Source organism: Ipomoea nil, unplaced genomic scaffold (assembly GCF_001879475.1).
Source record: "Ipomoea nil cultivar Tokyo-kokei standard unplaced genomic scaffold, Asagao_1.1 scaffold3030, whole genome shotgun sequence".
Taxonomy (NCBI): domain Eukaryota; kingdom Viridiplantae; phylum Streptophyta; class Magnoliopsida; order Solanales; family Convolvulaceae; genus Ipomoea; species Ipomoea nil.
Window position 1 is genome coordinate 6404309 of NW_017619458.1, and position 72089 is coordinate 6476397.

Below are 72089 nucleotides of genomic sequence, written 5' to 3' on the forward strand. Positions count from 1 at the left end.
ACTCATCAATAAGTATTTTTTACCATTTCTAAACATCTAGTCTCAAGCTTCTAGCAATTATCATACCAAAATCTTAGTTTTGGGAATCCATGGTTTATACCTTGTGTTTGGTCTTCTCTTGTGTGGATCCTCTTTCTCTCTTTCTCAGATGTTCCCGCCTTCACCACCTATTTTCCTCAAACAAACACAAATACGCACAAAGCTTAAGATAATACTCAAAGATTGGGAGGCAAAGATGGATAGTCTAAGAGATGAGATGAATGAATGGAGAAGATAAGGCAGATGCAACTTACTGTATAACTTCTTCTTTCTCTTGGCAAATTCCTAAGGTTTGGAGTGGAGAGGCAAATGAGGGGATTAGGAGAAATGCAATGGAATAGTGTTGTATTTATAGGGGTCCAAAACCCTAGGTGGAAATCATTGGGTGATAAGGGTAAAAGAGTAAAATAGCTTGTTCAAAACATCAGGCATTCTCTTTGGCTGGTAAAAATCATCAGGCTTCATCTAAGGCTTTAAAAATAATTTTTACACAACTTTGGGGTCAAACTAGATTTTCTATAAAATAGTTTCTAATTAAAACATTTGGTTCGGGTTTCACAGGTTCCTCTCAAATTTGACTCATATTGACTTTTTGGGTCAGAACGTGGTACATAAATATACCCAAAACTTAAGAATTTCGAAATAAGTTATTTCTTGGTGTTAAATTGGTTTAAAATCTCGATTTAAAATATTTAATTCATACACCGTTTTTAAAAAAATTTTGAAAGAATAAAAATAATTATTTTAAAATTTTATAAAATAAAATTTAGGAAAAATAATTTTTGGGGTGTCACAAGTTTGGTTCAATAGATTTTTGTCTACCATTCCTAGTAAAAAACTCATGTTCAAATCTCCTAGGAGTTAGAATTAGTTTTCGGCCTTTTAACTTATGTCTTGTATTTATTCTTTATCCCATTGTTAATATTATTTGGACTCGATATCTGATTAATATTATTACCGTCTATGTATATTTCTATCCACTTTATGATAAAACCATAAGCTACTTATAGCCAAATCTATCTATATATATATATATATATATATATATATATATATATATATATATAAAAGTAAAATCCTCCTTCACAAATTTTCCCCCCAAAACTTAAGGGTATTTATGTAATATTCAAATTTAATTAATTATTAAATAATAATAATAATAATAATAATAATTAATTAATTAATTAATTCCTCCAATTAACAGGGCGTTTGGTTGGAGGGATTTTAAATTCCCTTCTCACTTAATTCCCACCTATTTCCAAAGGCCATTAAATTCCGTAGTTTGGTTGGAGGGAATTGCAATTCCCCCATTTTCATGGAATTAAAATCCCATGTCCCCCCTGGTATTTTAGTTCCTGGGAAAAAAAGATAGTGATGAGTCAACATTACCCCTTTCTTTTTTAACTTAAAATTAATGCCTAACAACAATAATGGCCATTTTTGACTTTATACTACTTATTCCCTTTCAATTCCCATGTATACCAAACATTGGAATTGAAATTCCAAGTAATTCTATTCCTGTCAACCAAACACTGGAATTTAAATTCCCACTTTATTCCCAGTAATTCAACTCCCATGGAATTACAATTCCTTTCCCACATAATTCCCCCCCTCCAACCAAACGCCCTGTAAGTTGTTACCAAAAGTATATCCTTTTTACCAATTCAGTCAAAATATTAACCTATATATATATATATATATATATATATATATATATATATATATATATATATATATATATATATATATATATATAGGGATGCACTCAGGTGCGAATAAGTGCTCAGGAGGGAAATGCGAACGAATCAGCGCGCGACACGTGTCCAGATCTAATAACTTTAAAAAAAACGCGGTGGAATTTTCGTAAATAATTGAAATCGAAGTGCAAGTAAAATCACTTACAAGTGCACCTACTTTCACCTATAAGTGCATGTAATTTTGCCTTGTTAGCATTCACTTTCCGCAAACATTCATGCACCTGGGTGTGCTTATAACTATATGTGCAACTATTTATAACTATAGGTGCAACTACTTATAATTATAGGTGCACCTACTTTCACCTATAAGTGCATGTAATTTTGCCTTGTTAGCATTCACTTTCCGCAAACATTCATGCAGCTGGGTGTGCTTATAACTATATGTGTAACTATTTATAACTATAGGTGCAACTACTTATAACTATAGGTGCACCTACTTTCACCTATAAGTGCATGTAATTTTGCCTTGTTAACATTCATTGATCTGAGTTCAGCGGGTAGTAATACCCCTGAAAACCACTCGCAAACATTCATACACCTATGTGCAACTACTTATAACTATGTGTGCAACTACTTAGAATTATAGGTGCAACTAAGTATTGATGCTCAGTGTAAATTTTTACTTGCACCTATAATACATTTTACATCCACTTGTAATACATTTTACTTGCACTTCGATGTTCAATTATTTACGAAAATGCCACGGCATTTTTTAAAAAAATCAGTGTTTTTCATCCATTAGATCTGGACACGTGGACGAACATAATTCATTCCTATTTCGCGCCTGGGCGAAGCATTCGCACCTGAGTGCGATTCTATATATATATATATATATATATATATATATATATATATATATATATATATATATATATATATATATATATATATATATATATATTATCATCATTATTAATCTCTTTAGACCAATATCATCTTCTTCATTGCTTCCAAAGTCTTTCAAGTCTCTTCCTTCTGTTGGTGGTTGCTTCATGTAAGTCCATTCATCTTTTATAGCTTTTACCCATAAAATATTTTACTATGGGTATATTATATATACCGATATTAAATTAATTTCTCTGGTAAAATCAGATCTTCAACTTCACAATAATATATTCTAAGAGTGTACATTAAACATATAAGATAAAACATATATGCTTATTAGATGTGTGAAAACACTAATATTGTGAGTTGATATAATGATTGCAGGTATTTGGAGTGGTGGTGAAGCAAAGAAGAAACAAATACTAGAGCTGTCTTGCCGTTTCGTTGTCTCATCAATCAAAGAATCTCAGACTTATCTCTTGCTTTCTTTTCGTATGAATTTTCTACATTTTTCTAATTATATTCCCCCGTACTTCAATATGTTTTGCAGTTTATATCGTCTGGTATGAGCTTGAAGATACTTAAAGAGGCTTTACTTCAACAAGTAGCGTTATGAGTTTATGTGGTTCGCTGGGCAAAACAGCAATCAAACAAAAGCTAAATCGAATTGAGGGGTGAGGACGGTTTAGATGAAGGCCTTTTCTCATCCTACTTTGCCTTTTTCTATAGAGATTGGGAATGCGATGCTGAGGAAAGAGAAAAAGGAAATGGAGAGATTTTTTTTTAATAGAAGTTTCTGTGTTTTTCTTATACAAATTTATAATTGTATATTTATATTAATAAATAATTATTAAGACAAGTATAATTTATTTTATATTGTGGACACATTATTTTTAATAAATTTGATTTAATAATATTATATCTTAATTATAAAAATTCTACCTAATAATTTTAGTATTAAATGTCATACAATAATTACCATAAACAATGTTTAATAATTAACAAATTATGTTAGGCAATAAAATTACTATTTGTGACAAAAAGATTTCTTTCGTATATATTTGTGACAATTTTATAGCAATAAGATTTCTTCCGTAATTATTAACATAGTAATTTGTTCCATATATATTTTTGCCTTTTTCGGTACTAATTTTATTTGTGCCTTTTTACCATAAAATTCTACCTAATTTGTTCCGTACTATGTTTGTGCCTTTTTACCATAAACAATGTTAATTCTATAGCAATAAGATTTCTTCCGTATATATTTGTGCCTTTTTCGGTGTAATTATTATGGTAATTTATATACATATATATTTTTATACTTAATATATAATATATATGGCACAAAATAAATTAAACTTACCTTATTATATAGATTATTTTTTTAATATAATTTTCTAATTTTTATTAAAGATAATTATTCTCATAATTTTTCTTTCATTCTTTTGTGTAATTATTATGGTAATGTATTTAAATATTGGAAGAGAACAAATGTTATAATTAATATAATTAATGACATTATAGTAATTGCCACAATATTTGTATATACAATGTATTATACAATCATATAAGAATATGCGTCCGATTAGAGTTTATATTTATTCATACAAAATTTAGAATTTATATTTTTATTGATTTCTAAGTACGATTCTCTTAGTTGTTGTTATTATTATTATTATTATTATTATTATTATTATTATTATTATTATTATTATTATTATTATTCATATTTTTAGCATTATAATATATATGAAATACAATTTAGAATAAATCAACTTAATTATATGAATTTTTGCTATAAATTTATCTAAATATGTACATGATTAGAGATTATATTAACTATACAAAATTTTAATTTTAATTTTGTATGTTATGAAAATAGATACTTGACCAAATATATAAAAGTCTAACTATATTATTATATTGTACATTTTAACGTCTTTTTATTTTTTCTATTTTAATTTTAAATTCATAATAACAAAAAAAAAAAAAAAAAATTCATGGGTAAAACACTATATTTTAAAAAATAAAATTTGATAAATATCATAAATTAATTAAATAAAAAAATAAATAATTCAAATATGTGAACCAATAATTTCAAAATGAAATTAATATACAATTACAAATAAATATAGTATGGTTGCATTTACTTTATTTAGTTTTAAATCCCTTAATGATATGACTTTTCTTTATTAGTTTTGTATGGGAGACTAAGTGAGTGTTTGAGTTGCTGGAATTTTTTTTTTTAATACTTACGAATAAAAAATAATTTTAAAATATTTTTTAACCCCTCATAACATGTGTAACTGTTATATTTTTAAAAAATACAATTTGATAAATATCATAAATTAATTAGTACAATATCATTTTTGTTAATAAATTATAATAATTAAAAAAAAATCAAATATGTGAACCAGTGATTTCAAAATGAAATTAATATACAGTTACACATAAATATAGCATGATTAGATTTACTTTAATTAGTTTCAATTTCCTTAATGAAATGATTTTTTTTATCAATTTTTTATGGGAGGCTAAGGGGGTGTTTGGATTGCTGGAAAATATTTTAAAATAAAAATACATACTAATAAAAAATAATTTTAAAATATTTTTTAACTCCTCATAACATGTGTAAATGTTATTTTAAAAAAAAAATACAATTTGATAACTATCATAAATTTTGTTTATAATAGTTAAAGAAAAAAAATAAATATTTCAAAGATGTGAACCAATGATTTCAAAATGAAATTAATATAAAGTTACAAATAAATATAGCGTTTTTTATTAGAGACTAAGGGAGTGTTTGATTTGCTGAAAAATATTTTACAAATAAAAATACTTACTAATAAAAAATAATTTTAAAATATTTTTTAATACCTAAACATGAGAAAATTTTATATTTAAAAAATTACAATTTGATAAATATCATGAATCAATCTATATATATATATATATATATATATATATATATATATATATATATATATATATATATATATATAAACAAAATCCTCCTATAGCCTTTTTCCCGCCCAAACTTTTCTACTAAATTAATTAAATCTTTTATATTTTTTTGGTCAAATAATCTATAAATCTTATTTGGAAAGCAAATCTTTAATAGAAAGTAATTAAAATGTATTAATTGGTAATATTGTATAATTAGAATATTGCAAATGTATTAATTGGTAATTAATTTATAGTAAATGTGAATATTATGTAATAAAAATGACGCACTCGAAGAAGGACAAATGTGCACTTTGAAACAAAACACAAGCTGACTTATTTACTCAAAATTACAAATATGCCAATGAGCATTTTTTTTTTTTATAATTAAAATACAATTTGGGTTATAATATGTGGTAATAGTATGTTGTGATGATTATTATTTGATTTTATAATTTTTTTAAACATTTTGTAGAATAAAGTTATTTAAATTTTATGCCATGAAAATAAATATATTAATATTTCTCTGAAAATATAATCGGAAATTATGTTTTCATAAGTATATTACTTTTAAATTATATGAAAATGAATATTAATTCATTTTATGAATGAAAAAAATGAATATTAATTCATTTTATGAATGAAAAAAATGAATATTACACACGAGAATATAATCTATTATTAGTATTCTGTTAATAATTGGTATGGGAAGTAGGCCAAATGAAAAAAGAAATTAATATTAAAAATTCACTGAAAATATAACACAAGTTTTCCCTTCGAATAAATTAGTAACTACCAAATAAAACATTAGGAAAAAATTATGAAAGAAAAAAGAATGAAGAAAATATGATATATATATATATATATATATATATATATATATATATATATATATATATATATATATTCATATTTCACTGGAAATATAATTAGCAAATTATATTATTATTATTATATTAATTATTTATGAAGAAAAAAGGAAATGAATATATTAATATTTCACTGGAAGCATAATCAGCAATTATATTTTTATAATTATATTATTTTTTAGTTATATGAAAATAAATATTAATTCTTTTTATGAACAAAAAAATAAATAAATATTACACACGGGAATATGTTATTAGTAACTACCAAATGAAATATTAAAAAAAAAAAATTATGAAGGAAAAATGAATGAAAATCAATTTTAATTCTTTTTAGGAAGGAGAAAGGAAATAAAATACTAGAAAAACGAAATGAATATATTAATATTTTACTGAAAATATAACACAGTTTTTCCTACCAAAAAATTAGTAACCAACAAATAAATTATGAAGGAAAAAAATATGGCAATCAATATTTATTCTTTGTATGAAGGAAAAAAGAAATGAACATATTCAAAAGGAAATGAAATATTAGAAAATGAAATGAATATATATTAATATTTCACTGGAAATATAATCGGCAATTATATTATGATAATTATATGAATTAAATAATAATTAATTAATTAATTATATTAATAAATAGTAATAATTAATATTTAATAATTATAGTATAGACAAATTGATACTGATATGTATTGCCTGAATATAAAAGGATCACGAACTCATTTATTTTCTACCATTATATACTTTTAATTCTTCTCTTATATTTCTCAACTTTCTCTTTATTGTTTAGTAATGAAGTCAAATTTTGTTAGTGCCTCTGATCTATCTTCCAAGACAAGGAAAAACTCTATAGGCCTTCAATTGACGCATTGTTATTTGTCCAGAGAATCAACGCACAGCCGTCAAGGCGTCAACCACCAAACTCTAGAGTGCTTATTTCATGACTCTAAGGTACATATTGCATTTATATATTATTTAAACATCACTTTATTTTTGTGATATTACATTAAATATCAATTAATATTAATATTTATGTTGTATGTTGTATATTCTATACAAATAATTTATATAACTGAGTTGCAAGCTAGACAATGAGCTAATTAGACCAATTAATACAAATCATAAACACTGCTATATAATATCTCTAAAGTTTCAGCACCGGATGCGTACATCTACACGTTGGCTATTAATTGAATAATTATTTGTTCGAATTCAAGCATTAATAACATTAGAAAACATAATCGATCCAACTCAATTATTCAATTGCACTATATAATATTTGATATTTTAATTTAAATAATTATATATCAATCCAAATATTTTTAATATATTACAACAAATTCATTCCGTGCATCGCACGGGTGCAATTACTAGTAATGAATAATAGAATTAGTAGATGTGATAAATGTATAGTGCAATTCTTTATAGAAAAGAAAAGGGCTTATGTAAAACCATTGAAAATATCAGGTTCATGGTTCGAATTATCCCAGACTATAGGGTCAAATATCTAATTTGTTCTTTTTATATAAGGCACTAAAATCTATCAATTCTCCCCGCCTCAACAATCGTTTCCCTCCCAAACTCAGTACCCGACCGGAATAGATCCGCCGTGAAATCCGAAGCCGCCGCCGCGAATGGCGTCGACGTCAGGTCATCGCAGCGTCAACCCTCCTGGAAGACTTAGAACAGTTACGTCTATGCTCGAGTCAGACAATCAGACTCTTCTCAGAGTATGAACGTTCACTCAATTTATCGATCATATTACTTTTTGTTTCCTGTTTTAAAATTTTCTACTTGAAATTTATCCCGCTACGTGTTCAGGATATGAGGAAGGCTATGACTCTGATGAAGGAAGTCGCGGTAGATTTGGAGATGGATAACAAATCCGAAAGGGTACTCTTACTTGTAAACTCTGGATTGATGAAACCCTTGTCCCTAAATTCAGGCAAATTTTATTTAGAGCACTAATTTAGGTGCTTCATGTCAAATTTCAATAGTGTTTAAGAGATAATGCACCAAGTTGATTATGATATCTAAACAACCTAAACATGATTATGATACCACCTGGGCGCTGTTTAGAAACCTTATTGCTCTTCCTTATACACAACATAAAATAAGATTGTAGCTAAGTTGGTGTTAAAATGGCAGGTGAAGGAGCTTGAAGATGGTCTGATTCATTTGTCGAAAACTTATGATGACTGTGTGCATTTGTCTAGTGCGATCCAAAGTATAGGGAATTTGTATGAGCCTGGGCCACAGGTTTCTTTTTCCGTTTGCAGTAGCATTTTCATTTTCAGTCTTAATGCTAGATTGCTACCCAAGAACGTAAGGGTGTTGCAATTCTTGAGCTCTTATTTTTTGTCATTTGATTTCAGCCAACAGATTTTAGTAAGTTGTTTGATGCTGAGATTGCAAAATCTAAGGCAACTTCTCCCCGTCAGAATCAACCATTCGTAAGGCAATTTAGGGAAGCTGTTTGGGTATGTCCACTTATGAGATCAACAAACTACATTGGTTTACATTTTTGAAATCCACTCTTTACTTCTGTTGATACTTTTTTGTCCTTTCTTCTTTTATTTATTAATGAAATCGGGTTTAATGATTTCATCATAGTTCACTTAAATGTTGTGTGTAGCTTCATATAGTGCTAATCAGAAGTTTAGTGCTGGCTCAATTATAAAATGATCCCCATTTTGCTTCCAACTTGATTTATGAAAATGCTAATTTGAACTATTTTTTCCCCATTGTTCAAGATGGATTAGTGACCACATGAACTACACTCACATTTTATCTGCTTTTCTTTTCCTCAAATAGATTGTTCATCATTCTGGACAACCAATGCCGGGTGAAGAGCAAGAGGATATTATAATGACCAGTTCGGAGCATAACCTCCTTAATGTGACTTGTCCCATAACTGGAAGGTCTGTCACGGAGTTGGTTGAGCCTGTTAGAAGGTACAGCAATACATTATATTTGCTTTTCCATCTCCTGAATGCTGAAGACTTTTAGGTAGTTCTAAGAAAGGGGTATCCTGTCCTCTAACTCTCTGCTGCATAATTGATACAGCATGGACTGCAAACACATATATGGGAAGAATGCTATTATGGAACACATAAAGGATGCGGGTGGTCGTTGTCCAGTTGCAGGTACTTCATCCTCATGTATGCGCATCTAAAATTTTCTATCCATCTATTTACAGCTGCTCAATACAGAGCTTCCGTCTTTCAGGTTGCCCAAAAGTATTGCAGGCAAAGAGAATTGTGTGTGATGCATTATTACTGATAGAAATCGAAGAATTGCGCACAATGGGTAAACAAACTGCTGGGTCCGGGGTGGTAGAGGATTTCACAGTGCTGCCTGAAGCAGCAGAGGATGATGAAGAATGAATGAAGATTGAAGAGGTTTTGTGTAAAAACTATATCATGGCATTTAAGAGCATGTTTGGTAACTAATGCTTACATTATATTTTGAGCAATGCTATGCCTATGTTCTTCAAATCATCTTAACTAAATTGTCTCAATGACAAGTCTTTATCTAATTGTTTTGTGATTAATATAAAAATTGTAATGTTATTTGGTGCAAAGAATTTGATGGAAGTACCATTTCCCCTTTATAAATGAATTATAGAAATTACACTTGAACAAAATAATTAGAGGTCAATCACCTAATAAAAATTAAACACTCCATATTTCATATTATAATTTAATTATATTTGATTTATTTCTAAAAATTAAAGTTCTAAATAATACTTCGTATAGAACATTTTGAATTTTGAATGAATTATCAAGACAGAAATCTTTATATTTCATATAACAACCAAATGGTATCTTGCAGTGTAAGCATAAACATATGTATGTACCATGTTACATACAACATAGAAGGCACTCATCGCGGATATGTATATACTATGTTAAGGTAAAGAAAGCAGAGCATTACAACAACAGGCCATCAACAGGTTCATTGGAACAGTAGACAACCTATCCTTGTTTGTATATAGATCAAACACCCTAGCCATCATCTTCAGGGTTGTTAACTCGCTCACATTCATCAATCCATTCGCTATATCTGCAGGCATATATTTTAGTTACTTATAGATACAAAGTTAAGTATATTGCTAGTGAAAGCACAGCAAATCCTTTTTGTACTTACATGTCGATAGGCTCTGTCAAAGCTACAGAAACATGAAGAAAAACCAATCAGTTAATGAAAAAGGGGACAAAAGAAGTATTAGAACGACAGGGAAGTAGACCATGTTCACCTGTCACAGTTGTGCTATAGCTCTCTTTGCAAATATTGCATTCTGCTTCACCAATCGCGTTCTTCATATCACTGAAACCACATAACAAACAAGAGTGAGTATACTCAACAGAAGCTGGAACCAATCTTAAAGCAATGACTGATTCGTATATGGAGTAATTGATTGAAACTAGAAGAGGGTAATGGCCAATTCACTGATTGAAACATACAAAATAAAACGCTAGCTTCTCACCACATCAAGATTGTAAAGTGCCACAGGAAGAAACTTAATAGAAGACCCAAAACAAATACTTACATGCGGCATTCCACACTAGTCCCATGACTGCAGAACGGACAGCTGAAAACAGTATCAAGCTTGTCCATTCTCTTCTTGGGAGGTGGCTTCGCCTTTGACTTCCTCTTACCCATACTCCAATTTAACTCTTATTCTTGCTGCAAAAATGATTCAAAGTTTTAACCAACCACCTAAACACACTTTCAAACCACATTATTATCTTCAAATAAATAGCCAATGGTGCAGCTTCATGACATAATTCAGGAAAATCTCACCAATTTCCTTTCAAAAAAAAAAAAAAGAAGGAAAATCTCACCAATAAATGGACTACCAAAAAACCATATGATAGTATCTATCTAAACAAAACTTTGAGCATCTTGATCAAACATTAGCAAGAAAACACATGCTAATTTCTTGATAACAGATCAGAAAAGAGGTTTTATGGGAACAAAAGGTACTTTAAATGGAAAGAACAAAGCCCAACATATATCTAAATCTAACTTCCTTAAATGATTATATTCCCCTATTGATTACCACATTGTAATCAATCAAACAATATAGTTACATGATCAAAATTCCTAGCAGAAAAATCAAATTTAAGGGGAAAAGAGAGAAAAACAGAACAGCAAACTTTTTCGATCTCTCCATACCAAAAAGGGAGAATTCACTGACTTCGTCCCCAAAATCTTAAACCCTAAAAGACACAGAGCTCCAGAGATTAAATTTAAAGCAATATACGAACAACAAATTTGGAAACAGTTGAATTCTTTAAAACCCTAGAAAACAAAAAACGTATGAAATCCAGATCCTTTGAGCAGGAAGTCAACAAAAACCAAGTCTGCAACAATTTCCGCAATCATATTGGAAAAGATAAAACAAATTGAACGAGGAACCAACTCCAAAACTAGTAGAGACAGCTACGAAGAAATAGAAAATTAAGGGGAAGAAAAGTACCTCTCTTTCAATTCAAAACGAAGATCTCGCAGAGATGAAAGAGCAAATCGAGAGAGATGAACGAAGTCAATTTTATACGGGCCTCGTCTCCGCCCACAAGTACAGCGGCGACGGGTTTCTAATTTTGCGCGAAACTTTCGAGGATAAAATTAAGGGGTATTTGGTTGGAGACTTTTGTATTCTATTATGTCGTTTGTTCAAATATACTTTCTTAATTGAAATTCAACGTGTCAATACTGATTCCACTCAAGTTCAAACTTATGACCTTTCATTTAGAAAAGTCACTTCATACCGCTTGACTACATATAATCAAATTTTTTGGTTATTACAAAACTAATTACTACCTTGTAAAACTTATTATTCTTTTACTTCTTTACTTTTAAACAATGGAATACAAACTAATGGAGAACAAATAATAATAATAATAATAATAATGATAGAAAAATTCTACAATGCTTAAGCATTGTGTCAAATTCTGAAATAGTAAGATAATTGTTAGCCGTGGTCGCCTTCTCAGGTAGGTGTCCTTTTGGTCGCTTCTCCGTATTTGTTTTTTAAATTTTGGCGGGGTTGGTTAAAAGGTTGTTGAAATTTTAGTGACCTGCAATAGCATGTTATTAACTTATTGTTAGGTTTCAATGCATCAAAATGACATGTTTATAAATTTAATTGTAACTTTGAAATGTTTAGGGGTTTAGTTGACTTTTAGATAAAGTTTGAGAGCTTATTTGATCTTTTTCCCTTCAATATCTACTATATACGGCAAATGTTACATGGACCATAACAAAAAGTACATTTTTAATATACTAAATGTACATTATTTTTGTACTGAATGTACATTATTTGACAATAGACAAAATATGGTCTACACAATAATGATTGCCTAATCGGCTAGAGCCTAAGAAAAATGTGATCATGGCGAGACCATTCTGAGACGGCAAATTATACTTAAATATGTGAAATTGTTATTCAGTTTCATTTTGTATACACTGCAGTTTCATTTCAATATAACTACAGTTTCATTTCAATTGCAATTTCATTTGATAATATAATAAAAATAATATGTGAGACAGTGTCAGTTTAAATACACTATAGTGTCTGCCGTTTTGCACCATGGTCCACAAAGCTTTATGGACCGCAGTCCACAGTATAATTGTTGTTCTTAGACTTGGATCAAGATTGTTCGGTATCGAGTTGGTCCTAATTTGGCAACCCGAACAATAATTATTGCGTGGATCGTGGACCATAGACAAAAAATGACGTCGTTTTACTTAATTTTATTTTTTCACACGTCCAGCTGTAACATATATTTTTATAATAACTCATAGTGTACATTATTCTAAAGCATAATGTACATTATTTTAAAACATAATATACATTATATTACTCCAGATGTTTCATTATTCTAAACACATAATGTACAGTATTCTAACACGTAATGTACATTACTTTCACTTATAATAGTCACAACGATGTTTTGGACCAAGATCCACACAATAATTTGCCCGGTATGAGATCTATCCCACGGCTATTCTATCTTGGACATGAATAGCACACAATGGACCAATATCTTCACTATTGTGATTATACTAACATGGTACACACTAATTGATTCAAGAAGAAAAAAGAAAGAAAAAAACATAATTTTGATCATGTGACAATTTATTCTTTGAAAGTTCACTTGTATTCTTTATGATTAATATTGTAAATTCAATGTTTTACACTGATTTATTCCCATATTAAAGCATTTAATTCAGTAACAAATTAGAGATTTACATAGTTCACTGGTTCCTTATAATGACAACATCACAGCAGTAGCATAACTACAGGAGGAAAGACAAGAAAGTCAAAGCACCAACTGCTTCAATTCATGGAGAAAACTACTGGGTGTAATAGCACTCTACTTTTATAGTACAGTATAACAAGAATTTCTGGTTATAACCTTAAAATGTAGGGCATTGTAGCATTTTCCTTCTTTCCCATGAATTAACCTGTGTGACAGGTAAACACTACATCGTACACAGTACATTTTCATGTCAAATGAAGCAATTTCATCCACTGGATCGAAAGATTGGAAACCGAAAGAAGTAGCAGCAAGCAGCCTTACCTGCTCCCCGGTTTCTCTTTTCAATCAGATTCCTTTACTCCCCCCCCTGCTTAGCAGAAAGAATTTCTTTCCAGGGTGAAAATGGTAACTTCCAACATACAACAACGTTAGTAAGAGGCTTCCCCGGCATTATTCATTCATGTGCTACTTGACCTTCATCACCTCTCGCCTTCTTTTTATGTTTCCTTTTTTCCTGCTTCTTCTTCAGCTTCATGAAATCCTTGATGTGTTTTTCCCATACTTTTCTGTGTTTCACGTATAGCATCATTGCAGCACGGGCATCTTCTACCTGAGAAAAAGGGTGTTATGCAGGTTCTGATTTTTTTGGGAAATTTTTATCTATGTAAACCTTTAGCGATTCCCATTACGTGTTACAAATACATGAAGAACATCAAAGAAAGCATTCTCGAAAGTGAAAGACGAACCGGGCAGTGCTCCCCGTTTTGAATATCTGCACCTAGAATTTCAGCTGCAAGAAGCCTAAGGGCACGGCTACGCCCTTCTCTGCATCATAATCTCAATTTCAGCCAACAATTGCATACTAGTTAAAAACAAATGAATATTAAAGTAGAAACAACTCAAACAAATTACTTTAGGAAAGGGTGAAACTCAGAAGTATCACGAATATCGTTCTTCGGGTGACTTAATAGCAATGCCTACATGAATGAAAAAACATTCAAGATTGCGCAACAGTTACTGTCTGATGAAGCTAAGTGTGCAAAATTTATAGACTAACTTTTAGATCGTTGTGCAGAGCATGGCCAACAAGAATCTTTCCTTTAATCAACTCTGCAACTTCCTTCTGAACAGCATTGAAATTCTTTGCTGCAGAAAACATTAAAATCAAATTATTAACATACAATTCTTAAGGTACTACATACATACATATCTGGAGTACGTAAATAAAATTATTCAGTCAAGCATCCTAACTAATTTCAAGAATCAAAGGCAGCATGACACAAGAGCAGAACCGAAAAGAAAATATGTCAAACTGTATAGCATTGAGTATCTAATAGGAAAAGTAAAAAACAAAACAATTTTTGTAAGATGGCTATTGTGAAGCCCAAAGTGAATGATAATAGGATATTAAGTTATTGGGTTTTTACAAGCACAAAACTATCATTGGTTTTCTTCAGTATGTTTGAAATTTTATGAGGTTTCCTGCTTCTTAAAGTGTCAAGATGTGCCGAAATGACTAAACCTTTCTTCAAGTGATGAGGTCGGATTCCACTAATTTTGGTGCGGAAGTCAACAACACGTTCCATTGGGCGCACATATTCATCATATATAACATTTCCCCATTTGTTTACCTGACATAACACTAATTGCAATCAGAAACTTTAACAAAGCAAACAAGATAGGAATGGAATATTCTAAACGTTAACTAAATGAGAAATATAATATTAGTCCCATCTGATTATCCCAATAAAACCAATATATGAGGAGTGATATGGAAAATATGGCTTAATTACATTTTGGAGTAAAATTAGGAGATTGCAAACTGAATAAATCCTCTAGATTTTATGCTGCCTATCCATTATGAATTCATGAAGCCAACTTATGTTGTTAAAACCATTCCATGAAAAACAGAATCAATTGATGCTTGACTAGAAGCAAAAGGAGAAACAGATGAATACCAAAGTGACTCGCCCAAGTGCACTCTTGTTCCCAACAGGGCTGACACCTACCATTTCACAATCCATGGCTATCACATCTGTAGCACTGTAATATAGTCAATGAGTGAAAGAGCAAGGGAAACAACCTTCGAACTAAAAATAGTTTTGCACATCAGCGAAATAGAATAGGGGAAGCAATTTTGATAATCCCTTTTTATTCATGCATACCAACATGTTAATTTTAAAAGCTAATGGAAAAAATGTACTTAAATGAGATAACGGAAAACAATAAACCACTATGTGCATGTACATTTGCACACCGTCTCCCTCTATATCAAATTGTATAACATGAAAGACGGTTGGAGTACTAAAATTTGAAGAAAAACAAAAAGAGTTTGAATATAACTTTAATAGTCAATCAATTTTTAAAATTCACATTACATTGGATTTAAAAAAAAAAAAAAAAAAAAAAAAAGAATGCTATATAACTTTTTTCATATATTAGCTCTGAATGCATCTTCTCCATTCAATTAGAGTTGAACATAGAAAACAAAAGTGGCAGTACCAACCAATCGTCCAATAAGCAACAACCAAAACTGGAAAATTAGGGATGAAAAAGAATGTAAACATGTAGGTAGGTTTCGAAATGGCACTAAAGCAAATTTAAATTTAGGAGAAAGGTAACATAAGCATAATGAAAAAAGAATATGCAACAAATAAGACATACAAAATTTTGATGACAAAAGCTCAAGAAGAGCATTCAGGGGTGTGTACAATTACACAGCTCCTCACTATATAATCAGCTCAAATTTAGCAACCAGAAGAAATAACTGGCCTAAAGTATCAGCTTCAGGTTTGTCACTATATAATCAAAATATCTCAAGAAGAGCAACATCCTTTCTCAGAAACTAAGAACATAACCAATCACCTGCAATCAGATGAGGTAGGAATCAAAGGGTTGGGCTTTGAGTCATCGGTTTGTTCATAGGGCCTCTCTTTTCGCTTCCCTGCATTCTCATTTCCAATTTCCAATAAATCAGTAACATAAGGATCAAAATTTTAATCAAAGAATCATAAAATGTGCAGGACAGAAACAAAGAAAAATTCTTAGAAACTCAAAATTTACCCAATATGGTGCTCTGGGTTTCTGGTTCCGATGCTGGTGAAGCCTTTATGAGCGGTTTCTTTGAGCCATTGATTTTGAGTTTCTGCGTAGCAAAATATCCGGTAAGGAGCAGATGTTGCATACAGGAAACATTGAAAAAAAAAAAATACATAGGAAAAGAAATATAAAGAGAGCGGGTAGCATACTTCACAGAGTTGAGCCCAGTTGGGGTTTAGCTTGGGATGCTTTTTAGGGTTTTTGAGCTGACTGGCCATGCCTCCCTCCTCAACCCTGCTTCTGTTCTTCCGCCTTTCTGATTCATCGTTCATTATAAGAGACACTAATATATCATTGGGAACCCTCAAATTATTTGTAATTTAATTTGGACCCTGCTCATGTGGCCCAATTAAGTTTCCTGCTTTGGTCAATTGTTATACGGTGAACTATATACACAACACTGTGTGAATCAGGGACGGAGCCAGAAATTCGGGTGAGGGAGGGATAAAGAAGTAAGAATGGAGTCAGAAATTTTTTTCAAAGGCGAAACATTAAAACAAAAATGATAATTTAAAATAAATAAATAAATAAATTTGACAAAATAATTTGAATAGAAAACACATTATAAATTATAAAAAAATATTATATATAATGTGTGTGTATCAAATATTAAAAAGCTATGGAAAAAATTAATATGTTAATGCTAGGATTTGAAACAATTACCAAACATGTGCTCTATCAACTAATCTAACTCATTCTTATTAACATTTTATAGTTTTTTTTTTTATAATAATACTAAAACCTGTACTATATATACATATATACATACAAGAATTATATAGGGGTGGGGTGGGGTGGGGTGGGGTGGGGTGAGGGGGGGCAGCCGTCCCCCGCCCGCTTTTGGCTCCGTCCCTGGTGTGAACCATGATCGTCAAATGAAACTGTAGTAGAATTAAAATGATACTTTAATATTATACACTGATGGAAAAAGATATCATACCACATCATTAAAAAACAATATGCACTGCCAATATATTAGATACAGTACATTATTACTGATTATATATCTAATTTCCTACGCATTTTTTTATTAGATACATTATTACTGATTAACAATATGCATTGCCGATAATTAGATGTTCTAATTATCATATTTGCACGAGTTGTTAAATTATTATGTTCAAAATTCAAATATGATTATTATTGTTATAAATATTATACTTATTATGGACATTATTATACAGTATTGTAACGGTTGTAATAGTGATGTAATTATTTTCATTATTGCTTCCGTTACGTTATCTTGTATGTATATATATTCTTACAATGGAAAGAATGAATGAAGAGATGATTCTCCTTTTCTCCCTTATCTTTTTATTCTGATTTTACTTTTAACACGTTATCAGCAGCTCAACCACGGTGATCGGTGAACTAAAAAGTTGTTCGGGATGAATTTTCTACAATTTGGATTCCCTACGATTTGGATTTGAATGTCGGAAGATTGGCCGAAATCCCGTAGACCCAAAATCGCACCAAGGTTCTGTTCGAGATCCAGTGCGCCGGAAAAGCTCAGGCCATCATCAAGTGATCGTAAAGGACAGGAGACCCCAACCATTTCATCATTTCCATGGTCAGACGTCCAGATCGCCGCCACAACCATCATCGATTTATCCCTAATCCGGTCTTTGGATGGCCAATCAGAGGGCTTAGATGGGATTTGGGGGTGTTGGATGTCCCCAGCCCAATCAGATTGTCAATCTGAGCTCTCCGGATTTTTCAGAATCCGTTGCTCAGCCGGCGACTTTCAGGCGAACAGAGAGAGGTTGAGAAAGAATGGGACAGCAGCGATGTCCTCGGTGTGGTTGCGACTGGTTTTTGCAGACAATCGCAGTCCGGCGACGGTGTGTCCATCACTGCAGCTAGGGGTGGGAATAGGTCAGGCCCCTACATAGGGGCCTATGGCCTGGCCTACTTAGGGCCTGGCCTGGCCTGGCCTGTTTAGTAAAAAGACCAGGCTTAGGCCTATTTAGAAGCCTATTAAACTAAATAGGCCCAGGCCTAATTCTAAAAGCCTGGCCTACAAGCCTGCAGGCGTGGCCTGTTTATATATATATATATATATATATATATATATATATATATATATCAAATTTATATTTAATAATTATAATTATTATATATTACATTTTAGAACTAATATGTTTTTATATTTATGATATAACCCTAATGTATATATAACAGTATAACCCTTTTTCAACCCTAATTCCCTAAATCCTACGACTTTGCTGGGCGACCGAGTGGATACTGCGACATGCTGCGGTGAGGCGGCGACCGACCGGCGAGGAGGCGGCGGCTGCCTTGGACGGTGGCAGACTGGTTGCTGGCTTAAGTTGGTTTCTATTGAGGCGAAAAAGATTAAAAGTGATGGAAATAACAAAAGCACTCAAATGAATGCACATACTACTATCGCTGGAGTAAAGGTCATTGAGTCACTGACAAATAATTTGGAGTGTAAGTGATATAGCCTATTATTTTGGTTTATTTCGAGGTCTTTTTTACTTGACATGGATGTTTCCTTTTGAGTTCTTGAAGATCAGATGATATTTCTGTGAAGTATGCTTAAAATATAGTGTAGTACAATTTGAATGTTTTCTTAAACTGTAATGGGTGTTTTTTCTGTATATTTTGAAATTCCAAATCCTTTTATTAACTATGTGAGTTAGTGAATCTTCTATCCAAGTTAAATCTCTTTCTGTTGAACAATGACGTGTTCTTTGAGTTTCCAATGGATTAAATGCAATGTAGTTGCTTGTATGAAGACTGATACTTCAATTGTCAATAACAAAAGATTTTTAAATTCCTCAATCAAACTTTAGCCAGTAATGTTGAAAAATTAAGAATTATTCTGATTTATCACATTGCAGGTGTGAAGGCATCCAATGCTTATGATATTTTAACTGGCAATTCAGCAGAAAGTTGGCATATTGGGAAGTAAGTTATGATTTCAGTGTTTGAAGTTTATTTTCTTAGGTAGTCTAATATTTACAAATGAAAGTCTGTACCAACTTATAACATGACTGGCCCTTGGACTAAGTGGATGAACGATTGAAGGTAATTTGATTTCTCCACTCCACATGAAAAAGTAAAATAACATAACAAAGCAAAAGAATGAGTAGACTGGTTATCATTCTTTCTTTCACACTTCTTTTACTGATGTATGACTCTGTCCATTTTAAAAGGCTCATTATTTCTTGTCTTTGTAGGGAGAACAACCTCATTGTGGATTTCCAGAAAAAAACTTCTCAATGAATGCAAAGAAACTGGCTCAGAAGGTTGTGTTAAACAGTATACATAGACATAGTAATATAGTATGTTACTTAGTACTTACCTTGTTTAGTTGTTTATAGACTTATGAGTTTGTTGTTGATAAATTTTTGTTGGATTTTTGTATAATGGATTTGTGGTTATTAACCTTGTATTGTTGAATTTTGTATTATGAATTTTGAAATTGTATTACGAACTTTTACTTATGTATGTATTAGGTATTTTTTATAAATTTTTTACAGGTATATATTAAAAGCCTTTAAAATGTAATCTAAATAGATTCAAAGGCCTATTTAAATAGGCTCAAAGCCTATTTAGGACATACTTTGAAGCCTTTTTAAAAGCCTATTTATTAAATAGGCTTTTAAAAAGGCTTCGGGCCAGGCCAGGCCAGGCCAACTGCAAGCTCAGGCTTGAGCCTAAAAAAAAACCTACATACAGGCCCAGGCCTAGGCCTAGGCTTTAGGTTTTCATAACAGGCCCAGGCCTAATTTTTCAAAGCCTGGCTCGGCCTGGCCTATTTCCACCCCTAACTGCAGCAAACGAGCTTCTTCCGCCCAAAACCAATCGATGGACGATGGCAACGGCAACTCGGTTCCCTTCGGCGAATCGGCGACACTGCAACGTCGGTGGAATTTCTTCTGGGCGGCAGTTCCTTGGACGCATGGCAGTTGATTAATTCCAGGCCACAAGCCGCACATCATTTTCATTGGGCAATCTTTAATTTGTCGCAGCTTCTTCCGTGATGACTGCAATTCTTGGTTTGGCAATTTCTCCGTGGGCAGTGTTTTAATTCTCTAAAAGCTAATAAGTACCTTTTGTTTAACTCTTGCAATCTTGCATGATATTCGCATGGTTTGACTTTGGTACAACCCCTGGGAGTATAGCGTATGCATATTATAAACCCATTATCAAAGTAAAATTAGCTTGCCACATATAAGTATATCTGCATACATATATATTTGTTATTGCAAATTTTGGTAGTTCAAAGCATCGATAACAGGGATTATGTGTTAACGGTGGTTAGTCTAGTGTACTTGTAGCTAAAGTCTTTTGGAGCATTCATTATTTTAAATACCCTTCATGATTCTACATTATATATATGTTTGGATCCTTAGAATACAAGTACGACTTTTATCAAGAGATAGACCATCCTCAAACAAATATCCAAAGTGTTCTGAACCTACAATTGTTTTGTTGAGTAATTTGTGCAATGTATTTTGTGTATGTGTACGTGTCGTGTGTTTGGAGCCTTAGTGGTGATGGCAGGTTCTTCACTCTATCGTAGACCACTAGTTATTTTGACGGTGGTTCTAATCTTACCGTTTTTGACGTCTTTTCGTCTCGGCTCCATAACGACGAGCTCCAATCCGTCTTCATTCACGTCCAGCTTTCCCTTGGCATTGCTTCATCAAACCTGGTTCTTTTACCAGTGAGAGCATTAATTAATAAAATAGTAGATCTTGGCCCTTAGACCGAAGAACACTGAACGAGCGCTTCGCTAGGCACAACAACCATTTGTCCATTATCTTCGGTGAACGGTATTTTTCTCACATTCTTTTCTTATCTATGGATATATTAACGAGAAATACGTGTCATGTCATGTTTTGTACACATCGTACATGCCGCTACGTACACATTCATTGATAATGTATGTGCATAGCTCAAAATACAATTACTTGCTATCGATCATGTTGATTAGAATATGATACAATTATTTACTATAAGCTATAGTTGTTGAATTTTATCACACAACTTATAAGTGAGACAATAGCATGAATTCTCAATATGGCTTTCATTGTTAGGTTGCACCTGTCGTTGTTAAACCTTAGTTTAATCTTGTGATATCAATTAGATTATATGAGTCTGAATATTGTGATATCTAGTGTGAGTATTGACTATAGTTTTGCACGGAAGGTGAATTCATAACACTAGTGTAAGTCTCATTGTCTTCAAGGCTAGTCATCTTGTACTCCAGTAGTAGTACATAGCAAAACTATACTAAGTTTTGAGTGTCATTGCATTTTGAAAGATACATCTAAAACTTAGTTTATGTGGGAATATACTATAAGTTATTAGCCTTCTCTATTTAACAATGTGACTTGTAATTGGACCGTTCTCCTAATAAAGGTCTAGAAGACCTCATAAGAGAATTATATAATCTTTGGATGATTAATGGTTCATGACTTGTGACTCATGGAAGAAGTCTTAACTTCCTATCTTTAGTGTTATGCTATTCTACCTGATACGGGTAATTCCCACGTAGTAGGATGTCTGTACCGTATGTAATAAGTATGAACCATAATGTGTGTAGACAAGAGGAAAATATAGTTCAATGGTTCCTTTATTCACAATGGCTCTTGTGTTGTTTTAGAGAGAAGGGAGAGATTTCCATTGTAGAGAGAGGGAGTGTAGGAGGGCAAGGAGAGGACACCCTAACTTGGAGGGCTAAGGCCCTTTTTATAGGGTCAAGGGTTGGTCGGTTGACCTTGACCCGAACTGCTTAACCCGACCCAAGTAGGAGCACGGGAGCGTACGGGGAACCTGAACCCGAGGTATATTCCCCATCACTACCAAAAATAGTTTATGATATTATCGCGATATGATTACATGATATAATTATTATTTTACATGAAATTTGGTTGAAAGTTTAGAAATGAATCACATCATGTTAGTTAGCCTGAAGCAAATTTTTAAATGATCTATTTTTGGGGGGACATTCAATTTCATATACTATATTTATGAGTCCAAATCTGACTCACTGCATATCATATTTTTTCTCCCCATATACTAAGTACGTGTCTAAAATCTACAATTTCCCTATCTGCGTTTTATTATTAGTATGCAGTTTGATTTCTTGTATCACCAATTCACCACCATAGCGTACCTCTAGGGCTATGTTGAGCATATCAATATCCGCTTGATACCTATATACTCAGAGCCCATGATAGGGGGTCACTAAGTAATAAGCTAAGGTACGCTGACTGCATACTTTATGAACATCGGTTCACGGCATTAGGGGGAGATATGAACCCAAATTTAATAGAATGTCGAGAAACTTCATAAAATGAAAAGATAATCACTATTTAAATCCACGTATTAGTTAGACTGAACTGGAAGTTCAGAAGATAATCTATTTGCGAAAATTAGCAAATAATCTGCCAAATATATCTATTGATCATACGGATCATAAAAAGAGTGACTAAGTCCCATATACCTTCCCCAAACTTGGAACAAATATATCCACCGGTACTCATTAACACTAGAAGTGTAGAAGATCTATGCGTGAAAGAGATATGAATCATAATACTAGATCTAGTAAAGAAACATTGTCACTCTTGAAATAGCATTGAATAATTATGTCATGCAGACATTCGTCCAAATGACGAAAAACCCTAGTAAAATTTATAGGTGCACCAAACAAACGTAATACTAGGAATGTGGAACGACCAGATAAAAATATCTTTGGGAAATGTCTAGAATCTGGTTGTTTTAGAAAATTGTCATTAACTTTTACAAATATGGGAGACATTTATAAAAAGGTTATAGTTGTCGACAACACAATTGTCATTACAAATTGCTCGTTATATGATAATCTGGATCCAGAGTTAGACACCGGAAGTGTCATGACTATTTAACATATAAAGGAGCAATTAAGGCATAGCTCGACTCGCTAAAATGAACAAATTCTCTTTATAACATTACACCGTTGAGCATTAACCTTGAAGGTTACAAATGGGTGTGTGCATGAAAGAGAAATAAGAATAACGAGGTGATAATATATGAAGCGAGTTTGTAGCCTATGGGTTCACGCAGAGACCCGTAATTGATTTTAATCAAATATACTCTCCCACGGTAAATGACATTAAGTTCCACTACATAATACAATTGGCAGAATAATAAATTTAGATATGCAGTTAAATTTATAAAATTCCTTATGGATTTATAATTCCCGAAATGAGGATTTATTTAAGTATTATTATGTGCCATTATTTACTCTTTAAAGAGTTGCGAATGAGGTTATTATCCTCATGTAGAAGGAATAATATGTACCATTATGTGTTCAATAAAGAGTTGATAATTGACTTATTTATTATCTCAGTCAATATTGATGGTATAAGCATCAATGAAATATCTAAAGAGCTTGATGATATCAGTTCATGTCTAAAGACGGAGATTTTGTAACAAAAGCTTGGGAAAACTAAGTATTATCTCGACTTGAAAATCGAGTTTCTCCTTGAAGAATTTTTATTACAACAGTTAGCCAATACTTGATTTTGATTAGATACTTATAAAAATAATATATAATGGGCTACTTGGGTACTGGCTATTATTTTTGTATCTCCATAATGCCAAGTCCCAAAACTGGTTGTACTATATTTACCCCCATTGTCCTGTAAAAAGACAATAAATATTGTGTAGCTCGAAATGATAAAATAATATATAATGAAATCTTTTGACTAAGATATTATGGTTTCAATCTTATACCCACGTGAGCTCCAGAAGAGTCACGCGATTATTATAAAGTATATTTGTTCCATTGACAATTATACATATTTATTTACAAAATTCATCTATACATTTTGGAAATTTAATGTATAGGACACCAAGATTGTTATCTTGAGGGGGAGTATAATTTACATGAATCAATCCTGAAGATTGATGACTAACGGTTGTACTCTTTTTCCTTAGTTAAATTTTTTTCCCCACGGGGTTTTTCCATAAATCTAAGGTTTTTAATTAGGCAACTAATCTAAAACAAGAATACACATACATCATGCACTCTTTTCCTCAATTAGGTTTTTCCCACGTGGTTTTCCTAATGAGGTTTTTAACGAGGTGTGAGTATGATAGAGTAATGACAATGGGGAAAAGTTGCAAAATAATTGCTTAAATGGACAAACCCCAAAATCCTGAAGATTATGCAGTTTGCGCCCTGAAGGCTTATGGTCGTACTCTTTTTCCCTTAAATAAGTTTTTCACACTAGGTTTTCTTAAGTTAAGGTTTTTAATGAGACGGCCAATACCATATATGTTTTTACATATATCATGTACTCTTTTCTTCAACTAGATTTTTCCCACGTGGTTTTCCTAGTGAAGTTTTTAATGAGGCATGAATATATTTTCTATTGTTTTACTCTTTTCTTGTCTAGATTTTCCCACCGAGTTTTCCTAGCAAGTTTTTGACGAGACAAGATCGTGGTCAAATAATGTCCAAGGGAGAGTATTATAAATATTATACTTATTATGGACATTATTATATAGTATTATAACGGTTGTAATAGTTATGTAATTATTTCCATTATTGTTTCCGTTACGTTACCTTGTATATATATATATATATATATATATATATATATATATATATATATATATATATATATATATATATATATATATTCTTACAGTGGAAAGAATGAATGAAGAGATGATTCTCCCTTTCTCCCTTATCTTTCTATTCTGATTTTACTTTTAACAATTATGATATAATTATACTAATTTAACAAATATGATAATTAGAAATAATTAGGTCTCTTAATTAACATTAAATTAGTATAATTAAGAATTGAACTGACTTTAATTTCTAAATTATTATATTTATAATTAAGAATTCTTTAATTTTAATTAACAAAAATCATCTAATTTCCCATGTTTATCTAAACTCATAAATCTATTTAAACCCCTAAACTCCTAAATTTAAAGGTCGTCCTCAGTCAATGAAAGGAGCTTTAAAGTTTAAAAGTAATGGAATTACATGTTTTACTTGCAAAAGGAAAGGACATACCAAACTTACTTGTACACTGGAAAACAAAAATATAGTATGTAGGTTAGCCGCTATGTAGTATGAACATATTTTATAGTTCCATTTAAATTTTTTTCATTTTTAAATATTATTTAATGTTCATAATAATAATTCTCATTAATCTCTTATTCTCCTTCACCGTCAGTATATAACATCTATACATCGATGGTGCATCAAATATTAACCCTTAATCTAAATAAAAAATTATAATAGTAAACATGTCATTAATGTATATTGTGTAATAAATTTATATAAACCTGTACACACAATAATTTTAACATATTAATGTGAGTTCATATCGTGTCTTAACAAATTAAATTAATCTAGTAAGAACTCAAAATTAAACATGTGAATTGGTTAAAGGCTTAGAACACAACATCACTAAAGCGGAATCTATTATTTTCGTATTTGATTTCTTATGGTGTCAAATAGGCCTGTGCACAACCCGGCCGACCCGACAACTGAAAAGAGGTTATCCGACGCCGTTCGAATCCAAAGCTTCTTATCCGATCTGCATACCAAAATGTCGTCGGTTTAAGGAGTTCGGGTGGGGTGGGATATTTTGATATCCGACCCGCCCGAAAACCCGAACATCCTTAGGGCTGCGTAGTCATAGTACTAAACGACGTCGTTTCATCTGTGTATATATACATGCTGATGGAGACTTGGTCTTCATTCTCCCATTTGCGCAGCTGACCTAGGGTTTGAGATTTCTCTGTTCTCTCTCGACTCTCTGGTCTTAGACTCTCTGTAGTCTCTACTCTCTTGTCTCTCTTTTCTCTGCGTTGTTCTCCAATTCTCTAATCTCTAAATCTCTTACTCTCTTAGTCTTAGACTCTTAGACTGAGTTCTCTCTAAGACTCACTCTCTGAGCTTGAGTTCTCTCTTTTTCTCCGATAGTCCGATTATGATTTTTGTGGTCTCTAGTTCTCCGGTGGGCGTTGAAAGTCGAGACTTGGAGACTTGGAGTGGTGGAAGACATGGTGAACTGGTGATTAGAAACCCTTGTTCTCCAGGGATTATTTGGGAGAAATCAAGTAATTCGTAAACCCTAGTTTATATTATGAACTGTTTGTGACTTTTTGTTATATTATGATGATCTATGATGAATATTTGGTGAAAGCATTGTGAAATCGAAAACCCTAATTTTATATATCTTGATTTATGTGAGATGTATTGTGATTTGTTGTCTTCTGTCTCTTCTGTGAGACTGTGATGAATATTTGGTGATATATTATGGCATTATTTCATTTATTGGTGGAAGTCCTTGAGAAACTGATTTCTGCTTGTTGATTTGTGAATATTGTGATATATTATGGTTGTGAACTTGTGATTTCTGCCTTGTAATGTCCCAATCCGAGTTAAAGGCTTAAATGTGAAATCTCCAATTTTGGAATTTCCATTTATTGGTGGAAGCCCTTAACTCAAATCCAGATAATGATGAACTGGAATGAGTTCCTGAATCTGGATTTGTTTGTATAATTGTATATGTTATTATGTTTATCGGTTTATGGATGTATGGCCCTTAAGTGCTAATTGTGAAATCTGGAAAAATGATGACACAAACTATTGTGTCTGATTCTAGATCTTTGTATGTTTAATATGTGGTTGCTCACTTGTTGAGTTGTTGATGGAAATTGAATAATGAAAAGTGGTGCCCATCTTTATAGATGGACAGTGCCACTGATTCTGGACTCAACCCTCAACTCAGGAGGGACATGGAAGACTAGCCCAAGGCACTAAGACAACTGCTCAGCAGCCTCAGGTGAATTCTGTTGTTCCTGCAAAGAAGAGGAAAGAGGTTGAGTCTAGATCTAAAGTTTGGGATCATTTTGAAAAGATCCATGATTCTGAAGGAAAATTAATAAAGAGGAAATGCATATACTGTGCTAGACTCTTTGCATGTGAGTCTAAAGCATGGCACTTCATCTTTAAGGAATCATATGGTTGGCTGTCTAAAAAAATCCTCACTCTAAGGATACTAGGCAGTCACTGCTTACTTTCACTGATGTGACAACATCTACTACTGAGGGGGGTTCTGAAGGGGTAGTGTGGGAATTAGGGACTTGAGTTTTCAATCAGGAAGCCATTAGTAGGGCATTATGTGAGATGATTATTATTTATGAGCTTCCATTTAGGTTTGTGGAGGGGCAAGGGTTTAAAAGGTTTATTTTGGTTGCTTGCCCTAGATTTTGTATACCTTCTAGGTGGACAATTTCAAGGAACATTTACTAGATTTACCTTGATGAAAGATTAAACCTTAAGAAGCTATTTAGACTTAACACTCAAAGGGTTAGTTTGACTACTGATATATGACAGCCCATTTCATAGATGAATGGTGGAAACTAAATAAGAAAATCATATCCTTTGTCCCTATTTCTTCTCACAAGGGGGAGCATATAGCTAAGGCATTAGAGAGTTGTTTGATTGACTGGGGGATTAGGGATGTCTTTTCTGCCACTGTAGATAATGCATCTTCCAATGATACTGCTATGGGTTTTTTTAAGTCCAAATTGTCGTCTTGGGGTACAACCACTGTTAGGAGTAACTACATGCACATGAGGTGCATAGCCCACATTTTAAACCTGGTGGTCCAGGATGGGTTAAAATTTGCAGATAGTTCTGTTAAGAAGGTCAGAGATCCTGTTAGATGGATGACGAACTCACCTGCAAGGCTCAAAAAATTCAAAGAGCTTGCAGAACTGCTTGGGGTGGAAACAAAATGTTTTTTACAGCTAGATATTCCAACAAGATGGAACAACACATACATGATGTTTAACACTGTCATTGCTTACAAGAGTGTGTTTGATGCATATTCATTGAATGAGCCCTCATTTTCTGCTGATCTTGGTGATTCTGTCCCTTCTTTTCTTGACTGGTGTTCTGTTGAAAACATGGTAGTTCTGCTGAAAGGGTTTTATGATATGACAGTGAGAATATCTGGTTCTCTATATGTCACCTCTAACAGTTTCTTCAGTCAGATATCTGATTTGAGTTGCATGTTGAGTAGCATGATTATTGCTGGTAATTCTATAGAGGTAATGATCAATCTTATTTATGATTTTGTCATTTTCAGTGGTTAATCTTATTTCTGAAATTGTGTTTCGCTATTTGTATTTAATTCATTGTTTTCTTAGGTTATGGGATCCCAAATGAAATCTAAATTTGAAAAGTATTGGGGAGATCCTAAAAAAATGAATTTCTTGATCTTCTTTGCCAATATCTTGGACCCAAGAGATAAGTTGGAATATATGCCATACCAATTTGAGGAACTCTATGGTAAAGATAATGGGAAGAAGTGTTTAGAGAAGATCCAAGCTGCCAGGGTAGAATTGTTTGGTGACTATGCAGCAACCTACTCTGTCAATGTGCAACAATCATCTTCTGATAGCCAACCAGTTGTGCCTCTTGTCCAATCTCATACCACAGTTGGTAGACCTCAGTGTATGTTAAAAATAAACTCAAAAGGCAAAAAATGGAGGCTGGTGGAAGCTGTAAAGAAACAAAGCTTCAAGTCTATTTAAGTGAAAAATTTGTGGAGGACTCTCCTGACTTTGATATCCTTAGGTGGTGGAAGCTAAATAGTGAGAGGTTTCCTAATCTCTCCAAAATGGCAAGAGATATCCTAGCAGTTCCCATTTCCACTGTTGCCTCATAAAGTACATTTAGTACTAGTGGGATGGTATTATAGGCATTTAGGAGTTCTTTAACTCCTAAAATTGTAGAGGCCCTAGTCTGTGCACAAGACTGTTTGGTGTTACCAAATCAACCAGTTAAGGTTGATGAAAATATTGATAATGTTGAAAAACTTGAACAAGGTAATTTCTTTAAAGTATACATTCTGTTTTTACCTTTTTAAATTTAGATTCAAATTCTAATTTATTTGTTTTTATGTGCACTTTGCAGAGTTGGCTACTGGAATAAGTGGAATTGGAAGCATAGGACATGGGGCTGCTGGTTCTTCCCTTCCTACCATTCTTGTAATGCTTTATTTACCATCTTTCATTCCATTTTCCTGTGATATACTGATATGTGATTTCACTGAATTCTAATTTGATTTTCAATGAGGAAAAGTGGATTAAGGACAATGGCTTGGTAACTACTAATAATTCAATTGTTGGATTTGTTGGCTTGTTGCTGCCTTTGATTCTATTCAATCTTTTGAGGAGTTTGATCTCTTTCCTATGATAGTATCACAATGATACTATGATAAGTATGATCCCATCAGGTCATCAACATCAGGTATAACAGTATCAGCCTACTAGTACTGCCTATATGAACTGGACATCTGGTAATACCAGTCACTCCCCCATATTTTTAAATTTAGAAATTCTCATTCTGTTTTTTCTCTTTACTGATTACTATTTACTATACTAATTGACTATTTGGCTATGATGATGCTTCCACGTACCATTGTCTGAAATGGTTTTGGGTTGGTATGTTGCTCATTAGTTTTGGTTTCTATTCCAATACTAAAGTAGCAATTTGCCCCCAATCTTACTTTGACATGAAAACATAGCAATCTGAGCCTTCCCTCTTTCTGCCCAACAGCCCCAACTATTTAATTGGTTATATTTAACTTGTGTTTTGTCTTTTCACAGGAAGATGATGAATGGTGATATAGGGATTTTATGCCATTTGTTCACAAGAAGATTATGAATGCTGATATAAGATTTGTTGTCTTTTGATTCATGTAATTTTGGTACTATTCTTGATCTAATCCCAAAGACTTTTTTCTCTCTCTAGGCTATTATAGGGTTTCCCTACCGTTTCTTGGTTTTTCTACGGCAAATCGCCGGTTTCTACGTAGCAGTACGACAGATCAAATTCCTAATTCAGATCTTTGTCTTGCCTAATGTCGACACCGCAGGTGGATGAAGGTGTCGCGGCCATAACAGAGCGTTGGGGTGATATGGCATTAGACGAGGATGATTTCACCTTTGAGCCGGCGCCGGATGATGCAGTAGCAGGTGCGACCGGAGACGAGCAGACATGGCGGTTAGTTGGAAGATTTCTGACGCGGAAGTTGGTGAAAATTGAGTTTATGAGCCAAGTCTTGGCGTCGGTTTGGCAACCGGTAAAGGGCATGCAGGTCACGGAAATACAACCCCGGCTGTTCATGTTTGTTTTCCACCATAGAACAGATTTGGAACCTGTGATGGAGGAGGGCCCGTGGGCGTATGATAATGCTACACTGGTGTGCCGGCCACTTGCGGATGGGGTGTTGCCAACTGATGTGCGGTTGGACACTCTTGATATGTGGATACAGGTACATGCCTTGCCGATGGGATATACGTCGGATAAGATATTGGGGCAGATTGGGAACACCTTGGGATTGTTTATTAAGGTGGATAACAGGTTTGTGGGGGCTCCGTGGAAGGAGTTTTATCGCATTAGAGTGGCAATACCGGTTGATAAACCCTTGCGTCGAAGAATGAGGTTTATGAAGCGGGATAGAACGACATGTTGCGTGGAGTTCAGGTATGAACGTCTGCATAATTTTTGTTTCTTTTGCGGCAAGCTAGGCCATCTCTATAAGTTTTGTTTGCATGCACGAGAGTCAACGTTGGCTGTTGAAGACTATCCGTATTCTGGGGAGATGCTGCAGGGTTCCGGCGTGGGCCTAGGGCGGTTGGTGAGAGTTGGTTATTACCGCCGGTGGGGCAGCCGAGGGAGGTAACCGGGGAAATGGGTACCGGCGTAACACTGGATATGGGTATGGCAGTCGAGGGGGGTGTCCGGGAGGAGGCCGAGGGCCTGGTGATAGCAGTTGCGAAGAGACGTAGGGAGGACCTCACGGGTGGTGGGAGGTCGGAAGGGCGAGGGGAGGATGTTACAATGACCGAGGTTCCAAAAAACTTGTTTATGGCGGGTTCTGGCTCCCAGACCCGCCCATCATTATGAGTATCATAAGCTAGAACTGTCGTGGCTTGGGCAATCCACGAACAGTTCAGGAAGTTGAGGACCTAGTGTCCCGTAAGAAGCCTGAGTTTGTGTTTTTAATGGAAACAATGGTGGGGCGTGTGCATGCGGAACATCTCCGGGTACGTCTTGGTTTTGAAGGATTATTTTACGTTGATGGTACGGGGCATAGTGGTGGAATAACTCTGTTTTGGAAGAAGAATAACACGGCGCGTTTGCTAAGTTATTTGAAAAATTATGTTGATGTGGAGGTGAGTCACACGAATGGGCTAGTGTGGCGAATTACAGGCTATTATGGTTTTACAGAGCGACATAGAAGAAGGGAGTCGTGGGAACTGTTACAGACTTTGAGTGGTAAATTGGACCTCCCATGGGTAGTGGTGGGGGATTTCAATGATCTACTTTATCAGCATGAGAAGAGGGGGGGGGGGGGGGGGGGGGGGGGGGGGAATCCGCATCCGAGTAGACTCTTACATGGCTTTGGGGATACCTTGGACGGTTGTGGTTTGTTACAGTTGCCAATGAGGGGTCACCAATACACCTAGGAAAAGAGTAAGGGGACGGAGGGGTGGTTGGAGGAGCGTCTGGACAAGGTTCTGGCCATGACTAGTTGGTGTGATATGAACGGTGGTGCTGAGGTTGAAAATATTATAATGCATAATTCGGATCACTCGGCTCTATTCCTCAACATTAATGCATCATGCATACAGAGGGGTAGAAATTCGAGGAGCTTTAAGTTCGAGATGGCCTGGCTCCATGATGATGGCTGTAGGGAGGTGGTTGAGACTGCTTGGCAAGGTGGGAGGGCTCAGGGGTTGCTGGATTGTCAGCAGTAGTGTGGATATCGTTTGATGAGATGGGGGGGGGGGGGGGTGACTACTTCCATAAGTTTGGTGACAGAATAAAGCACCTTCGGAAGAGGCATGAGGAGATCAGGAACCATAGGGATTCTGCTGCTTTAGCCAAATTCCAACGCGTGGAGTGTCAGTTGAGCCAGTTAGAAGCCCAGGAGGATATGTTCTGGAGACAACGTGCTAAGCAACATTGGCTACGCGGTGCAGATGCCAACACGCGATTCTTTCACAGGTATGCCTCTGCTCGGAAGAAAAAGAATTATGTTTCTAGAATTATGAATGATGCAGGGGTATGGGTTGAGGGTGAGACTATGAACCAGGTAGTTTTAGATTATTTTAAAACTATCTTTGCTTATGATGTTTCTGAATGTGTGGACCCCTTATTTGATGATTTTGCCCCTCGGGTGTCCCATGAACAAAACAATGAATTATTGCGCCCTTTTGTGCCTGAGGAGGACAAAACTGCTCTGTTCTCTATGTTCCCTGACAAAGCACTGGGTCCGGATGGAATGAATCCGGGTTTCTATCAGCACTTCTGGGATGTGGTTGGGGGTGATGTGTCTAATTTTGTGGTGAATTGCTTGAATAATGCCTCTTTCCCGAATGGTTTAAATGATACAAATGAAGTTTTAATCCCGAAAAAAGTTGTGCCTGAAACAGTAGCTGATATGAGGCCAATAGCTCTGGGTAATGTGTTATACCGGATTATGGCTAAAATGATAACTAATAAGATGAAACCACTCATGGGGGACTTGATCTCAGAGTGCTTTTATCCCTGGTAGACTGATCACAGATAATATCCTTGTTGCTGCAGAGGTTGGTCATTTTTTTAATAGGAAACAATGTGGGGCCACAGGTTGGGGGGCTCTGAAGTTGGATATGGCAAAGGCCTATGACAGAATGGAGTGGCAGTTTTTACAGAAGATGTTGGTGGTGATGGGGTTTGATGAACGATGGGTTAAACTGATTATGCTCTATGTAACCACTGTTGAGTATAATATTCTCGTGAATGGGATAGTAGGAGGCCGAGTAACACATACTCGGGGGCTCAGACAGGGGGATCCCCTCTCCCCTTATTTGTTTATTATTTGTGTAGAAGGATTGTCTTTGTTGTTACAGAAGGCACAGATGGCAGGATCTATACACGGATGCAGGGTGGCTAGAGGAGCTCCCCCTATCTCGCATCTGTTTTTCGCAGATGACAGCCTGCTGTTTTTCAGGGCGAATGTTCAAGAGGCCACTGTGATTAAGCAATGCCACTGTGAAAATTTGTCTGGTCAAATGGTAAATTTTCATAAATCTAATATCTGTTTTAGCAGAAATACACAGGAAGCAGAAAGGCTAGCTGTGGAAGAAGAAAAATAAAATAAAATAAAGTTAAGATAAGATAATAATAATTATAAACTAATGAGACAACTCATTAAAACCTAATTATTAAAACACTTATTTAAAATTGATGATATAAAACTACTAAATAAATTTAATAAAATTTCTATTTATATTAATAAAAGTGCAATATTAGCCTAATACTTATTAAAATCAATCTAAAGTAGTCTAAACTAGTAACATGTAACTAAATATAATATTTATAATAAAATCGATCCTAAAACTTAATTTATTTATGCAAATCACTGACTAAAATTACTCTAAATAATGCCTAGAAATTAAGCTTATCAGAAATACCAAAAATCGGAGGAAGTATCCTCTAAAAATAGTCGGATAGGACTTAAAAAATGTAAACTTATATCGATCGGTTGGGCGGTTCTGATATTCGAGCTAGGGGTGGGCGTTTCGCGTTTCGATTCGTTTTTTTTTTTTTTTTTTTTTTTTTTTTTTTTTTTTTTTTTTTTTTCTTTTTTTTTTTGGGTTTCTGTTTCGGTTTTAAAAAAGTTAAACCACTCGGTTTAACATTAAGATTCGGTTCGGTTTTGGTTCGGTTTGAAACGGTTCAGTTTCGGTTCGGTGTTCGGTTCTGTTTAAGATCCCCAAATTTCAACATTTCCTAATTTTTCGAACATACTACCAAACAATACATATTCACATAATCCAAATTCAAACTCTAAATATTATATAACAAAATAGCAATCCAAAGTTCAAACACAATACTAAGTACTAATTACCAAACATCAGTTAACGTTTTTGCACAACCGAATCTTCAGTTGGTTCAGTTGGAATATTTTTATTGATAAGATGAATAATCATTTATCTGTATAATTGATATTAAAAGAACTAGTGTCAATTACTATATAGTTAATTTTTGGACACAATTTGTCATTGCTAGTGCACTCGAAATATATTCCAGTACTAGAAAATAATTATAGTTCACTGAAAATCAAAATTAGAATGACTGTAAAGCACATTAAATTTATAGAAAAACATGAAAGTAAGGAAAATACTGAATATTGTAAATATAACTCAAGTTAGATATAATTGAGAGGTAAAGAACAATTGCGACAAACAACAAAAGTGCAATGTAGAAAACAAGCTATAAAGAAATCAAATAAAAAATTTAAGATTCGGTACCAGTAAGAATGAGAATTGAACGGCGGTGCAGGCATCAAAGAACTTGGATTTACTTCTTTATTATTATTATTATTATTATTATTAATTTATTATTATTATTATTATTATTATTATTATTATTTATTAAAAAATTATATAGCATTCGGTTCGGTTCAATTTTTACCAAACCGTTCAATTTCAATTCGGTTCGGTACTAAACTGTTCGGATTACAAAATTCCGAATCATTCAATTTTCTATTACTAATTCGGTTCGATTCGGATTGAATTAGTTCGGATAACCGAACCAAAGTGACCACCCCTAATTCGAACCGCCCAATGCAGAGACCTAGTAGTGTCAAAAATTGGCAGGTGTAATTGAGACATATCGAGTGAACCGGACCGTCCGTCCGTTAATCGCAATTCACGAAATATTCATTTCCTCAGCGTTGCTTCCAAACAAAAGACGGCGGGTTTTGTCACTATTCGGGGTTGGAATCGAATCCTATTCCGGATTTCCGGTGTTCTCACCCCGCCCTGGACGAGGAAAAGCAGTAGAAGAAACTTTGGTGTTCGAAAATCGAAAGATAGAAAGAAATTATTGTTAGTGTTTGATGTCGCTGAGAATAAAAGCTGTGGTCGACAAGTTCGTGGAGGAACTGAAGGAGGCCCTGGATGCTGACATACGGGACCGGCTTATGAAAGAGAGGGAGATGCAGAGCTACATCGAGGAACGCGAGCGCGAAGTCGCCGAGCGCGAGGCCGCCTGGAAAGCCGAGCTCTCACGCCGCGAGGCAACAATCCCTATATTCATTTCTTTCTTTCTCTTTTCCTCTTTAATTTTCATCCACAATTTAGGCGCCTTGGATTTCTTGAGTAATCAAGCTGGGTGAATTTATGATTAGGATTAGGATTCTCATGCTAAAAATATAGTGCTATAATTGTTTTCTATCAATGGGAAATTATATGTGTTTCTAGTGAAAAAAGGTTTGATTTTTTCCTAAAAGATTTACTGCATTTGGTGTGGTTTAGAAATGCCAAGTTCTTGCCTGCCCTATTAGCTCAGTTAGTTAATTTTTGGATGATAGATTGTGGGCAAGACACATGATTGAGTGACGTGGGCTCCTTGTGGACACCAGACAGACACGTGTCTTCCACCTAAATGACCTAATAAGTCATTTATCCCTCCACTATCCTGTCGAGCAGGAGGGGGAGGGAGTTTTGCCTTTGAGGGCAAGAAATGTCAAGTTCTTTTGCACCATTTTGACTGCAAGTTAAGCTATGATGGGCTGCTATACACATTATTTTGTATCATTACATCAGCCTTATGATTTATAGCCTAATGGGAAAGTAAATGAAATATGTGAATTTTCTTGCATGTGGCAAAAAGGTTTATCTGTCCACTGAGAAAACTTATGATTTTCATTTGGTTATGATCATTCTTTGGCATTTGATTATAATATGGCATTTTCATATTCCAGGCAGAGATTGCCCGGCAAGAAGTAAGGCTTAAGATGGAAAGAGAGAACCTTGAGAAAGAGAAAAGTGTACTTATGGGCACAGCATCAAGTCAGGATAACCAAGATGGAGCTCTAGAAATTACAGTAAGTGGAGAGAAGTATCGATGCCTTCGCTTTTCTAAGGCAAAGAAGTGAAGAATTGAAGTTGACAAAGTACGACCTTTAATGCTTAGTTTGTTTACTGATTGTATTGAATTCATATGTCTTGTATATGAACAGAGAATTCATGAAGAAAAAAAAATGATATAGAACTTAGTTCTCCAAAATTATTTAAACTGAACTTTGCTTTCTACAATACTAACATACTGTCCTTTTATCTGCACTTGGCTTATAACATTTGCTCTCTACACCCAGATATCCATGATGATTTCTTAAATTAGGAAATAAGATCCTACCTTTACATTTTACAATGGGATTCAGCTTCTCCTTTCTTTTTTCTTGGTTAGCCCTTCATTTGACTATCTTGGTTTGCCCTTAATTTGACCTGCTCAGTTTCATGAGTATATGAGAATATGTTGAAAGTAAGCGAAGTCTGTAATCAGTAGAGACCAGAGTGACATGTAATGTTGGCTTCTGCTCTGATTGATGGATTCTGATTTTTGTGATGACTTGTTACAAAAGCACAGTATGTATTATATTCTCCAGCAGAAACATCAATGTTACCCAACAAAAGTGATGGTGAAAGGAACAAGATTTCTTCAATCATTTTGCTTGTACTCCGTATTATTTTAGGCCAAAAAGGCCATCAAAGTCTGTACAACAATACACTCAATCTCCAACTTAGTTGAAAGAGATGAAAATTGCTCCTCAGAGAAGGTACCTGCTTTGCGAAACTTAAACTTCTAATGTTATGTCAGTCTAACTATATAACTCATTCAAATTGTCTACAAGTTCTGCCTTTGACTCAATTCAAATCTTAGTGGTGAAAGTCAAGATTTTCAGGATCTGATTCGTGCAGGTAATAATGGATTGGAAGAGGGATGTTTTATGGTAGTCATTGTTGTTTCTCTACTGGTAGTGTTCAAAGAAAGTGACATCCCGTAGGAGCCTAAAAGCGAGAAAGGAGAGAAGAAAGTGACTATATCCATTGCTAAAACTTAATCAATTACACCTCCTACATTTTCATTATTTTTTTTGAGTACTAATCAGCTTTTGTGTTGTTTGTTGCAGTACTTCCATTGATGAAAATTGAGGAGCATGGTCACCTAAAAGATGAACTCTGTATTTGCAGAAAATACATGCTAATCAATTGTGTAAGGTATTTCTATTTGAGCATTTGAATTCAATATCATTGATAGAAACTTCGAAAGCCATATCGAAGTGTGATTTTTTTTTAATATTTTATTTTAAAGTCTATTTCCATGAGAACGGTGTCATGTCTGAAGTCCCGCATTATGCAAAATGTATGGTAGATTTAGATGAGCTTATACAATTGCTTCTTTTTTTTTGCACAAGTAAATTCTGAGTTCTCCATTTAGTGTACTCATTTAAGATATGTGACATTGTACTAATTACGGGCAGCATATCTAACTGTCTGTGTATCAAAATTTAAGTATATCAGTGCACCTTCCCTATGAAGCTAGCCACTTTTTTTAAAAAAAAAAAAAAAATCAAATATTGCCATTTATCTTTTACAAGTATACTATGTTATTCATCTCACTGTGCTTGGATGATTCCTATTACCTTTTGCAATAGTTTATTAGTAAAAGGTTGTCTATTGAAGGTTGCCATTTTTCCTTTTCAAGTTTGCTGTGCAATCTATGTTATTGTGATCAGTATGATTCCTTTTACCTGGTTTAGTAGTTTCTCGAACATATCTGATGTAACCTTCTCTGTAAAAGTATGGGTGATATTGAAGTTTACGCTTTGAATTTGAGCAATGATCTTCATCCTAATGAGATAGATGGCAGCCTCATGTAAACTCTCAGATGAACACATGAATGACAACTGGAAACACATTTCTTTTGTTTTCTTGACATGTTCAGATAACTTTCAGAATGTTGCACAGATTATTCATTTTCTTGTGTGTGTGTGTGTTTTTTTGGGAATTCTGCACCTTGATGGGGGATTTTGGTACACTTTGAGAATAGATGTAAATAACAAATTAATAGGGGGCGTTTGGTTCACGGAATGTTAGATTACCTTAGGGAATGTTAGATTATTGGGAATGTTAGATTACTGAGGATGTTTAGATTCCTGTATTTGGTTTAAAACTAAGATATGTAAATAAAGGCAAATTATGCTGTGGATGGTGGACCCGTGTCCACCATGCACATTCATAATTTCTATACTGTAGATTCATAATTTCTATACTGTAGATTTATAAAATCTATACTGTAGATTCATAATTTCTATACTGCACATTCATAATTTCTGTACTATATGAATCTACATTATAAATTTTATTAATCTACAGTATAGAAATTATGAATCTACAGTACAGAAATTATGAATCTACAGTACCGAAATTATGAATATGCAGTATAGAAATTATGAATCTACAGTACAGAAATGATAAATGTGCACTATAGAAATTATGAATCTACATTATAAATTTTATGAATCTGTAGTATAGAAATTATGAATGTACAGCATGTCCACCATGCACATGGTGGACACGGGTCCATAGCATAACGCTCCGTTAATAAGACAACGGTAATAAGATAAATTGATTAAAACGTCCAAAGCCAACATTAGTAATAAGACAAGAGAATGTGAGATTACCTAAGAAATTGGAGGGTATCTCACATTATCTTCTAATAGCTAAAAACTTAATGCGAGGTTATCTTACATTCCCTGAGAAAGTTACATAACCTGAACCAAACATGAGAATCTTATATTACCAAGCAAATATAATCTTAGTTATCCTATATAACCTGAACTAAATGTCTCTAGGTATAAAAGTATAAGTGTACAATATATTATTATAATTACCTAATAATTATTATGGTAATTAAAGAATTAATTGTACATATATTAGTATAATGACTAATAATTATAATTATTATGTTAATTAAGCTAATAATTACACAAATATATTTATATAATTACAATTAAACATGGGTCGATGGATTGATTTTTATAATAAATACAATTAGTTCATTCATATATGGAGGAGGAGGAAAAAAGTAAGGGTGGTATGGTGAAAATGAATATACTTAAGGTATAAAATTATAATTGCACAAATATTAGTATAATTATCTAATAATAATTGCCTAATAATTATTATAATAATTAAGCTAAACATGAGTTTTTAGATTTATTTATATAATAATTACAATTAAATTATTTATCATTTTTTTGCATATTTATTTTAATAATAATATAATTACATAATTCATATTATTAATTTTTTCAAGAAAATTGCAGACAAATGAGTCATCCATATATTAATCAATTAATTGAGTGATATTTTTACACTAATCTTATAATCAAATAAATGTACACTTTCAACTATTAAAATGATTTATGATTTCATCTTTAATTTTATTATCTAAATATATAATAAAAAAATTTTATTCGTGCATCGCATAGATAATTTACTAGTCGTGTAAAAAATTATGAGTGTTAAAGAAAACAAACAAAAAACTACCTTCATATTCATAGCAATTTAGGAATAAAATTAGAGTTAATACCATCTGAGGTCCTCCGAGTATAGTGGTTTTGCCACGTTTAGTCCTAAACTTTCAAATTGACCATTTGTGGTCCTTCGATTTTCAAATTTAACCATTCGTGGTCCAAGTTAACCACCCATGGTCCTTCAAGTTTCGAAATTTAACCAGTCGTGGTCCTCTTAAAAGGACCATGGTTGGTTAAAATTTAATAGTCGCAGGACTATGGGTGGTTAACTTGGACCATGGATGGTTAAATTTGAAAGTCGAAGGACCACAGATGATCAATTTGAAAGTTTAGGACTAAACGTGGCAAAACCACTATACTCGGAGAACCTCGGATGGTATTAACTCAATAAAATTATTAGTGTCATACATTATTACTCTTCATAGGGCATGTTGTATGCTTGGTCTCCCCCTTCCTTCAGATATTAAAAAAAAAATACATTATTACTCTTCTCTTAAATTGCTCAGAATTATTTGTGTTTTAGGGTGCGTTTGGAAATCCGGAAAATGACTTCTGGAAAATATTTTTCGAGTTTCCAGTGTTTGGCAAGAGGGGAGAAAATGAGGTCAACGAAAAATGCTGTTGTAATCAACGGAAAATAAGTATGTTTTGGGGGAAAATGACATCCCTTTTTTTTTTTTGGGAAGTCATTTTCCAATCCTCATGCTTGGTATGTATATTATATAGTTTGTATGTGTGTGATATAGATACACTATATATATATATATATATATATATATATATATATATATATATATATATATATATATATATATATATATACTAGTAGTTGCACCCATGCGATGCACGACTATATATATAGTTTATATTATATTCAGTATAATATAATAAGATGAAAAAATATAGTACATTTTAAAAACTTAATCAATTTGAAATGATCAATTTTGAAAATTTAATACACATTGTTGAAGATTTCTTTGTTGAACTCATGCGATGCACGACATATATATAGTACATAGAATATTCCGTATAATATAAAAAGATGAAAAAATATACATTTTAAAAACTTAGAAAATTTGAAATGATAAATTTTGGAATTTTATTACACATTGTTGAAGACTTCTTTGTACACAACATTTTTAGTCGTACTTAGACATCGTACATTTTCTCCACAAATCAAAATTTTTAAACCCCTTGGGTTACTAACTCTTGAAACAACTACGTACATTTGGCCATGGTTAAATACCGGTCTTTTCAACAGCAATCCCACTTTTGAAAGTGTTTGTCCTTGGCTTTTGTTGATTGTCATGGCATAGGATAGCAACAGAAATTGCTTTCGTTGGAATTTGAAAGGCAATCTTGGATCTGACGGTGTAAGTGACATTCTAGGAATTAATACTCTTGTTCCTGCATTTGTACCGCACATGATATGGGCTTCCAACACATGATTAGTTAACCTAGTAACAATCAACCGGCAAATTATGCTGTGCATCCGTATGCACCATGCATGGTGCATATGGATGCAAAAACGACGTCGTTTTAATAAAACGCGCATCTCCCCTTAAAAAAAAAAAATCAGGTTCGATTCCCAGCAATAACATATGAACTAAAATTCCATAATCGATGAACTAAAATTCCATAATCGATGAACTATAATTCCATAATCTAATCTATGAACTAAAAATTCCAGAATGAATGAACTAAAATTCTATAATCTATAAACTAAAATTTCAGAATCGATGAACTACAATTCCATAATTGATGAACTATAATTCCATAATCAATGAACTATAATTCCATAATCTATGAACTAAAATTCCAGAATGAATGAACAATATAATGTTGTTGCTGGGAATCGAACCTGAATTTTTTTTAAAGAGGAGATGCACGATTTTTAATAAAACGACGTCGTTTTGGCATCATGGTGCATACGGATGCACAGCATAACGATTGCAATCAACCTTGTACCATTGCATAATCCAAGTGTGTGATCAATATTTCTCAAGAGCATAACATGTGACCCAACTTTCAATGTCACAGCATGATTTGGTACTCCAGAACATCTCAGCCCGTTCAAGAATTCGGGAGTGTGCAAATCCGCTAACAAATCTACATTTGAATCTGACTTACAAACAGAATCACAACTCAAGTAAATCTTACCCTCAGCCAGATTATGATCATTCATGTATTGGTTAATGCTATCTACCACATCCAATGTTGGAGCCAAAATAACACTATCATTGAGATATGTCAGATCCCCAATACCACGTCTAAAAAGAGGGAAGGTGCTATCAACAATTTTAGCAATAGGACCATCGTTGCACTTCAGCAGTAAGTGATCGGGAATTGTAATATCTGCCTCCCCATCACTTGAATTACCAACAGTTCCGTCACCTATATTAGCTATCCAGTTTGCAAACTCCTCAATCTCTTTAGCCTCAATTTGTGATTGTACACTTTGTAGGCGTAGATTCTTAGTTAACCTAAATACTTTACAGGATTTCCAAAGATATGAGGAATTTATGCTCGCCCGAACAATATCCTGTCTTGTACCATTTGGAATTACTGGTAGAATTTGCCTGAAATTGCCACTAAAAACCACTGTTTTACCACCAAATGTCATTTCATAACTACTTGGATTTTTGTAGCGCAACAAATCCCTCATAGTTCGGTCGAGGGCTTCAAAACAAAATTTGTGCATCATTGGAGCTTCATCCCATATTATCAACTTGCTTTGAACAATAAGCTCTGCTAATGGACTGCCATAACTTATGTTGCAAGTGGAATCTTCATTAACATATATCGGTATGGCAAACCGAGAATGTGCAGTTCTTCCACCTGGTAATAAAAGAGAAGCTATGCCGCTAGATGCAACATTTAATATTATTTCCCTCTTAGACCTTAAAGCGGAGGACAATGCTTGCCACAGAAACATCTTAACAGTCCCTCCATAACCATAAACGAAGAATAACCCTCCAGCTTTGCCATCAATATTTGTTAACACCTCATCGTATATGACCTTTTGCTCTTCTGTTAACTGACTTACCAATTCCTGGTTCTCTTTCTCCTGAGCAACATAGTCATATGACAATTCTTCTTGTATGAGCCTGTTTGATATAACATTAAATCAAAGTTCATCTTTTGGGAGTCATTCAACACAAAATCTGCATTTTAGTATATCAAAATTTACTCAGTAAGTTAACTCCGTTATAGATCATTTGATTTTTTTATCGCAATATAACAAAAATAATATTTAGAAAGTATGTGTACCTGTATTTGACAACTGTTTACGGATCTGGAATTGTGCATCGTCCGACAATTGTGGCCACACCGCATTCCAAACTGTTTCCAGTTTACCCATACAACTGCTCATTAGCAATGTAACAAACAATCTCCTCAACTGATCTCCCGACGTCCAATGACTGGCTTCATCTATTGCATCAACATATTCGTTGTTATCATCAACTAAACCTCTAGCATAACACATATCTCGAAATGAAGCATAATGGACACCGTTTACAGTTCTGAGATCTGCATAACTTGTCACGTATTTTATTCAACAAACATCTCAAATAAAATATTTCTCCCGTGGCAGGTGGCACATAAAATATCCTTTAGATTGAGAACCTTTTTTTTCGGGGCTGCCATTTTCTAAGGTCTTTCTTCCACACGAATTTTGTTGGCATCTCTACATAAGTAAGCCTTTTTGCATATGGAAATGTCTTATTAGCCTCAAACCATTCCAAGAACATGCTCTGTGCTATAGTGGGTCTATTCACAACATTCTCCACTGGATCGTCATCTGTGTTAGTGTTTTATTTCTTTAAGAAAAACCCCAACATATAATTGACAATATTATTATGGCAAATTAAGATAGGGTTTAGCTTGGTGTCTGTTTGTCCTTGAAGAAGACTGATTGATCAGTACAATCAACAGACGCACTGCTAGATCAAGCCACCGAAGATCTGATAAAGGAAAGTTTTCAAAAAGCTGGAACGCGGTTATGAGATGATGGTTTTGGAAAGAATATTAGCGAATCAGCTTGAGAGGTATGGACCGAATCTTAAGATTTCTTTCTTCACAAAAAGTCCTACCATCTACAATCAGAGATATATTTGGAGAGTGTCCAAATCAAAGAAGTATATATATTCTTATTCGCTCAGACGTTAGAGTTGCATTGATTGATGCCGCAACACTCTATACTAAACAGAATACACATCTCTGGTTGTCATGCCTCTTCTCAAGACAATACGTTATTGGTGATTATGAAGAAGAACTTGAGAAGTATCAAAGCTGCTTAAGCGATAGGACGCGAAGATCACTCAGTTGTGGGAACAACGTGGGACTGCGTCATTGAAGCGGACTGCATCAGAGTTAGCTCTCCAATTGAAGGGATTTCATTGGACTTCTGCATGCGTGGCTCTCCGACTTCAACAATCCACTAAACCTTTGTAGACTGGGTACTGACCTTGTGTAGGGCACTTGGGTGAGATTGTCTTTTTCTTTACCTTTGTACATTGGATTATGAGTTAGTGGATTGGGCGCATCGGTGATCGTCCCCCAGATGTAGATACACACTGTATCGAACTGGGTAAACAAACATATGTGTTGATTTACTTTCTGCCTTAGTCTTCCACTTTACGCTTTATCTACCATGCTGTCTAAATGACTGCTCAATCGAGAATCTGAGTCAGTCAGTCCATTCTCAGTTTCTAGAAACTAAATCAATATCCAGTTTAAGAGAATATGCAAAATTACATGTGGTATCAGAGCTTTTAAATGTACATAATGACTTGATCCATACGGGAAAAGTTTTTTTGCATTTTGTCTCTCTTTAAGAAGTTGTTTGCTTGGTTGTCTGTTGGGTTTTAGACTGCTCTCTTCCTGTGTGTTCTGGCTGGTCGTCTGTTTTGATTCAGGATGGATGCAAATATGAAACCACTAGAATTGGATGGTCACAACTATTCCTTCTGGAAGGCTCGAATGGAGATTTTTCTTCAGGCTCATGGCGACAGAGTCTATCGTACTGTCCTCACTGGATGAAGTCGTCCGACAGTTCAGAATGCTAATGGAACCGCTGAGATCAAACTAATGGAGACATGGACTGAAGATGAGATGTCGTCTTCTGATCTGAATAATAAAGCACTGATTCTATTGTAGGATCTCTTCATGAATCAGTCTTTACCTTGGTTACAGGAATAAAAGAGGAAAAACGTGTATGGGAAATCCTTGAAACCAGATTTGAGGGTACCAGTGATGTCAAACAGTCAAAGCTTCAGATGGTTCTTTAAGAGTTCGAAGCTCTCAGGATGTGTGAAGAAGAAACTATTTCTAACTTCCAAAGTCGTGTTCAGAATTTGATGAACAGAGCATCAGTACTTGGGGAACCGTTTACAGATGAAAGAGTTGTCAAGAAGATCCTTCGTTTTCTACCCAAACGATTCCGAATGAAAGTGACTGCAATTCAAGAAAACACAGGCTGGGAGAAGAAGAGTGTAGGAGAGCTTATGGGGAATTTGCATGCTTATGAACTTTAGGTGTTGGCTGATGACGATCCTGTAGTCAGCATAAAAGGCAAGTCAGTGGCTTTTGTAGCTGAGTTTGAACAAGAATCTGACACAGATGATATAGATGATGAAGCCCTAGTCTTATTAACAAAAAATTTCAAGAAAATACTGAAAGGTTTCAATCGAAGGAGTCAATGACAGCCTAACAGGACTCAGTACAAAAGTGGAAACTCGTCATATCAGAAATCAGAACCGTCATCTTTCACAAAGAATAGTCAGTCCCAGACTGGATGAACAGGGCAATTCAGAACCACACCTACAGACACAGTTAAAATCTTAAATCGGTCAGTGCAGTGTCGGGAGTGTGAAGGGTTTGGACATATACAATCTGAATGTGCAACTTATCTCAAAACAAAGAAATCCATGTCTGTGTCTACCCTAAGTGATGATGAAGAGGAAATAACAGATGACCCGTCTGATGAAAATGTTGGAAACTTCGTTGCCTTCTTCACAACAACAGAGGTTCACTCAGAAGGAGATGAAACTGATGGTGAATCCTACATATCATCAGATGATTTTGAAGAGCGACATGTTCAGCTAGAGATGGAATTTGCCAAACTGTGTAACACCCCTGATTTTTCAACATTTTTAAAGCTTAATTGCAAAGGTAAACATCTAATCATCAAGACAAACATCAAGCAGAAGCTATATAAAAATCGGAAAGCGTTATGCCACACCCATAAACCATGGGTGCATAGGCTAATCAACAACAATCTAACAAACAATAACAATTCTAAGGCACACAGGCCAGCTAAAGACAAACGTCTAGCATGGGATCTATACTATCTAAGGTCCACATCTAGCGTGCTCAGCATCTACTCAAAACCTGTAAAATCAAGGGATAACACCCGGTCAGCGAATAATGCTGGTAACCCATCAATACGCGTTAAATAACATAATATAGATAGATATAATCAAAACCATTTGAAACAGGGAATACAATATATATCATTTCAAAATCAAGGAAGGGAAGTCAACATCAAAGACCATTACACTCTCAACAAAAACGAGGATCATCAACCTCGTAACAAAGACAAGACCACAACCAACATAGACAATACAACTCAGGATGCATCCTACCATTCACAAGGTAGAACACATCAAGACACGCTCATAAGCAAGGAAATCACATTCACATAGTGACAACTACATGTCACAAGTTTCATAGTTCCAACCTTATGCCCTGTTCCAACCTTATGGCCACCCCGACCTTATCACAGTTCCAACCGTTACCTCCTAGTGCCACCCTGTACTTCTGAGTCCAACCTTTTGCCTCCGGAGACCGTCGCCCCTCCCACCTACACCACCCACATTACCATCAAACTCTCAGTACACGAAGGTACCATTAATATCATAATCACAAAATCGCTAAACTCGTGAGCAAAGCTCAAGTAACAAACCACCAATCTCAATCATAGTCACACAAGGTCATCATCATTACCAATAAGACTAAGGCTCAACAATAGCCTCAATCAAGTATCAACAAAGGGTGCACCGATTAGCATATGATCACATCATAGGAATCAATCAAGAGATCACAATAAGGACATGAGACCATACTCAACAACATAGGATTACAATCCAATACCAAATGATTGTCAACACAAGTTGCCAATCTCAATATGAAGAAACAAACTACACATACTAGCATATCAACATCAAACTAGCATGCTTGTCAAACGGGTAAACCAAAATTAGTTCCAAAGAACATTCAAGACTCACATTAGCCCAACGAATCACAAACTTGGACCCTTAGCACGATTCAAGACACCAATTCCTGACATGGATTCCTAACACACCGTTCTAGACATACAAAACATCAAGAAGACTCACAAATAACCCATTAAATTAACAACGGGAGGTCAAAATATCAATACCGAGAAGAAAGAATCACGGGGAACAAATCCCCGGCCGATATCCACTATGTACCCTGCGGGTGGGGCCACGGGTGGACCTCCACCCGCGGGTACACACCCGAGGGACGCCGGTTCCCCGTGGGTGGGGCGGTGGGTAGGCCTCCACCCGTCGTTCCGCCCGCGGGGTACATACCCTGTACACCAAAATTCCTTCGGGGATTTTCATCACTAAGGTCAAGTTCAAGTCCAAAACACCCAAAATCTCACACACAACAAGAATATGACTTTAACCCAAGAAATATCCAAGCAATGTCATACAAGAAACCTAAAAACAAGCTCTAAACATGCATCATTCACAAGATCATGCATCAAAACTCACAAATCACATCAAGAACATCAAGTAGAAGCCAATAATCATCATTTAGGTAAGAAAATAGATTTTGTATAGCATGTGTTACCTTTGTAGCCTAACAACTTCCTCTTTCCACCCTTAATAGCCTTTTCCTAGAGCTTCTCTTCCACACCAACTTCTTACACAAACCAAAACACAATAAAGATCCTAACTTTAGTTAAAGACACCTAAAAGAAGGTTAAAAACACCAAAAAGCTAAGGATCTTACCCTTTCCTATGCTCAAGAAGGAGAAAGTAGGAATCTTGGTAGAAAATCTTGCAAGGCTTGGAAGTTCAATTTCTTTCTTGGAGAAGAAGCTTAATTATTTTAGAGAGAGGCTAGAGTGTTTGAGTTTTAGGTTGAAAGGATGAATGAAATGAGAGAGTCTTGCTAGGTTAGCTTGAATCACAATTATTAGATGAAAAGACATTTCTACCCTCACTAATGTTGGAAAGACAAGGGAACAAGGGCACAACTCAAGAAGCACAAGGTACAACCTTTTGACTTAAGTGACTAGTCAAAATCTAGTCCCTCGACTATCAAATTTCAGGATTTTTAGAAATGAATTAGCAAAGAAACTTGGATTAATTCTTCGATTAATCCTCGATTAGTGTTTAGATTTACGGGGTGTCACAGGTTGGTAGTTGGGAACAACTAGTGAAAATCAACAAGAATCTGAATGAAGATCTGAAACACCGAGATGAACTACTGAAGAAACTAAACACTGAGTTAATTTCAAAAGAAGACCTTATTGCTCAGATCAGATCTCGAGAGGGAAAGCTGATAAAAGAACTGGAGGATCTGAAGAAAACTATCAAGATGATGGATACCACTTCAACCTTAGACAAAATTCTGGATTCTGGTCGAAATCCTAACGATAAAAAAGGGCTTGGTTTTGAACGTGGACAATCCTCAAAGTTAGCTCCTGTTTTTATCAAAGAAGATACATCTGGTGGTGGTTCAGTTCTCTGTCATGAACGAGGCCAATCATCAAGATCAACTCAGTTCTATCAGAAAGGAAGCATGTCTACTCTGAATTCTGAGGCTGAACCTAGCAGAGTCAAATTTCAGTCTCAACACTCAAAGTTTAAGACTAAGTATGTTAAAGTCAAACAATATGTACCCATCTGTCACTACTGTCAGACAAAAGGGCACACCAGACTTGAATGCTACTTCTTCTACAGAGATCAAAGGAAGGAAAATAATTGGAACAAGATTATCACTCCTTTCACAAGGCAAGTTTGGGTCAGAAAATCAGAAGTAATCTGCTATCCCACAATAGTACTTACTGCCTCTATGATTGAAGCAAGATGGTACTTCGACAGTGGCTGTTCCAAACATATGACTGGGAATGCCAAGTGTCTTATATCTGTTCAACCAAGTAGTGGATCAGTGACGTATGGGGACGGACAAAAGGAAAAGATAGTTGGAACACGGTTATGAGATGATGGTTTTGGAAAGAATATCAGCGAATTAGCTTGAGTGGTATGGACCGAATCTTAAGATTTCTTTCTTCACAAAAGTCCTACCATCTACAATCAGAGATATATTTGGAGAGTGTCCAAATCAAAGAAGTATATATATATATATATATATATATATATATATATATATATATATATATATATATATATATATATATATATATATTCTTATTCGCTCAGAAGTTAGGGTTGCATTGATTGAAGCCGCAACACTCTATACTAAACAGAATACACATCTCTGGTTGTCATGCATCTTCTCAAGACAATAAGTTCTTGGTGATTATGAAGAAGAACTTGAGAAGTATCAACGCTGCTTAAACGATAGGACGCGAAGATCACTCAGTTGTGGGAACAACGTGGGACTGCGTCATTGAAGCGGACTGCATTAGAGTTAGCTCTCCAATTGAAGGGATTTCATTGGACTTCTGCATGCGTGGCTCTCCGACTTCAACAATCCACTAAACCTTTGTAGACTGGGTACTTACCTTGTGTGGGGCACTTGGGTGAGATTGTTTTTTTCTTTACCTTTGTACATTGGATTATGAGTTAGTGGATTGGACGCATCGGTGATCGTCCCCCAGATGTAGATACACACTGTATCGAACTGGATAAACAAACATATGTCTTGATTTACTTTCTGCCTTAGTCTTCCGCTTTACGCTTTATCTACCATGTTGTCTAAATGACTGCTCAATTAAGAATCTGAGTCTGTCAGTCCATTCTCAGTTTGCTAGAAACTAAATCAATATCCAGTTTAAGAGAATATGCAAAATTACAATCTGCAAACACCACACTTTGTTGATTGGGGAGGTGAAAGCTTAACATTTCAACTGACGGAGCCCTCAACTGTATATCAAAACCAAACAACCGCCAAACCGCTTCACATGGTGATATGTACCTATAGTCATAGTACATATTAATCTCATCTATGGCTTTTCCATTCTCTTCATCATCGCTAGTTTTGTAGAACTCGGCTGTTACCCGATCATGACCCTTATTAACATACTTGAACAGGTATTTGATTGAGCGTGGCTGGTTGCACCACTCGACATTTATATGAGGCCTTGTACTTAAGTAATAAATGTTTATTGTGCGGTACCACATACCTATTATCCAACGCGATGCCGTTCTTTGTAACTATTCTGCCATTGTCTCTCCGTCTATATAACGATGTCCATCGTCATCAAATTTAGAACACTCAACAAATCTCTTAGGAAAATGTTTTGAACATCTTCCATTTACCATATATGGAGAATTGAACCTTGCTTTTCCACATGGACCATGCATCATAATTTCTCAACAGCTTTGTAATATTCTATATCTGTATTTTGATATGGTATCTCAACCGAAATGATTTTGTCCAGAGCAACAACTTGACTAACTTCTTTATTTTTTCCAACAATAGAAGTATATGAGCATGTGGAAGACCTCTCTTTTGGAACTCAATGGTATATATAACTGCAACATAATTGCAATAACCAATGTTAGAAAGAAATTTGTTTAAAATTTTTTAAAAATCGGTGTAAGACTAAACAAAAAGATTACCTCGAGCCACTGAGCCAACTAGTTTATTATTTCGACAATCAGCTATCAAGGAATCCAACTTCATCTTGAATAACCAGCAAATTATGTCAGGACGGTCTTCTGCTTTCAACCTTCGATCCTTTAAAAAACGTTGCACCTCTGGCCACTTTGGGTTGCATGTAAAAGTTATAAATAAATCGGGATATCCGATCCATCTACATATTATCATTGCATCTTGGCAGTTTTGTATCATGTACCGAGCTCCGCCTGTAAAACTTGAAGGTAGTATTATTCTACGACCTTGTGTTGCAGGGTTTACTTCTCCCCTAGTTAAAGAATCGGTCAACCCACTGTATGTTTCACACCTAAGGCTTTTTTGGTGTGTCCTTATATAAATGAGTCTTCTTGACTCAACCATTGTGTATCCATCCACAACGAATTGTTGGAATAAACGCTTTGGATGTAGAATTGTACTCATAACATATTTTCTTGACTGTATTCGATAGCAAAAAAATTCCCGGGGACTAATCCTTTGTCTACCACCACCACCGTTGTTGCCTTTTCGGTTTGAGAATGCAATGTCTTCCCGATATCCATCTTCACCATACGGAAACAACAATGGGTATTGTAGTGGCAAGTAGGAAAGATTTAATTCACTAATTCGCTGCAGTTGACCACTCTTAGTTTCAACCACAATATCACGCTCACCAATGCTGGTATCTAGATCTCCAACTATTAAAGGTGCTACTTCAGACACTTGAGGTAGATTGTATGTCCTTGCATCTTTATTGCGCTTGCCCAACAACTTAATCTTAACTTTAGCGCAGGGATTTCTATCCAGCTCAGACATTGCCATCCGAAATGACTTAACCAAAACATTATTCTTATCTAGCTCACCCTGAATGACATTCAATATTTCTACATGAATGTCATCTTTCTCACCAGCACCCCTAAAAGAATATAAAATATTAATTGATAAGGCTTTTAATAACAAAACGTAATTAGATGGTAAGCAGCGCAGTTTGTATACCTAACAACATTGATACGATTGTTTTTTTCATTGGCTGTGTTGTATATGTACAACTGTGCAAAATGTGGTGGTTTTCCTTCTTCTGGAAGTAGACTTCCCATCAGATGATAATTTTGTCCACTTAATCGGAAAATAGGAGGTCCGCCTCCCTTGTTCACGTTGGTGTCTATTTTACCACCCATTGATGTGAAGCAGAACATGTTGTTGTACGTCCTGATGTTTTGTAGGAATTTTCTTGATAATTCATCATTGCCGAAAAATAGATCGTATATACCTTTTGGTGGCAATGGTAGCGCTGGCAAATTAATCTTCCCATTGTTGCAGCAAAGTGAAAAGTGAAAACATTGGAGACCCTTTTGTGGAATTTTTTTTTTGTCTCTCCTCGAACCAAAACAACGCCCCACAATGGTCACAATGATTTGTTGCATTACAAAAATCACAGTACTCATCTGCATTAAAAGCATGTTTTAATAGGTGTCAATATATTGCGTGCAACGATATTAAGTATGAAATGGTAATACATACCATGTGTAAATGTAGAGGATGTTGAAATATCGCAATGTAGACGTCCATCCTCCACATTATCAAGCAATCGTGGAGTGACCGTAGTGGCTGGTGTCATATTGTGGCAACCTAAATTACAAAATGTTTTAGAGCATTCATTTATACGTAATCTAAATTTCTCTAACACCAAATTATTGCATAACTATAATGCTTGTAACAATTTATTATAATAGGAACTATATAAAGAGAGAGTTGCACGGTTCCATAATAAATTACAATTCGTACCATGTGACATTGCACTTGTTTTGGCAATATAGGAGCCCACACGTTGAGCCTCAATAGGTAAATCCAAATCTGAATTTACTGTAGCTAATCTTAGTACGAATGAGGGTAGCTGTTGGACAATTAATATGATAGCATTCATTGTGACATAACACAATTACAATTATTACCTGTTGTTCCATTATTTGCTGTTTGGATCAGTGAACAGATAGATTCTTCTTCAAACGCTGATAGCAAGTCTCTAATTACGACATAATCCTCTTTAGGAATAGCCTGAACCATTTTAAAGTTTTTTTGGTTGCTTCCACTTAGAACATTACTTATGTTCTGTAAAGGTTGTCGCATGGCTACTTTCTCTTGTGCGCTAAAACCTATATTCAACCGAATAATATAACAAACAATTAACTTTGAATTTATAATATTAAAAATCATATAAGATATTAGAACCTTCAATTACCAGTTAAGCAAGATGTCGGCATTGTTGATATTGTTTCTGGCAACTCTCCTAAAATAAAATTCTTGGAATTGTTTGAGCCTATGTGTATATTGCAAGTACCTTTATTAAACATACATAATAATTTGCATTAAACATATATTAGTAAAGTGTAATACAATAAAATAATTTGACAAACATTTTGAAATAATTCACAGTATATGGCTATTTAAATACACAAATGTATATCGCTAAATGGTAGGAGTTCTACCGTTAGTGATGTTACTCATTGGTGTAATATTTTGAGTAAAACACCCTCCAATAGAAAATCTTCTACGAATACTTTCAGTACTTGGATCTGTACCTTGAGCATCATTATTTGTTGATGATGAATTCTCTAAATTCTCTGTGAGATACAAAATAGCATTATAATTTAAAACAAAATAACATAAGTAACGATATTATTAATATAGTACACATAACCTAAATAATTCGACTATTGTACAACCTAAATTTGTAATTGCTAAAAATAAGGCCAACATTATAAGACAAATTATTTGGTGGACCATGGTACACACAATTGTGTTGACCATGAATATCAGGAACATTTTTAATATATTAAAAGTACATTATTTTTGTAATTAAGGTACATGTAATAAAAGATCGTTATAGTTAAAGTTTATATATTATATAAAACATCTAGCATTATAGTTCAATATATATTTAAATATTTATCTATATTTATTATATAAATTAACATAATATATATATATATATATATATATATATATATATATATATATATATATATTTATTTATTTATTTAATAGGGGTAGGATTACAATACAGTGCTTAGCATTACAATATATATGGAACTGTATTGTAATGCTAAGCACTGTATTGTAATCCTACCCCTATTAAATAAATAAAATAAATAAATAAATAAATATATATATATATATATATATATATATATATATATATATATTGTTTATTTATTTTAGAAAATAAAGAGACGAGGACGAAGGGTCTAGACCATTCTCCTTTCTCTGTCTCAACAGATCTCAGCCATTTCATTTCTGTTGTTCTTTCTACCCCTCTCTCTCTCACAATCTAGAACACATGAGGAAGCATGGATGTTGACCATTCTTCTCTCTCTGTCTCGGCTTCATCTCTTGCTCTTACAACATAGAACATATTAGGAATAAGGGTATAGATCCTTATCCTCCGTCTATCACGACTTCATCTCAATCTCCTTCGTTTCTGGACATTCTCGCTGCTATGACTCTCAGTTTGAGGTGAAAATCTTACTAAACCGAAGCTAAGTTCATATTTACAGGTTAGTATGATCTTAATTTGTTCATTTAATTTAAGGTTTTTTATGTCTCACTGTAATCATCATCTCCAAACCTCATAGCTTGTTCAAATTAGTTCTACTTTTCTCGATTTAATCTTATGAGTTTTTTAAAAATATGCATGCACTTCGATTTTTAGTAGGTGTTGCTTTTTATTTTCAGAGATCTAAGGTCTGCATATTTATTTCTAAGATTTATACATATTTCATTCCCGATTGTGAAATGCTAATATATGCTAGTTCCATAATTTTATGATATTTGATGATTAACCTTATTTTCAGTTAGAAATATATGTCCTTATAGTGTTAATTTAGAAATCCCTAACTTAATGTTTGTTTAATGGCTAATGTCCCTGTTCTAAATGCTCGAATACTAATATTATTCACAGAATTTCTAACCTCTAATGTTTTTTTTTTCCATTATTTTTGAGAGGGCAATAATTGAGAAATTGAATTGGAGAGCAGACAATAATACCTAAGCAAGCATGTAGAAGACAACGAAGGCTGATATGAAGTCTAAGAGATTAGTTTACGAATTTACCTTTATTTTCTGCATTTTGTTTCCTTTTGATGCCTATAATGGTGGACTTTGTAATTTTCTTCATTGCAATCTGGAATGTTAGAGATTAAAAAATATCATTCAATTCTTCCTTTGGCTGAGCTATAGATTTTTGAAACTGGTTTTAGCCTATTTGAATTGAGTAGAATAGTCGTAAGTACATGTGCTAATTGCATACTATTTATATTTTTTTTTGGTTTTGAGATTGTCAGTGGAACTGAAGGGTTTTTTAGCTGTAATGATAGCTGTTGACCACTTTTATTTAATATTATAAAATGTATTGTTGTCCAAACTAATTAGGCACTTTTCCTTCAAAACACTGTTATTTCTTGTATCTGTCTTATGTATGTTAGTGCTAAATATATCTATTTACTTGATTCTTTCTTTGTTAGACTTTGTTTTAAATTGTTCTGCAACTTAAGATAACTTTACAACTTAAGTTTGTTACTGAGTGTTGGTTCCTGATTGTGGGATCAATATAAATTTTAAATCATTTATATGGGATTCAATGTGTTTTAGTTAATTGTATTGTGCAAAATCAAGTTGTCTTTCGTTCTTAAATTTGGTGAGCAATGCTTAGTTTAATTTGTTGGGTTGCATTCACTTCCAATTCTCATAATTTTGCATCATAGTTTTTGTTGGATTTATTGCTTGAGTTTGTAATCAGTATTGTAAATATTTATTCATTCACAGTGTACTAAATTTGAAAAATTTTTCTAAGCAATCTAAATTAATTGCTTTGGGATGCAATCTTTTTTACTTAATCCTATTGGCAGTAGTGGACTACTGGCTGTATTTAATTAGCAATAAAATTGCATTGCTTTGGTATGCAAATTAGACTTTTTTACTTAATCTGATTTTTTAGAAGATTCAGTTTTCTTTAGTACCTAATGTTCTTCTGTGAATGTTCCAAAATTACAAAACTTGATATAACTGAAACTTTTTACTAACCTCTTAGTGTAATATATATTCAATTACTTTAGCTCAAGAGATTGGTTTTGTACTTAATTTGATGGACTTTGTTAGACTTTCTTTATATATTTTGGTTTACAATTTTACATTGTTATGCAACACAAGATGACTTTACAGCTTAAGTTTGTTACTGAGTGCTGGTTCATGATTGCGGGACCAATATAAAATTGAAATCATTTATATGAGATTCAATGTGTTTTAGTTAATTGTATTGTGCAACATTTGGTTGTCTTTAGTTCTTAAATTTGCTGAGCAATGCTTATTTTAATTTGTTGGGTTACATTCATTTCCAATTCTGAAATTGGCATCATACATTTGGTTGACTTTATCTGTTCATAATTATGTACTTCAACAGCTTAACATATTAATTCAATATTTTTTTTATCAATGACTTCATTTGTCCTTTTTATCTAAACTTGTATTGTGTAAACAGGTTTTCAATAATGTAGTTTTAATAGCCAATCTCTGCTGGGTATTCTTCAGAAATAATTGATGTTATGTAGTAACGGTGAGTAGATTTATTATCTTAGTGCAATATATTTTCAATTACATTACATACAGAGATTGGTTTTGTACTTATTTTGATGGCTAATGTGTTCTGTACATTTAATTTTTTACAGGGAAATCAACATGGACATAATCTGATTTGGACTGGTACAAATTGAGATTGAAAAGTCTTGAAAGGTTAGTATCCTAATTTTAAAAATAGTTTTCATATGTGAGATAGTTGAAACCTAGCATATCTATCTTACTTAGGTAGATGTATTTTTCACGCTAGATGTACTTTGTTTTTACACTTTATTTTTTTTTTATTTGTTTTCTTCTTATATTGAACTTATAAGTTGGGGGTAGGTACATGTTACAAAGTTATAATATGAGAAGTTTATTATTTATGTAATTAATTTTTACAAAACTACATGTACATAGTATGCATAAGACAGTGATGTTGTCTTATGGTGTCTTCTTTCTTTCATAACATTGTTTGTTCGTTCCTTGCCCATTCAGTTACATTAATATTTTAAAAAAAAAATTACATAAATTATTCATACTTTTAATAAGAATTACTTACCTCAGAATTTCCATTAGTGTTTGTTTCCTCCTCAATCATTAACCCTGCTCTTGATGCTCCACAAATTTATTCCTGTAGGTGTTCAGCAAATGGTCTTCCCTTTGCAACCTCAACACATTGAAAGGAGAATTAATTCCCTGTTGAAATTTTTAGCTAAAAATGGCATTTTGAGTGATTATTTTGTGGTACAAATATATGTGGGTCCACTTCCGATTTGGGTCGGGTCAAAGTGGATTCGGGTTCTTCGTAGTGAGACGAAGAATTAGATATAATGTACACTTAAAATGGGTAATAGGTGAATGAGAAATTGATTCTCAAAGTGAACCTATTTTACAGAAGCCGAACTCTTAAGCTAAATTGCTAATTAATTTAGCAATTCGTAATTTGGTTATCAAGCTTGATTCGTTATAAGCTTGAAAGATTAAGCTTAAGAGGGGTAATTAAGCTTGAAAGCTTAATTAACTAATGATTTGGGATTTAAGCACAGTTCGTGCTTTTGGAAATAAGCTCCTTTTGTGTGATGAGCTCCTTTCGTGTAATGAGCTCCTTTCGTGCTCGGCAACATGAGTTGGCACGAGTCAATGCTATATGCATTGATTCGTGCTGCACCGTTTCGGTGCGTGTAGACCACTCGAGTGTGGTTTCCAGTCCCAATTTGTTAACCTTTCGGGTTTGTACGGACTTCTCGGTCACTCAAAATTTTGAAACGGGTCGTTGTGGTCGGTACGAATTAATCGCGTATTAAGTTCGTGACCGTTGGAATTATTACGATAATAATTACGACCGTTTCAAACGTTATTATCCAATTATTAAATCTTGGATTTATGTTGGTTATGTTGGCAGAATGTTTTACGCCATTTTTTGAAACAAAACCAAAACTATTACTTTTCTCTCTACTCTTCTTGGTTTCAAAGAGAAAATTGTTTGCCAACATAATTCCATAAAACATCGGAGTGCTCAACTTGTGTTCTAGTTCGCCGGGCTTTGGGTTGGAGTGCTCGAACGCCAAAGTCGTAGTCCGTTTTATCCTGGGAGACTGACGCCACAACGATCCTAGCACCCTCGGGAGGCGGCGAATCGGTTTTAAGGAGAGTGTGTGTACACACGACTCGGGCTTCCTCTGCTTCTTCTTTCTTCTCGTTGGGTTAAAACCTCAGGTTAGAAACCCGCATCTTGTTTTTTTGTCCTTGGTTTCGGACCAAGTGGTGGGATTAATCTCGGATAGATTAAATCCATGTACTAGTTTCGTACTAGTTGTGGTGGGATTAATTTCATGGAAATTAAGTCCCGTGTACTAGTTTCGTACTAGTTGTGGTGGGATTATTTTGATAAAATAAATCCCTATTTGGTTTATATATATATATATTGTATGTATATGTAATTTTGGTTTTGTACCAAAATTGGTTAGAATTAATTTTCTATAAATTAAATTCCATTTTTTTGGGACATATATATATTTTATATATATTTTGTGTATCGATTTATTCACCAATTTCCAACAATCTTAAAACCGATTAATTTTTGGTGATTAAATCGATGGATTCCATGAGTGGTGGAACCGTGAATGTTGCTCGTGGTGCACATTCAATTGGTTGGATCGGCAACGTAGTTGCATTTTCCTAAACCCCGGTGAACTTTGGTTCGGAGACCGGTGGTGGCATCAAAGGGTATATCCCTACGATGAAGGTACATGGGACGGTACCTTGTGGATTGGTCGAAAGACCATGGAAATTCAAGATATTGAATTTCGAAGGGTTGCAACTTAAAATGTTGTACAACCTAATGATTCTCAGCATGTCATGGTTCTTGACCGAGATGGTTCCTAGTGGAAAGGAACATGAGTGTAACGCTCAAACCGTTAGCATAGTGAGGATTTGGAAATATTTGGTTTTCCTATATCTAAACTATGTTTTGAATGGTTTATGTGACTCGTTGTGGGAATGTTTGGACCTAAAGTATAATAGTGATGACGCTATGGCAAAAATGTTTGTCGTTAGCCGATTACTTGTATACAAGATGGCGGATTCCGGGATCGTCCTAAGTCAAGTTGACGAAGGAACGATCGTGAGTGAAGCCTTTCAAGTGGAACCTAGTATCCATTTGTTGCCTTTGGGCAGAAAGGACTTCAAGAAGCAATTCTACCGAAAATGCTTCAATTGTGGCATTATGGGTCACAAGTGGACTGATTGTAAAGCACTTAGGAGGAAGAATGATTATTCGGAATCTAACGTGGTGCGGCTCAATCAGAATGAGTCCGAAATCATCCTCTCGGCAATGGTGACCGAGGTAAACCTGGTTGGTTCGAACCAAACGGAATGGTTCATTGATACGGGTGCGACCCGACATATGTGTTCCAACCGTAAGTTGTTTACTACCTTCGAGACGACTAATTGTGGGAAAGTATGGATGGGAAACTCTGCTCAGTCTACTGTGGTAGGAATGGGCAAAGTAATTCTCAGAATGACCTCTGGGAAAGAGCTGACTCTGAACAACGTCTTGTACGTACCGGAGCTACGAAAGAACTTAGTTTCTGGTTCATTGTTGAACAAGAATGGCTTCCGCTTAGTGTTTGAGTCAGATAAAGTTATTTTGTCGAAATCAGGAATGTACGTAGGCAAGGGTTATGTGCTAGATGGGCTTTTTAAGCTTGATGCAATAACCGCGATTAATAAAAGTGTTATTAATTCAACCTACTTACTTGAGTCTTCGTGTTTGTGGTACGGTAGACTGGGTCATGTTAATTTTAATTCTATACGTAGATTAATTAACTTGGACCATATTCCTGCATTTCAAGTTGATAAGCACAAATGTGAGATTTGTGTTGAGGCAAAACAAACGAAAATTCCTTTTAAATCGATTGAAAGGAAAACAGAACCACTTGAGTTGGTTCATAGCGATGTATGTGATTTTAGATCAATACAATCGCGCGGTGGTAATAAATATTTTATCACGTTTATCGATGATAGCACACGATACTGCTATGTGTTTTTGCTTAAGAGCAAAGATGAAGCCGTTGATAAATTCATTCTTTATAAGAATGAAGTGGAAAACCAACTTAATCGGAGGATTAAGAAGGTTAGAAGCGATCGAGGTGGTGAGTACGAAGCACCTATTAGTGACTTCTGTGTATGTGTAGGTATCATACACGAGCGTATGGTACCTTACGCACCTCAATCGAATGGTGTTGCTGAACGGAAAAATCGCACATTGAAAGAGATGATGAATGCGATGTTGACAAGTTTGGGCATACCTCAAAGTATGTGGGGTGAGGCGATTTTTACAAGTAAATACCTTTTAAATAAGGTTCCCCGCAAGAAGCTCGATAAGACTCCTTATGAGCTGTGGAACGGTAGGAAACCTTCCTACCAGTACCTGAAAGTGTGGGGGTGTCTTGCCAAAGTTTTGGTGCCAACACCTAAGAAAATAAAGATAGGACCTAAGACGGTGTATCTTTATTGGCTATGCACATAACAGTAGTGCGTATCGGTTCTTAGTACACGAGTCCCATAATCCGGACGTACATAAGAACACGATAATTGAATCAAGGAATGCATCGTTCTTTGAAGATGTATTTCCGTGTAGGTCCAGTGAGGGACCTAGTACGTCGAAACAAACATTCGACGAGGCTGTGGATAACGGCAGTGGTGGGTCTGAAATAGAACCCGAGCTCGAAGCTAGACGTAGCAAGCGAGCTAGGATTGAAAAATCCTTTAGTCCAGATTTTCTGACGTACATGTTAGAATGTGATACGCATATTCTAAATTGTTTACTAGAAAATGAACCTAATTTTCTGACATGTTTGTTAGAAAAAGAGCCTCAAACGTATGTAGAAGCTGTGACTTCTACGGAAGGACCAATGTGGAAAGAGGCTATAAAGAGTGAAGTGGATTCTATCCTACAGAATCACACTTGGGAACTGGTTGATCTTCCTCCGGGTAGTAAGCCCTTGGGATCCAAGTAGGTCTTTAGATGGAAGTTGAAACCTAATGGTTCCATTGAGAAGTATAAGGCTAGACTTGTAATTAAGGGTTACAGGCAACACGAGGGCCTTGATTACTTCGACACGTATTCTCCCGTAACGAGAATAAATTCCATAAGGATGATACTTGCCATAGCCGCACTGCGGAATTTGGAAGTTCATCAAATGGATGTGAAAACAGCTTTCTTGAATGGCGAGTTAGATGAAGAAATCTATATGGAACAACCTTAGGGTTTTGCGATTCCGGGCCAAGAAAAGAAAGTCTGTAAATTGGTTAAATCGTTATATGGTTTAAAACAAGCGCCTAAGCAGTGGCACGAGAAGTTTGACCATGCGATGTTAACCAATGGGTTCAATATAAACGAAAGTGACAAGTGTGTCTACGTTAAGAAAACGATAGACGGTTATGTCATTCTTTGTTTATATGTGGATGATATACTCATCGTGAGTAGTAACGATCAAATGATCAAATCTACCAAGGACATGTTAAATTCGAGATTTGACATGAAGGATATGGGTTTGGCAGATTTAATCCTTAGGATTAGAATCGTGAGAAGACCTGATGGTATCGTGTTAAGCCAATCTCATTATGTTGATAAAATCCTTTCGAAGTTTAACAAGGATGATTATCAAGTGGCTAGGACTCCATTAGATACTAATGTTCATCTGTCCAAAAATCGCGGAAAGTATATCTCTCAAGAAGAATACGCTAGGATTATTGGAAGTTTGATGTATCTAATGAGTTGTACCAGGCCTGATATTGCCTTTGCGGTTAGAAAACTCAGTAGATATACGAGTAACCCCAGTGATGCGCACTGGAAGGCAATAGTGAGAGTTATGAGATACTTGAGGTATACTCGTGACTGGGGACTGCACTATACACGATATCCTGCTGTACTTGAAGGGTATAGCGACGCTAACTGGATATCGGATATGAAGGACTCTAAGTCCACGAGTGGCTACGTGTTTACGTTAGCCGGTGCAGCCGTTTCTTGGAAATCCTCGAAACAAACCTTGATAGCTAGATCCACGATGGAATCTGAGCTGATAGCCTTAGACAAATGTTGTGAAGAGGCTGAATGATGACGCCATTTTGTGGAGGATATTCCTTGTTGGGATAGACCTGTACCTCCAATTAGTGTGCATTGTGATAATCAAGCAACAATTGGGAGAGTGCAAAGTTATATGTATAATGGTAAGTCTAGACATATACGTCGAAGACATAATACCATTAAACAACTACGCACAACGGGTGTTGTCTCTGTTGACCATGTGAAGTCAAAGGATAATATAGCGGATCCGCTAACCAAAGGGTTGAGCAAAGATGTTGTTGAGAAGTTGGCACGAGGAATGGGTTTGAAGCCCATGGAATAAAAGTTCTATAGTGGACACCCAACTTAGCTGGCACCTAGGTTCAATGGGACAACTAAATTATGGAACGAAGCGTGTCACTGTGGGGGTCTTGGACTCCCTACCATTCCTCGTTAGAACAGTGACTCCCGCACGAGGCTAGCATGTTGATGCTTTAATGATTCGAATGTCGGTTGACATGTATGAGTATGCGGGATACTCGATAAAGAATCACCTATGTTAGAGAGAAGTGGGGTGGCTTCAAAGGAGAATTGATGGGCTCAATTCTTTAGAAACTCTCACAGAACCAGGAAAGTGACCCATGACCAAAACGGGCACACCCATGAGAACAGAACAAAGGTTGGACGGTTCCTGTGTGGGATATGTCATCGTCTACACAAACGGCAGTTGGTTCAAAGACATCAAGTTCTACCATACAGCCAGTAGAGTAAACATATTTTCACAAGGCAAGATTCAAAGGGTAACACCTACCTATGCTATGCAGGGATCGACCGTTGAGCACATTCGTGTCGATTTTTCCTCGTCCCGAAAATCAATTTTCATTCATGTGGGGGACTGTTGGAATTTTTAGCTAAAAATGGCATTTTGAGTGATTATTTTGTGGTACAAATATATGTGGGTCCACTTCCGATTTGGGTCGGGTCAAAGTGGATTCGGGTTCTTCGTAGTGAGACGAAGAATTAGATATAATGTACGCTCAAAATGGGTAATAGGTGAATGAGAAATTGATTCTCAAAGTGAACCTATTTTAGAGAAGCCGAACTCTTAAGCTAAATTGCTAATTAATTTAGCAATTCGTAATTTGGTTATCAAGCTTGATTCGTTATAAGCTTGAAAGATTAAGCTTAAGAGGGGTAATTAAGCTTGAAAGCTTAATTAACTAATGATTTGGGATTTAAGCACAGTTCGTGCTTTTGGAAATAGAGCTCCTTTCGTGTATGAGCTCCTTTCGTGCTCAGCAACATGAGTTGGCATGAGTCAATGCTATATGCATTGATTCGTGTTGCACCATTTCGGTGCGTGTAGACCACTCTGGTGTGGTTTCCAGTTCCAATTTGTTAACCTTTCGGGTTTGTACGGACTTCTCGGTCACTCAAATATTTTAAAACGGGTCGTTATGGTCGGTACGAATTAATCGCGTATTAAGTTCGTGACCGTTGGAATTATTACGATAATAATTATGACCGTTTCAAACGTTATTATCCAATTATTAAATCTTGGATTTATGTTGGTTAATGACCATGATAATGCTACTTAATTCCCCTCTCTCTACATATATCTTGTTATGTTGGCAGAATGTTTTACGCCATTTTTTGAAACAAAACCAAAACTATTGCTTTTCTCTCTACTCTTCTTGGTTTCAAAGAGAAAATTGTTTGCCAACATAATTCCATAAAACATCGGAGTGCTCAACTTGTGTTCTAGTTCGCCGGGCTTTGGGTTGGACTGCTCGAACGCCAAAGTCGTAGTCCGTTTTATCCTGGGAGACTGACGCCACAACGATCCTAGCACCCTCGGGAGGCGGCGAATCAGTTTTAAGGAGAGTGTGTGTACACACGACTCGGGCTTCCTCTGCTTCTTCTTTCTTCTCGTTGGGTTAAAACCTCAGGTTAGAAACCCGCATCTTGTTTTCTTGTTCTTAGTTTCGGACCAAGTGGTGGGATTAATCTCGGATAGATTAAATCCTTGTACTAGTTTCGTACTAGTTGTGGTGGGATTAATTTCGTGGAAATTAAGTCCCGTGTACTAGGTTCGTACTAGTTGTGGTGGGATTATTTTGATAAAATAAATCACTATTTGGTTTATATACATATTGTATGTATATGTAATTTTGGTTTCGTACCAAAATTGGTTGGAATTAATTTTCTATAAATTAAATTCCATTTTTTTGGGACATATATATATTTTGTGTATCAATTTATTCACCAATTTCCAACATTCCCCTCTTTAGAGCTTTCTTAAAACCAATTTTAAACATCATTTTCATTCCAACAATTGCCTCTAACTCTGGGGGTACTTCAACATCAACCTGCAAAATTAGTTAGAATTAGTCCATTGTTAATATCATTGGACTGTTGTTTAAATTATTTTCAGCATAAAAAAGTTTACCTCTTTGTATTTTTCATACAAAATAGATGCAGGGATCCCCACCAGTTCTGAAACTTCTCTATCCCAAAGCAAGGGTGGAACATCTCCACTCTTGTCTAGAGCCATTACCACAACTTTATACCTGACTGTACCCAGAGTATATGGCTTGTGACACTTAGTACACAGTAGTGATCCTCCTTCTTCTTTAAGCTTCTTATTACAACCTGGTGACATGCATGATATGTAGTACCAATCATCATCAAGATCTATACCCAAAATCTCTGCAGCAACATAATACTCCCCATCCAGTATACAAATAGATTAAGGTTTAAAACAAATAGATTCAGTAAGATGTAATTTAATTATGAACAGATACTTAACCTCTTGAATCTTATTAAGATCATAGCAGGTAGTAACAATCACAGAAGAATTTTTAAAATCACTAATGCCCATTGAGTTTGAGTGAAGAGTGCCAGTACTAAGACTTCTCATGGGAGTATTTTCTGATCTTAACCTTCAAAAAATTATTCAAGTGGACAGCATATTAGTGCAGTTTTTATTTGACTAATTCATTCTAGGTTTATTAAATTAGGATTACTTACTTTGACTTGAACTATAGGAATTCAGGGAAAGACTCATTGAACCAAAGCTTTGTAGCATCGTAGGAGCTGGTGATCCTCACCTCACCTTAAAAAAAAAAGGCATAGATATAATAGGTAAATGAACACAGTAATATACATTAAAGTAAACAGTTTAGAGAAACTCACCACTAACCACCTTAGCCCGACAGCATTGAATGACTACAATGAGTGGTTCCTTTGAATCACTATTGTAGTAAGGTAGTATAGAAGATACATGCTCATTCCACAGTGTGCAGGTTAGAGTGTTATCACTGTGATAAAATCAGAACATTAAAAACTAAATACACCAATTGAGGTAATTGAACCAAAGTAAATTATGTTAAAACTTACACATTGTCAGCAATTTGAAAGTCAAAAGCCGTGTTGGCTTTCCAAATATAATCTTATCCACAGGATTATAGATCTCAACCACACGACCGATAACATCTACAAAGTTAGAAATAAATAGACTAAGATGTTAGCAGTACAGTTTAGTGAGAAATAAAAACTATTAGAAAATTTAGAGATAGTACCAATCAGTTCCTTTTCATTAACTTCAGCAGGGTCTTTTAAAGAAAGGAAACTCTTCAACCGAAACATTTTCAAAGGAAAGCCTATAGAATTTATCTCCTTCACTTGTGTTTTATAGTTGAATTTTATCATATACTGGTGTTGTGTAATCTTGTACAGGTAGTAATTTGTGGCAGCCATAAAATTCTTAATTTCAAACAGTTTCCCCTCTTTTAGTATTTCTCTATATTTGATCACATCTTTTTTTTTGGATCATGTCATGGATGTACTCTCCCTGACAATAACAAACACAGAAATGAGTAGGATTTGAAATAAGATTATTTTGGTAGATAGCAGAAATATTAGGCATTAAAAAAAAAAGGAGTACCTCTTCATTGTGCAACAAAACTTCCATACTCTTGCTTGTCTGTCCATCTCCCCTTACCTTAGGAACTTCATATACCCGGACAGCTCTAACACTGATTGCCCTTTGTTGGTGTTCAGGTTTTATATTTTTCACAGCAATAAACATTGAAGGCATGTTCTTGAAGCAAAAGAGATTTGAAAGGCAAGGATAGTAGTATGATTTGTGGAAGGAAGCTTGGCAGCCGGAAGTTACCTTTTATAGAGATCGAAGATTTAAAGCTTGATGAATAGCAGCCACTATATGAGAAATCAAAATTTCATTATTAAATTAAATTAAAATGTTGTAAATGCAGAATTCATATCATGTATTGTCTGTTTAAATTTTTTTAAAAAACTATTCTCTCTTTACTGATGTTTTTATTATCTGATGATGATGATGTCGTTTAGAATACCAAGAGTTCTACAGTTAATGAACTTCTTATTACTCAGTACTGTAGTCTGACTATATCTGATCTAGTATAGAATACGAAGAGTTTTGACTTTTAAATCGGCTAATCGGAATCACAATGAGAAATTTAATTATACACGGCATTGAATAACAACCATTGATCTGATATTAACAAAACTGTGTCTGTAACACCCCCTAAATTTCAAGATATTTAAAACCTATAAAATAAAGGCTAATCTCTTACTAATTCCCAAACAGAGCATAAACTAGACACAGAAGTCGGGAATTAGTAAGAGATTAGCTTTTATTTTATAGGTTTTAAATATCTTGAAATTTAGGGGTGTTACAGTGTCGTTTTCATTGGGCAGGAAAAGGTTTTGGCAAAAACTTCTTGCTTTATTATAGAGTTATATATATATATATATATATATATATATATATATATATATAGAGGAAGGGATCAGGTGTTTGTTGCTTCCCGTGCGGATGTGTGGTGGATTAATGTGCGTGAGGTTTATACTTAATGTGCATGAGATTTGTACTCAATGTACCTGAGATTTGTACTTAATGTGCGTCATGTTAATATGCGTGAGTTTTGTACTTAATGTGCCTGAGTATTGTGTTTAATGTGCGTGAGATTTGTGCTTAATGTGCGTGCGTATTTCAGAATTACGAGCTCAGAAGGAAGCAGAACAGAAACTCACGCACATTAACGCCCAAGCTTCTTGTTACTCCTTCCTTCAATTTGGCCATGTATTTTGGATTATCAGCTACCTTCAGCGCAATTGAATGTTTATATAAATGACACACGCACAGTAAAATTTGCACAGCAGCTAAGTGTGGATTTCTGTTATATTATTCCCATAATTTTTAACAACCATAGCTCGCCTCTGCATCATCATCATCAGGGAGGGGGCAAATGGCTACTAGGGATGGGAAAGAAGCTGACATCAATATTTTCTGCTGCATTTTACACATTCACGCACATTAAGTACAAATCTCAGACACATTAAGCACAACACTCACGCACATTGAGTACGAATCTCACGCATATTAATCCACCGCACATTCGCACGGGAAGCATTCACCGCACGGGAACCTTTCACTATATATATATATATATATATATATATATATATATATATATATATATATATATATATAGGGTTGAGTTCAAATGAGGACAACAATATATAGAGGACTGTGAGGACAAATAATGGGCACACAACAAATTAATACCAGGCACACAACTTAATACATAATGGCACACAAGAATAAATGTAACCATCAGGTTTCGAACCCAGGTTCTATAAATTAACAAATCTAGCACGCGGCATACAAATTGTGGCACACGACTACATTCGGCCATGCACACGACATACCGGCTAATGACACACACTAAATCTGTCCTCACAGTCCTCTATAATATACTTGTCCTCATTTGAATACCCATATATATATATATATATATATATATATATATATATATATATATATATATATATATATATATATATATATATATATATATATATATATATATGTTCAAAACCAAGAGCAGAAATCAACACAAGGCTCTATGCACTCACCACAAGCATTCGGGAACACATCCCAAGACCACAAGAAGTACAACGACACAAAAGAACGACTCAAGGCATAATCTACCATCACACAGTCGATTAACACCCGACATGCATAACACAAGAGAGAGTAAAGACACAACCATTGGCAACACATGCCTTTGTGACATCACACGTCGCAAATAAAGAAATACACAACAACGGCTACACAGGCCTTCGTGACATCACCCATCACGAATTGATATGCCTTCCTTATGCCCAGTTCCAACCTTATGGCTAGCCCCAACCTTATATCTAGTTCCAACCTTTACCTCCAGGACCCCTGTACCCCAAGTCTAACCTTATCCCTCCGAGGACCGTCGTCCCCTCTCCAACAGGTCTCCAACAGAACCACCGATTTCATAGTACACGAGGGTACCGAACACACACGGCAACACATGCCTCCCAAGAAATACGTGAACCTTACACAAAGGTCACAAACTCCATAATTGCGTCATGGCCACCACGAGGACCACTGCCGTACCTTGGTGACTAGTGTCCCATACCACTAATCGTGCAATCCAGGTACAGCCACCCACACCACACCACAATAGGAATCAATCAACGGATCACAACGAAGATATGAAACCATACTCAATCAAGGAATGGATCACAGTCCAACAACAACGATGATTAACACAAGTCATCATCAGCAATAGGAAAGTACAAACAACACACATGCTAGCATTTAAACACCGAACTAGCATGCTTATCAAAAGGGTAAACCGAAAGAAGTTCCGAAGAACACACAAGACTCATCACGGTTCAACGAATCACAATGTTGAACACTTAGCATGAATCACGACACCAAAACCTACATGGATCCCTACCATATAGTTCTAGACATACGAAACATCAAGAAGACGCTCAAATAGTTCCACAAAAGAACATCGGGAAGTCAAAAGACCAAATACCGAGTCAAAAGAATCACGGGGAACAAATCCCCCAACAACCACATCACGTTCCCCGCGGGTGGACCCACGGGTAGACACCCACCCGTGGTTCCGCCCGCGGGTACACACCCACAAGCCACCTGTACCCCGCGGGTGGGGCGGCGGGTGAACGCCTACCCGCCGTTCCGCCCGCGGGTACACTCCTTTACACCAAAATAATCCCTTCGGGGATTTTCAACACCAAGCTCAAATTCAAGTCCAAAACATGTCAAATCTCACCATATACAACAAAATGACTTGAATCAAAGGAATAACCAAGCAATGGCATACAAGAACCATAATAACAAGCTCTAGATATGTATTTTCACAAGACAATGCATTAACACTCACATTTCATAGCAAAACACATGTAGAATCCAAGAAATCATCATATAGGTAAGCAAAATAGATTTTGTAGAGCATGGGTTACCTCTTGAAGACTTATCCTTCATTCACAACACTCCACGAGGTTCCTTTTCCACACCCACTTCAAGAACACACCAAAACAACATAAAGATTTCACCTTTATAAAAAGATACCTTAGAAAACACTAAAAACACAAGAGGAACTTAGATCTTACCCTCCTAGATGCTCAAAAGTATGAAAGGTAGAATCTTGAAAGCAAACCTGAAAGATCTTGGTAGCCCTAGGTGTGGCTTGGAGAGAAAGCTAACTAGCTTTTAGAGAGAAGAGAGAGAGCTTATGATTTTTCTCTTGGAGAGTGTTTGAAGAAATGAAATGTGTCTTCCTAGGTTAGCTTGAAAGACTATTGCCAAGGAAATGTCTTTTTTACCCTTACTAAGATGAAATGTGTAAGGGAAAAAGGGAACTACTCACAAAGCTTTAGGTACAACATTTGACTTTGGGTTGACTAGTCAATTACTAGTCCCCGACTATTGAATTTTTAGGAATTTAAGTAATTAAATTACCAATTGAATTAGGATTAATTATTTAATTAATCCCTTAATCGAATTTGGATTACGGGGTGTCACATCCTCTCCCCCTTCAAAGAAGCTTCATCCCCGAAGCTTGGGTACGACGAGTTAAAACAAACGATGAAATGGAACAACAATGTGACAAGAGTGTCAAGAATATCCTCTTTTGATCAAAACTCAAAGGATTCAAAAGACATAAAAAACAAGTAAGAAGCGGTATCATTGCAAGGATTGAAGGATATAACCAACGAAGATAATGAGCATAACAAACTCTAAACCAGCCACAACCACCAAACTTCTAATCAACACTCAAGATCTAAACAACTAGCTCCTAGTAAAACAACCCATAAAGCTAACTACTCAACCCAACTAGCCAACAAGGAATACCACACAAGATAACAACAAAACAACTAGCAAGCGGCAACATCAACAACATAAAGGTAGCAACAAGCGAAGGAAGGGAGACGAGATTGCTACAACTCCACCCTAGAAGGACTCGCTCTCCGACTCCTCGGTGTCTTCATCAGACTCTTCGTCGACTCTTCCTCGGCTAGAACTGACCTCAAGCTGGTCCAACCTCTGGTTAACTGCGACGGACGGCGTCTTCATAAAAGCGAAGCAACTAAACCAACTACTCAAACCACAAGCTAACAACCACGGCAAACAAGAGAGAACGACAAAATGCACATCTGAGCAAACAACTACCAACGAACCTACTAACAAAACAAGCAAGGGACGCAACAAGGTTCCACAACGAAAACGGTCGGCTTGCGAAACGAATGACAAAGCTTAAGAGATGGGTTGCAAACGAGGTTTTAAGCAACAGAGGTGTTCGCCAGTAATCAAGGTTAGAGAAAACAAGGGTTTAATGTACGGTAGTAAGATTGATAGGCTTGGTCACAATGAAGTTCAACACCAAAACCGTCGAAGGGTATCCGGTTTAAGCTCAAGGATAACGTTGATTAGAAAGGGAATCAAGATTTTCAAAGTCACAACTTAGGAAAGATGAGGTTGCAACCTTGAACAGAGTCGAATCAAGAAGAAAACAAGAACGGGATTCGAGGAGATAGGACATATCGCTCAGAAAAAGACATTTGGTTTAACAAGAAGAGGAGAGAAAAACTGCTCAAAGAGGGTTAAGGATTCTCGACTTCAGGCAACTTCTACGATTGACGCTTCAATCCCTGTACTTGTCAAACTGAAGGCTCTCTACCACGACTCGGACGCGGCTTAACTCTTAGACCTTGCCGGATTTCTTCATAAGCTGATGATACTGCCGTCTTGCACAAGCGGGTTGGATAGAAAGCAAGAACGAGGTTCGGAAGAAAAGGTTCACTTAGAAAAAGGGTGATTGGGTTCGTCTAATGGAAATAAAAGATTAAAGAGGGTCAAGGGTGACTCTCGAACAAGCTAACGACCGAAACTAACACGCAAGGAAGGGCACAAAGACAAATGATGGTGCAACAAAGGGTACAAGAACTTACTTCAACGGTTCCCACTTGCATCTGTCTCACAACTGTGGATCTCGCCTTACCAAGGTCCTGACTTCGTACACAGGTCCTGGATGCTACTTCCACTTGGTCCATTGTTGCTTCCACTTCGAGGCTTACTTCCCGACCGGGGTCTCTCACTACCAACTGGTTTCGAGTCCGCTAAAGTCTTCCTCTTAGACCTGCACTCAAAGGATCGGTGACCCTTCTTGCCACAAGCAAAGCACTCAACTGGTTTCCCAAGACAGTCCACGCCGGGGTGGGCACTTCCACACTTCTTGCAAACGGAGCGCCTTCCCTTAGCCTTGATCTTCCGGATTGGCCGGGGAGACTTACCTCTCTTAGAGCCATCTCTTTGAAAACTTCTTGTTGATTCGGCATCGGTAGCCATCAAACTCCTAACCGCAGCTGTAACACTTTCATCAAGCTTTCTCTTGTAGTTCTCCCGGATTCCTTTC

The 72089-nt window shown here is 35.1% G+C and overlaps 6 protein-coding genes and 1 long non-coding RNA gene across 11 annotated transcripts; 3 read left to right on the forward strand and 4 right to left on the reverse strand.

Moving 5' to 3' along the window:
• The first annotated feature begins 7975 nt into the window (after positions 1–7975).
• LOC109163630 (E3 SUMO-protein ligase MMS21) lies at positions 7976–10019 on the forward strand. Its single transcript, XM_019312367.1, has 7 exons — positions 7976–8166; positions 8258–8329; positions 8585–8695; positions 8812–8916; positions 9251–9390; positions 9503–9582; positions 9665–10019. The coding sequence occupies exons 1-7, from the start codon at positions 8071–8073 to the stop codon at positions 9820–9822; spliced, it is 762 nt and encodes a 253-aa protein (XP_019167912.1). The 5' UTR covers positions 7976–8070; the 3' UTR covers positions 9823–10019.
• Positions 10020–10205: 186 nt separating this feature from the next.
• LOC109163632 (transcription elongation factor 1 homolog) lies at positions 10206–12053 on the reverse strand. Of its 4 annotated transcripts, none has more exons than XM_019312370.1 (5): positions 11922–12053; positions 10989–11125; positions 10695–10765; positions 10586–10607; positions 10206–10501 (listed from the first exon to the last, which is right to left on the reverse strand). In XM_019312370.1, exons 2-5 carry the CDS (start codon positions 11099–11101, stop codon positions 10444–10446), a joined length of 264 nt encoding a protein of 87 aa, XP_019167915.1. In that variant the 5' UTR covers positions 11102–11125; positions 11922–12053; the 3' UTR covers positions 10206–10443. The 4 variants fall into 4 exon arrangements, with proteins under 4 accessions (XP_019167915.1, XP_019167917.1, XP_019167916.1 ...); XM_019312372.1 differs by having other exon boundaries at positions 10989–11127; positions 11918–12052; XM_019312371.1 differs by having other exon boundaries at positions 10989–11131; positions 11922–12051.
• A 1636-nt stretch (positions 12054–13689) lies between these two features.
• Positions 13690–17165, reverse strand: LOC109163629 (RNA exonuclease 4). The gene is made up of 9 exons (XM_019312366.1): positions 16956–17165; positions 16771–16852; positions 16573–16651; positions 15666–15750; positions 15230–15338; positions 14765–14853; positions 14620–14684; positions 14454–14532; positions 13690–14317 (listed from the first exon to the last, which is right to left on the reverse strand). The coding sequence occupies exons 1-9, from the start codon at positions 17076–17078 to the stop codon at positions 14162–14164; spliced, it is 867 nt and encodes a 288-aa protein (XP_019167911.1). The 5' UTR covers positions 17079–17165; the 3' UTR covers positions 13690–14161.
• A 9706-nt stretch (positions 17166–26871) lies between these two features.
• Positions 26872–29154, forward strand: LOC109163633. 2 transcript variants are annotated; one of them, XR_002051310.1, is made up of 2 exons: positions 26872–26910; positions 27544–27762. It is a non-coding gene; the product is annotated as an uncharacterized LOC109163633 (long non-coding RNA). The 2 variants fall into 2 exon arrangements; XR_002051311.1 differs by lacking the exon at positions 27544–27762 and adding an exon at positions 29011–29154 and having other exon boundaries at positions 26878–26910.
• Positions 29155–35545: 6391 nt separating this feature from the next.
• On the forward strand, positions 35546–36986 carry LOC109163631. Its single transcript, XM_019312368.1, has 2 exons — positions 35546–35942; positions 36630–36986. The coding sequence occupies exons 1-2, from the start codon at positions 35763–35765 to the stop codon at positions 36801–36803; spliced, it is 354 nt and encodes a 117-aa protein (XP_019167913.1). The 5' UTR covers positions 35546–35762; the 3' UTR covers positions 36804–36986.
• Positions 36987–38426: 1440 nt separating this feature from the next.
• On the reverse strand, positions 38427–43734 carry LOC109163589. The gene is made up of 4 exons (XM_019312340.1): positions 43518–43734; positions 43405–43411; positions 42209–43354; positions 38427–38559 (listed from the first exon to the last, which is right to left on the reverse strand). The coding sequence occupies exons 1-4, from the start codon at positions 43732–43734 to the stop codon at positions 38427–38429; spliced, it is 1503 nt and encodes a 500-aa protein (XP_019167885.1).
• Positions 43735–64541: 20807 nt separating this feature from the next.
• Positions 64542–66382, reverse strand: LOC109163590. The gene is made up of 7 exons (XM_019312341.1): positions 66230–66382; positions 66132–66136; positions 65486–65603; positions 65394–65398; positions 65093–65225; positions 64733–65008; positions 64542–64652 (listed from the first exon to the last, which is right to left on the reverse strand). The coding sequence occupies exons 1-7, from the start codon at positions 66380–66382 to the stop codon at positions 64542–64544; spliced, it is 801 nt and encodes a 266-aa protein (XP_019167886.1).
• Positions 66383–72089: the final 5707 nt, after the last annotated feature.

What these genes read in the sequence shown, in the direction of transcription:
- LOC109163630 (XM_019312367.1), top strand. Translation starts at nt 8,071, where the DNA reads ATGGCGTCGACGTCAGGTCATCGCAGCGTCAACCCTCCTGGAAGACTT. An exon ending in ACAATCAGACTCTTCTCAGA is followed by an intron (nt 8,167 to 8,257) that starts GTATGAACGTTC and finishes CTACGTGTTCAG; the next exon opens with GATATGAGGAAGGCTATGAC. An exon ending in TGTATGAGCCTGGGCCACAG is followed by an intron (nt 8,696 to 8,811) that starts GTTTCTTTTTCC and finishes ATTTGATTTCAG; the next exon opens with CCAACAGATTTTAGTAAGTT.
- LOC109163590 (XM_019312341.1), bottom strand. Translation starts at nt 66,382, where the DNA reads ATGCCTTCAATGTTTATTGCTGTGAAAAATATAAAACCTGAACACCAA. An exon ending in ATCTTAATAAGATTCAAGAG is followed by an intron (nt 65,009 to 65,092) that starts GTTAAGTATCTG and finishes CTGGATGGGGAG; the next exon opens with TATTATGTTGCTGCAGAGAT. An exon ending in TGTATGAAAAATACAAAGAG is followed by an intron (nt 64,653 to 64,732) that starts GTAAACTTTTTT and finishes CTAATTTTGCAG; the next exon opens with GTTGATGTTGAAGTACCCCC.
- LOC109163632 (XM_019312370.1), bottom strand. Translation starts at nt 11,101, where the DNA reads ATGGGTAAGAGGAAGTCAAAGGCGAAGCCACCTCCCAAGAAGAGAATG. An exon ending in ACTAGTGTGGAATGCCGCAT is followed by an intron (nt 10,766 to 10,988) that starts GTAAGTATTTGT and finishes ATGTGGTTTCAG; the next exon opens with TGATATGAAGAACGCGATTG. An exon ending in CTATAGCACAACTGTGACAG is followed by an intron (nt 10,608 to 10,694) that starts GTGAACATGGTC and finishes ATGTTTCTGTAG; the next exon opens with CTTTGACAGAGCCTATCGAC.
- LOC109163631 (XM_019312368.1), top strand. Translation starts at nt 35,763, where the DNA reads ATGTCGCTGAGAATAAAAGCTGTGGTCGACAAGTTCGTGGAGGAACTG. An exon ending in CCGAGCTCTCACGCCGCGAG is followed by an intron (nt 35,943 to 36,629) that starts GCAACAATCCCT and finishes TTCATATTCCAG; the next exon opens with GCAGAGATTGCCCGGCAAGA.
- LOC109163629 (XM_019312366.1), bottom strand. Translation starts at nt 17,078, where the DNA reads ATGAACGATGAATCAGAAAGGCGGAAGAACAGAAGCAGGGTTGAGGAG. An exon ending in CCTACCTCATCTGATTGCAG is followed by an intron (nt 15,751 to 16,572) that starts GTGATTGGTTAT and finishes ACTATATTACAG; the next exon opens with TGCTACAGATGTGATAGCCA. An exon ending in ACCTCATCACTTGAAGAAAG is followed by an intron (nt 14,854 to 15,229) that starts GTTTAGTCATTT and finishes TGTTTTCTGCAG; the next exon opens with CAAAGAATTTCAATGCTGTT.
- LOC109163589 (XM_019312340.1), bottom strand. Translation starts at nt 43,734, where the DNA reads ATGTGTTATGCTAGAGGTTTAGTTGATGATAACAACGAATATGTTGAT. An exon ending in GGATTATGCAATGGTACAAG is followed by an intron (nt 38,560 to 42,208) that starts GTTGATTGCAAT and finishes CTATCTCATTAG; the next exon opens with GATGAAGATCATTGCTCAAA.